Genomic DNA, 72,089 nt, shown 5'->3' with positions numbered 1-72,089 from the left:
TTTTTTTTTTTTTTTACTTAAGTTCTTTTCGGATGATTAAAATTGAGAACTGATATTAAATTCGTAATCACCGACCCAAAAAACATATAATTTGACCACTTTTGATGTCTTTTACACAAAAATCCAGAAAAATGTTTTAGCTTCGATGCAAAGCGAGAAGGTAATGGTTTTCTCTGATGTGGGCTTTTTTTTTCGCTGTATACACTGTAACTTTTTTAATACTAGACCAATTCCTTCGAATAGCAACTTTAAAAATCACAAATTTTGTCTAGTTTGTACTTTGGGGGGGTAAAAGTTGAAAAAGTTTAAGTCTTCACAGACGAAAGTTAAAAAAACAAAAAAAAAACCGTACGAGTTTTTAAGTTAGAATTTTACTGGCTATAGTATCGAGAAAAAGAGTCGGATCGAGTTGAAATGTTTAAGAAATATTTACTTGGTATGCTCGCGCACGTCAGTTTTGTCAAATTCAAAATATATCCATTTCCCGCCCCCCTAGGGGGGGTACAAGTTTTTTTGTTTTTCGGGGTTTTTAGCCGTAATTTTAAAACTTTTGGGTTGAAAATTTGCCAGTAGTTGGAACTCATATGTTTCCATAACATATTAAGCGGGTGAAAAATTCGGCACTACTGTTTTTTTTTAATTGCCGGAAAACCGTGTTTTCGCACATTGCGTATATTTTAAAAAAAACAACTAAAATATTTAAAAAAAATTGATCAAATCATTAAAACAATTTTATTTATATCTATGCAGATTGATACTATTAGGTTTTGTGCTCAAGTACCACTTTTGACTTGAAGTTTACACAAATTCAACTTTTTTTTTTTTTTTACTTAAGTTCTTTCCGGATGATTAAAATTGAGAACTGATATTAAATTCGTAATCACCGACCCAAAAAACATATAATTTGACCACTTTTGATGTCTTTTACACAAAAATCCAGAAAAATGTTTTAGCTTCGATGCAAAGCGAGAAGGTAATGGTTTTCTCTGATGTGGGCTTTTTTTTTCGCTGTATACACTGTAACTTTTTTAATACTAGACCAGTTCCTTCGAGTAGCAACTCTATAAATCACAAATTTTGTCTAGTTTGTACTTTAGGGGGGTAAAAGTTGAAAAAGTTTAAGTCTTCACAGACGAAAGTTAAAAAAACAAAAAAAAAACCGTACGAGTTTTTAAGTTAGAATTTTACTGGCTATAGTATCGAGAAAAAGAGTCGGATCGAGTTGAAATGTTTAAGAAATATTTACTTGGTATGCTCGCGCACGTCAGTTTTGTCAAATTCAAAATATATCCATTTCCCGCCCCCCTAGGGGGGGTACAAGTTTTTTTGTTTTTCGGGGTTTTTAGCCGTAATTTTAAAACTTTTGGGTTGAAAATTTGCCAGTAGTTGGAACTCATATGTTTCCATAACATATTAAGCGGGTGAAAAATTCGGCACTACTGTTTTTTTTGAATTGCCGGAAAACCGTGTTTTCGCACATTGCGTATATTTAAAAAAAAACAACTAAAATATTTAAAAAAAATTGATCAAATCATTAAAACAATTTTATTTATATCTATGCAGATTGATACTATTAGGTTTTGTGCTCAAGTACCACTTTTGACTTGAAGTTTACACAAATTCAACTTTTTTTTTTTTTTACTTAAGTTCTTTTCGGATGATTAAATTTGAGAACTGATATTAAATTCGTAATCACCGACCCAAAAAACATATAATTTGACCACTTTTGATGTCTTTTACACAAAAATCCAGAAAAATGTTTTAGCTTCGATGCAAAGCGAGAAGGTAATGGTTTTCTCTGATGTGGGCTTTTTTTTTCGCTGTATACACTGTAACTTTTTTAATACTAGACCAATTCCTTCGAATAGCAACTTTAAAAATCACAAATTTTGTCTAGTTTGTACTTTGGGGGGGTAAAAGTTGAAAAAGTTTAAGTCTTCACAGACGAAAGTTAAAAAAACAAAAAAAAAACCGTACGAGTTTTTAAGTTAGAATTTTACTGGCTATAGTATCGAGAAAAAGAGTCGGATCGAGTTGAAATGTTTAAGAAATATTTACTTGGTATGCTCGCGCACGTCAGTTTTGTCAAATTCAAAATATATCCATTTCCCGCCCCCCTAGGGGGGGTACAAGTTTTTTTGTTTTTCGGGGTTTTTAGCCGTAATTTTAAAACTTTTGGGTTGAAAATTTGCCAGTAGTTGGAACTCATATGTTTCCATAACATATTAAGCGGGTGAAAAATTCGGCACTACTGTTTTTTTTTAATTGCCGGAAAACCGTGTTTTCGCACATTGCGTATATTTTAAAAAAAACAACTAAAATATTTAAAAAAAATTGATCAAATCATTAAAACAATTTTATTTATATCTATGCAGATTGATACTATTAGGTTTTGTGCTCAAGTACCACTTTTGACTTGAAGTTTACACAAATTCAACTTTTTTTTTTTTTTTACTTAAGTTCTTTTCGGATGATTAAAATTGAGAACTGATATTAAATTCGTAATCACCGACCCAAAAAACATATAATTTGACCACTTTTGATGTCTTTTACACAAAAATCCAGAAAAATGTTTTAGCTTCGATGCAAAGCGAGAAGGTAATGGTTTTCTCTGATGTGGGCTTTTTTTTTCGCTGTATACACTGTAACTTTTTTAATACTAGACCAATTCCTTCGAATAGCAACTTTAAAAATCACAAATTTTGTCTAGTTTGTACTTTGGGGGGGTAAAAGTTGAAAAAGTTTAAGTCTTCACAGACGAAAGTTAAAAAAACAAAAAAAAAACCGTACGAGTTTTTAAGTTAGAATTTTACTGGCTATAGTATCGAGAAAAAGAGTCGGATCGAGTTGAAATGTTTAAGAAATATTTACTTGGTATGCTCGCGCACGTCAGTTTTGTCAAATTCAAAATATATCCATTTCCCGCCCCCCTAGGGGGGGTACAAGTTTTTTTGTTTTTCGGGGTTTTTAGCCGTAATTTTAAAACTTTTGGGTTGAAAATTTGCCAGTAGTTGGAACTCATATGTTTCCATAACATATTAAGCGGGTGAAAAATTCGGCACTACTGTTTTTTTTTAATTGCCGGAAAACCGTGTTTTCGCACATTGCGTATATTTAAAAAAAAACAACTAAAATATTTAAAAAAAATTGATCAAATCATTAAAACAATTTTATTTATATCTATGCAGATTGATACTATTAGGTTTTGTGCTCAAGTACCACTTTTGACTTGAAGTTTACACAAATTCAACTTTTTTTTTTTTTTTACTTAAGTTCTTTCCGGATGATTAAAATTGAGAACTGATATTAAATTCGTAATCACCGACCCAAAAAACATATAATTTGACCACTTTTGATGTCTTTTACACAAAAATCCAGAAAAATGTTTTAGCTTCGATGCAAAGCGAGAAGGTAATGGTTTTCTCTGATGTGGGCTTTTTTTTTCGCTGTATACACTGTAACTTTTTTAATACTAGACCAATTCCTTCGAATAGCAACTTTAAAAATCACAAATTTTGTCTAGTTTGTACTTTGGGGGGGTAAAAGTTGAAAAAGTTTAAGTCTTCACAGACGAAAGTTAAAAAAACAAAAAAAAAACCGTACGAGTTTTTAAGTTAGAATTTTACTGGCTATAGTATCGAGAAAAAGAGTCGGATCGAGTTGAAATGTTTAAGAAATATTTACTTGGTATGCTCGCGCACGTCAGTTTTGTCAAATTCAAAATATATCCATTTCCCGCCCCCCTAGGGGGGGTACAAGTTTTTTTGTTTTTCGGGGTTTTTAGCCGTAATTTTAAAACTTTTGGGTTGAAAATTTGCCAGTAGTTGGAACTCATATGTTTCCATAACATATTAAGCGGGTGAAAAATTCGGCACTACTGTTTTTTTTGAATTGCCGGAAAACCGTGTTTTCGCACATTGCGTATATTTAAAAAAAAACAACTAAAATATTTAAAAAAAATTGATCAAATCATTAAAACAATTTTATTTATATCTATGCAGATTGATACTATTAGGTTTTGTGCTCAAGTACCACTTTTGACTTGAAGTTTACACAAATTCAACTTTTTTTTTTTTTTTACTTAAGTTCTTTTCGGATGATTAAATTTGAGAACTGATATTAAATTCGTAATCACCGACCCAAAAAACATATAATTTGACCACTTTTGATGTCTTTTACACAAAAATCCAGAAAAATGTTTTAGCTTCGATGCAAAGCGAGAAGGTAATGGTTTTCTCTGATGTGGGCTTTTTTTTTCGCTGTATACACTGTAACTTTTTTAATACTAGACCAATTCCTTCGAATAGCAACTTTAAAAATCACAAATTTTGTCTAGTTTGTACTTTGGGGGGGTAAAAGTTGAAAAAGTTTAAGTCTTCACAGACGAAAGTTAAAAAAACAAAAAAAAAACCGTACGAGTTTTTAAGTTAGAATTTTACTGGCTATAGTATCGAGAAAAAGAGTCGGATCGAGTTGAAATGTTTAAGAAATATTTACTTGGTATGCTCGCGCACGTCAGTTTTGTCAAATTCAAAATATATCCATTTCCCGCCCCCCTAGGGGGGGTACAAGTTTTTTTGTTTTTCGGGGTTTTTAGCCGTAATTTTAAAACTTTTGGGTTGAAAATTTGCCAGTAGTTGGAACTCATATGTTTCCATAACATATTAAGCGGGTGAAAAATTCGGCACTACTGTTTTTTTTTAATTGCCGGAAAACCGTGTTTTCGCACATTGCGTATATTTTAAAAAAAACAACTAAAATATTTAAAAAAAATTGATCAAATCATTAAAACAATTTTATTTATATCTATGCAGATTGATACTATTAGGTTTTGTGCTCAAGTACCACTTTTGACTTGAAGTTTACACAAATTCTACTTTTTTTTTTTTTTTTACTTAAGTTCTTTTCGGATGATTAAAATTGAGAACTGATATTAAATTCGTAATCACCGACCCAAAAAACATATAATTTGACCACTTTTGATGTCTTTTACACAAAAATCCAGAAAAATGTTTTAGCTTCGATGCAAAGCGAGAAGGTAATGGTTTTCTCTGATGTGGGCTTTTTTTTTCGCTGTATACACTGTAACTTTTTTAATACTAGACCAATTCCTTCGAATAGCAACTTTAAAAATCACAAATTTTGTCTAGTTTGTACTTTGGGGGGGTAAAAGTTGAAAAAGTTTAAGTCTTCACAGACGAAAGTTAAAAAAACAAAAAAAAAACCGTACGAGTTTTTAAGTTAGAATTTTACTGGCTATAGTATCGAGAAAAAGAGTCGGATCGAGTTGAAATGTTTAAGAAATATTTACTTGGTATGCTCGCGCACGTCAGTTTTGTCAAATTCAAAATATATCCATTTCCCGCCCCCCTAGGGGGGGTACAAGTTTTTTTGTTTTTCGGGGTTTTTAGCCGTAATTTTAAAACTTTTGGGTTGAAAATTTGCCAGTAGTTGGAACTCATATGTTTCCATAACATATTAAGCGGGTGAAAAATTCGGCACTACTGTTTTTTTTTAATTGCCGGAAAACCGTGTTTTCGCACATTGCGTATATTTTAAAAAAAACAACTAAAATATTTAAAAAAAATTGATCAAATCATTAAAACAATTTTATTTATATCTATGCAGATTGATACTATTAGGTTTTGTGCTCAAGTACCACTTTTGACTTGAAGTTTACACAAATTCAACTTTTTTTTTTTTTTTTACTTAAGTTCTTTTCGGATGATTAAAATTGAGAACTGATATTAAATTCGTAATCACCGACCCAAAAAACATATAATTTGACCACTTTTGATGTCTTTTACACAAAAATCCAGAAAAATGTTTTAGCTTCGATGCAAAGCGAGAAGGTAATGGTTTTCTCTGATGTGGGCTTTTTTTTTCGCTGTATACACTGTAACTTTTTTAATACTAGACCAATTCCTTCGAATAGCAACTTTAAAAATCACAAATTTTGTCTAGTTTGTACTTTGGGGGGGTAAAAGTTGAAAAAGTTTAAGTCTTCACAGACGAAAGTTAAAAAAACAAAAAAAAAAACCGTACGAGTTTTTAAGTTAGAATTTTACTGGCTATAGTATCGAGAAAAAGAGTCGGATCGAGTTGAAATGTTTAAGAAATATTTACTTGGTATGCTCGCGCACGTCAGTTTTGTCAAATTCAAAATATATCCATTTCCCGCCCCCCTAGGGGGGGTACAAGTTTTTTTGTTTTTCGGGGTTTTTAGCCGTAATTTTAAAACTTTTGGGTTGAAAATTTGCCAGTAGTTGGAACTCATATGTTTCCATAACATATTAAGCGGGTGAAAAATTCGGCACTACTGTTTTTTTTGAATTGCCGGAAAACCGTGTTTTCGCACATTGCGTATATTTAAAAAAAAACAACTAAAATATTTAAAAAAAATTGATCAAATCATTAAAACAATTTTATTTATATCTATGCAGATTGATACTATTAGGTTTTGTGCTCAAGTACCACTTTTGACTTGAAGTTTACACAAATTCAACTTTTTTTTTTTTTTTACTTAAGTTCTTTTCGGATGATTAAATTTGAGAACTGATATTAAATTCGTAATCACCGACCCAAAAAACATATAATTTGACCACTTTTGATGTCTTTTACACAAAAATCCAGAAAAATGTTTTAGCTTCGATGCAAAGCGAGAAGGTAATGGTTTTCTCTGATGTGGGCTTTTTTTTTCGCTGTATACACTGTAACTTTTTTAATACTAGACCAATTCCTTCGAATAGCAACTTTAAAAATCACAAATTTTGTCTAGTTTGTACTTTGGGGGGGTAAAAGTTGAAAAAGTTTAAGTCTTCACAGACGAAAGTTAAAAAAACAAAAAAAAAACCGTACGAGTTTTTAAGTTAGAATTTTACTGGCTATAGTATCGAGAAAAAGAGTCGGATCGAGTTGAAATGTTTAAGAAATATTTACTTGGTATGCTCGCGCACGTCAGTTTTGTCAAATTCAAAATATATCCATTTCCCGCCCCCCTAGGGGGGGTACAAGTTTTTTTGTTTTTCGGGGTTTTTAGCCGTAATTTTAAAACTTTTGGGTTGAAAATTTGCCAGTAGTTGGAACTCATATGTTTCCATAACATATTAAGCGGGTGAAAAATTCGGCACTACTGTTTTTTTTTAATTGCCGGAAAACCGTGTTTTCGCACATTGCGTATATTTTAAAAAAAACAACTAAAATATTTAAAAAAAATTGATCAAATCATTAAAACAATTTTATTTATATCTATGCAGATTGATACTATTAGGTTTTGTGCTCAAGTACCACTTTTGACTTGAAGTTTACACAAATTCAACTTTTTTTTTTTTTTTTACTTAAGTTCTTTTCGGATGATTAAAATTGAGAACTGATATTAAATTCGTAATCACCGACCCAAAAAACATATAATTTGACCACTTTTGATGTCTTTTACACAAAAATCCAGAAAAATGTTTTAGCTTCGATGCAAAGCGAGAAGGTAATGGTTTTCTCTGATGTGGGCTTTTTTTTTCGCTGTATACACTGTAACTTTTTTAATACTAGACCAATTCCTTCGAATAGCAACTTTAAAAATCACAAATTTTGTCTAGTTTGTACTTTGGGGGGGTAAAAGTTGAAAAAGTTTAAGTCTTCACAGACGAAAGTTAAAAAAACAAAAAAAAAACCGTACGAGTTTTTAAGTTAGAATTTTACTGGCTATAGTATCGAGAAAAAGAGTCGGATCGAGTTGAAATGTTTAAGAAATATTTACTTGGTATGCTCGCGCACGTCAGTTTTGTCAAATTCAAAATATATCCATTTCCCGCCCCCCTAGGGGGGGTACAAGTTTTTTTGTTTTTCGGGGTTTTTAGCCGTAATTTTAAAACTTTTGGGTTGAAAATTTGCCAGTAGTTGGAACTCATATGTTTCCATAACATATTAAGCGGGTGAAAAATTCGGCACTACTGTTTTTTTTGAATTGCCGGAAAACCGTGTTTTCGCACATTGCGTATATTTAAAAAAAAACAACTAAAATATTTAAAAAAAATTGATCAAATCATTAAAACAATTTTATTTATATCTATGCAGATTGATACTATTAGGTTTTGTGCTCAAGTACCACTTTTGACTTGAAGTTTACACAAATTCAACTTTTTTTTTTTTTTTTACTTAAGTTCTTTTCGGATGATTAAAATTGAGAACTGATATTAAATTCGTAATCACCGACCCAAAAAACATATAATTTGACCACTTTTGATGTCTTTTACACAAAAATCCAGAAAAATGTTTTAGCTTCGATGCAAAGCGAGAAGGTAATGGTTTTCTCTGATGTGGGCTTTTTTTTTCGCTGTATACACTGTAACTTTTTTAATACTAGACCAATTCCTTCGAATAGCAACTTTAAAAATCACAAATTTTGTCTAGTTTGTACTTTGGGGGGGTAAAAGTTGAAAAAGTTTAAGTCTTCACAGACGAAAGTTAAAAAAACAAAAAAAAAACCGTACGAGTTTTTAAGTTAGAATTTTACTGGCTATAGTATCGAGAAAAAGAGTCGGATCGAGTTGAAATGTTTAAGAAATATTTACTTGGTATGCTCGCGCACGTCAGTTTTGTCAAATTCAAAATATATCCATTTCCCGCCCCCCTAGGGGGGGTACAAGTTTTTTTGTTTTTCGGGGTTTTTAGCCGTAATTTTAAAACTTTTGGGTTGAAAATTTGCCAGTAGTTGGAACTCATATGTTTCCATAACATATTAAGCGGGTGAAAAATTCGGCACTACTGTTTTTTTTTAATTGCCGGAAAACCGTGTTTTCGCACATTGCGTATATTTAAAAAAAAACAACTAAAATATTTAAAAAAAATTGATCAAATCATTAAAACAATTTTATTTATATCTATGCAGATTGATACTATTAGGTTTTGTGCTCAAGTACCACTTTTGACTTGAAGTTTACACAAATTCAACTTTTTTTTTTTTTTTACTTAAGTTCTTTTCGGATGATTAAAATTGAGAACTGATATTAAATTCGTAATCACCGACCCAAAAAACATATAATTTGACCACTTTTGATGTCTTTTACACAAAAATCCAGAAAAATGTTTTAGCTTCGATGCAAAGCGAGAAGGTAATGGTTTTCTCTGATGTGGGCTTTTTTTTTCGCTGTATACACTGTAACTTTTTTAATACTAGACCAATTCCTTCGAATAGCAACTTTAAAAATCACAAATTTTGTCTAGTTTGTACTTTGGGGGGGTAAAAGTTGAAAAAGTTTAAGTCTTCACAGACGAAAGTTAAAAAAACAAAAAAAAAACCGTACGAGTTTTTAAGTTAGAATTTTACTGGCTATAGTATCGAGAAAAAGAGTCGGATCGAGTTGAAATGTTTAAGAAATATTTACTTGGTATGCTCGCGCACGTCAGTTTTGTCAAATTCAAAATATATCCATTTCCCGCCCCCCTAGGGGGGGTACAAGTTTTTTTGTTTTTCGGGGTTTTTAGCCGTAATTTTAAAACTTTTGGGTTGAAAATTTGCCAGTAGTTGGAACTCATATGTTTCCATAACATATTAAGCGGGTGAAAAATTCGGCACTACTGTTTTTTTTTAATTGCCGGAAAACCGTGTTTTCGCACATTGCGTATATTTAAAAAAAAACAACTAAAATATTTAAAAAAAATTGATCAAATCATTAAAACAATTTTATTTATATCTATGCAGATTGATACTATTAGGTTTTGTGCTCAAGTACCACTTTTGACTTGAAGTTTACACAAATTCAACTTTTTTTTTTTTTTTTACTTAAGTTCTTTTCGGATGATTAAAATTGAGAACTGATATTAAATTCGTAATCACCGACCCAAAAAACATATAATTTGACCACTTTTGATGTCTTTTACACAAAAATCCAGAAAAATGTTTTAGCTTCGATGCAAAGCGAGAAGGTAATGGTTTTCTCTGATGTGGGCTTTTTTTTTCGCTGTATACACTGTAACTTTTTTAATACTAGACCAATTCCTTCGAATAGCAACTCTATAAATCACAAATTTTGTCTAGTTTGTACTTTGGGGGGGTAAAAGTTGAAAAAGTTTAAGTCTTCACAGACGAAAGTTAAAAAAACAAAAAAAAAACCGTACGAGTTTTTAAGTTAGAATTTTACTGGCTATAGTATCGAGAAAAAGAGTCGGATCGAGTTGAAATGTTTAAGAAATATTTACTTGGTATGCCCGCGCACGTCAGTTTTGTCAAATTCAAAATATATCCATTTCCCGCCCCCCTAGGGGGGGTACAAGTTTTTTTGTTTTTCGGGGTTTTTAGCCGTAATTTTAAAACTTTTGGGTTGAAAATTTGCCAGTAGTTGGAACTCATATGTTTCCATAACATATTAAGCGGGTGAAAAATTCGGCACTACTGTTTTTTTTGAATTGCCGGAAAACCGTGTTTTCGCACATTGCGTATATTTAAAAAAAAACAACTAAAATATTTAAAAAAAATTGATCAAATCATTAAAACAATTTTATTTATATCTATGCAGATTGATACTATTAGGTTTTGTGCTCAAGTACCACTTTTGACTTGAAGTTTACACAAATTCAACTTTTTTTTTTTTTTTACTTAAGTTCTTTTCGGATGATTAAAATTGAGAACTGATATTAAATTCGTAATCACCGACCCAAAAAACATATAATTTGACCACTTTTGATGTCTTTTACACAAAAATCCAGAAAAATGTTTTAGCTTCGATGCAAAGCGAGAAGGTAATGGTTTTCTCTGATGTGGGCTTTTTTTTTCGCTGTATACACTGTAACTTTTTTAATACTAGACCAATTCCTTCGAATAGCAACTTTAAAAATCACAAATTTTGTCTAGTTTGTACTTTGGGGGGGTAAAAGTTGAAAAAGTTTAAGTCTTCACAGACGAAAGTTAAAAAAACAAAAAAAAAACCGTACGAGTTTTTAAGTTAGAATTTTACTGGCTATAGTATCGAGAAAAAGAGTCGGATCGAGTTGAAATGTTTAAGAAATATTTACTTGGTATGCCCGCGCACGTCAGTTTTGTCAAATTCAAAATATATCCATTTCCCGCCCCCCTAGGGGGGGTACAAGTTTTTTTGTTTTTCGGGGTTTTTAGCCGTAATTTTAAAACTTTTGGGTTGAAAATTTGCCAGTAGTTGGAACTCATATGTTTCCATAACATATTAAGCGGGTGAAAAATTCGGCACTACTGTTTTTTTTGAATTGCCGGAAAACCGTGTTTTCGCACATTGCGTATATTTAAAAAAAAACACCTAAAATATTTAAAAAAAATTGATCAAATCATTAAAACAATTTTATTTATATCTATGCAGATTGATACTATTAGGTTTTGTGCTCAAGTACCACTTTTGACTTGAAGTTTACACAAATTCAACTTTTTTTTTTTTTTTTACTTAAGTTCTTTTCGGATGATTAAAATTGAGAACTGATATTAAATTCGTAATCACCGACCCAAAAAACATATAATTTGACCACTTTTGATGTCTTTTACACAAAAATCCAGAAAAATGTTTTAGCTTCGATGCAAAGCGAGAAGGTATTGGTTTTACTCTGATGTGGGCTTTTTTTTTCGCTGTATACACTGTAACTTTTTTAATACTAGACCAATTCCTTCGAATAGCAACTTTAAAAATCACAAATTTTGTCTAGTTTGTACTTTGGGGGGGTAAAAGTTGAAAAAGTTTAAGTCTTCACAGACGAAAGTTAAAAAAACAAAAAAAAAACCGTTCGAGTTTTTAAGTTAGAATTTTACTGGCTATAGTATCGAGAAAAAGAGTCGGATCGAGTTGAAATGTTTAAGAAATATTTACTTGGTATGCCCGCGCACGTCAGTTTTGTCAAATTCAAAATATATCCATTTCCCGCCCCCCTAGGGGGGGTACAAGTTTTTTTGTTTTTCGGGGTTTTTAGCCGTAATTTTAAAACTTTTGGGTTGAAAATTTGCCAGTAGTTGGAACTCATATGTTTCCATAACATATTAAGCGGGTGAAAAATTCGGCACTACTGTTTTTTTTGAATTGCCGGAAAACCGTGTTTTCGCACATTGCGTATATTTAAAAAAAACAACTAAAATATTTAAAAAAAATTGATCAAATCATTAAAACAATTTTATTTATATCTATGCAGATTGATACTATTAGGTTTTGTGCTCAAGTACCACTTTTGACTTGAAGTTTACACAAATTCAACTTTTTTTTTTTTTTTTACTTAAGTTCTTTTCGGATGATTAAAATTGAGAACTGATATTAAATTCGTAATCACCGACCCAAAAAACATATAATTTGACCACTTTTGATGTCTTTTACACAAAAATCCAGAAAAATGTTTTAGCTTCGATGCAAAGCGAGAAGGTAATGGTTTTCTCTGATGTGGGCTTTTTTTTTCGCTGTATACACTGTAACTTTTTTAATACTAGACCAATTCCTTCGAATAGCAACTCTATAAATCACAAATTTTGTCTAGTTTGTACTTTGGGGGGGTAAAAGTTGAAAAAGTTTAAGTCTTCACAGACGAAAGTTAAAAAAACAAAAAAAAAACCGTACGAGTTTTTAAGTTAGAATTTTACTGGCTATAGTATCGAGAAAAAGAGTCGGATCGAGTTGAAATGTTTAAGAAATATTTACTTGGTATGCCCGCGCACGTCAGTTTTGTCAAATTCAAAATATATCCATTTCCCGCCCCCTAGGGGGGGTACAAGTTTTTTTGTTTTTCGGGGTTTTTAGCCGTAATTTTAAAACTTTTGGGTTGAAAATTTGCCAGTAGTTGGAACTCATATGTTTCCATAACATATTAAGCGGGTGAAAAATTCGGCAATACTGTTTTTTTTTAATTGCCGGAAAACCGTGTTTTCGCACATTGCGTATATTTAAAAAAAAACACCTAAAATATTTAAAAAAAATTGATCAAATCATTAAAACAATTTTATTTATATCTATGCAGATTGATACTATTAGGTTTTGTGCTCAAGTACCACTTTTGACTTGAAGTTTACACAAATTCAACTTTTTTTTTTTTTTTACTTAAGTTCTTTTCGGATGATTAAAATTGAGAACTGATATTAAATTCGTAATCACCGACCCAAAAAACATATAATTTGACCACTTTTGATGTCTTTTACACAAAAATCCAGAAAAATGTTTTAGCTTCGATGCAAAGCGAGAAGGTAATGGTTTTCTCTGATGTGGGCTTTTTTTTTCGCTGTATACACTGTAACTTTTTTAATACTAGACCAATTCCTTCGAATAGCAACTTTAAAAATCACAAATTTTGTCTAGTTTGTACTTTGGGGGGGGTAAAAGTTGAAAAAGTTTAAGTCTTCACAGACGAAAGTTAAAAAAACAAAAAAAAAACCGTACGAGTTTTTAAGTTAGAATTTTACTGGCTATAGTATCGAGAAAAAGAGTCGGATCGAGTTGAAATGTTTAAGAAATATTTACTTGGTATGCCCGCGCACGTCAGTTTTGTCAAATTCAAAATATATCCATTTCCCGCCCCCCTAGGGGGGGTACAAGTTTTTTTGTTTTTCGGGGTTTTTAGCCGTAATTTTAAAACTTTTGGGTTGAAAATTTGCCAGTAGTTGGAACTCATATGTTTCCATAACATATTAAGCGGGTGAAAAATTCGGCAATACTGTTTTTTTTGAATTGCCGGAAAACCGTGTTTTCGCACATTGCGTATATTTAAAAAAAAACACCTAAAATATTTAAAAAAAATTGATCAAATCATTAAAACAATTTTATTTATATCTATGCAGATTGATACTATTAGGTTTTGTGCTCAAGTACCACTTTTGACTTGAAGTTTACACAAATTCAACTTTTTTTTTTTTTTTACTTAAGTTCTTTTCGGATGATTAAAATTGAGAACTGATATTAAATTCGTAATCACCGACCCAAAAAACATATAATTTGACCACTTTTGATGTCTTTTACACAAAAATCCAGAAAAATGTTTTAGCTTCGATGCAAAGCGAGAAGGTATTGGTTTTACTCTGATGTGGGCTTTTTTTTTCGCTGTATACACTGTAACTTTTTTAATACTAGACCAATTCCTTCGAATAGCAACTTTAAAAATCACAAATTTTGTCTAGTTTGTACTTTGGGGGGGTAAAAGTTGAAAAAGTTTAAGTCTTCACAGACGAAAGTTAAAAAAACAAAAAAAAAACCGTACGAGTTTTTAAGTTAGAATTTTACTGGCTATAGTATCGAGAAAAAGAGTCGGATCGAGTTGAAATGTTTAAGAAATATTTACTTGGTATGCCCGCGCACGTCAGTTTTGTCAAATTCAAAATATATCCATTTCCCGCCCCCCTAGGGGGGGTACAAGTTTTTTTGTTTTTCGGGGTTTTTAGCCGTAATTTTAAAACTTTTGGGTTGAAAATTTGCCAGTAGTTGGAACTCATATGTTTCCATAACATATTAAGCGGGTGAAAAATTCGGCACTACTGTTTTTTTTGAATTGCCGGAAAACCGTGTTTTCGCACATTGCGTATATTTAAAAAAAAACACCTAAAATATTTAAAAAAAATTGATCAAATCATTAAAACAATTTTATTTATATCTATGCAGATTGATACTATTAGGTTTTGTGCTCAAGTACCACTTTTGACTTGAAGTTTACACAAATTCAACTTTTTTTTTTTTTTTTACTTAAGTTCTTTTCGGATGATTAAAATTGAGAACTGATATTAAATTCGTAATCACCGACCCAAAAAACATATAATTTGACCACTTTTGATGTCTTTTACACAAAAATCCAGAAAAATGTTTTAGCTTCGATGCAAAGCGAGAAGGTAATGGTTTTACTCTGATGTGGGCTTTTTTTTTCGCTGTATACACTGTAACTTTTTTAATACTAGACCAATTCCTTCGAATAGCAACTTTAAAAATCACAAATTTTGTCTAGTTTGTACTTTGGGGGGGGTAAAAGTTGAAAAAGTTTAAGTCTTCACAGACGAAAGTTAAAAAAACAAAAAAAAAACCGTACGAGTTTTTAAGTTAGAATTTTACTGGCTATAGTATCGAGAAAAAGAGTCGGATCGAGTTGAAATGTTTAAGAAATATTTACTTGGTATGCCCGCGCACGTCAGTTTTGTCAAATTCAAAATATATCCATTTCCCGCCCCCCTAGGGGGGGTACAAGTTTTTTTGTTTTTCGGGGTTTTTAGCCGTAATTTTAAAACTTTTGGGTTGAAAATTTGCCAGTAGTTGGAACTCATATGTTTCCATAACATATTAAGCGGGTGAAAAATTCGGCAATACTGTTTTTTTTGAATTGCCGGAAAACCGTGTTTTCGCACATTGCGTATATTTAAAAAAAAACACCTAAAATATTTAAAAAAAATTGATCAAATCATTAAAACAATTTTATTTATATCTATGCAGATTGATACTATTAGGTTTTGTGCTCAAGTACCACTTTTGACTTGAAGTTTACACAAATTCAACTTTTTTTTTTTTTTTTACTTAAGTTCTTTTCGGATGATTAAAATTGAGAACTGATATTAAATTCGTAATCACCGACCCAAAAAACATATAATTTGACCACTTTTGATGTCTTTTACACAAAAATCCAGAAAAATGTTTTAGCTTCGATGCAAAGCGAGAAGGTAATGGTTTTCTCTGATGTGGGCTTTTTTTTTCGCTGTATACACTGTAACTTTTTTAATACTAGACCAATTCCTTCGAATAGCAACTTTAAAAATCACAAATTTTGTCTAGTTTGTACTTTGGGGGGGGTAAAAGTTGAAAAAGTTTAAGTCTTCACAGACGAAAGTTAAAAAAACAAAAAAAAAACCGTTCGAGTTTTTAAGTTAGAATTTTACTGGCTATAGTATCGAGAAAAAGAGTCGGATCGAGTTGAAATGTTTAAGAAATATTTACTTGGTATGCCCGCGCACGTCAGTTTTGTCAAATTCAAAATATATCCATTTCCCGCCCCCCTAGGGGGGGTACAAGTTTTTTTGTTTTTCGGGGTTTTTAGCCGTAATTTTAAAACTTTTGGGTTGAAAATTTGCCAGTAGTTGGAACTCATATGTTTCCATAACATATTAAGCGGGTGAAAAATTCGGCAATACTGTTTTTTTTGAATTGCCGGAAAACCGTGTTTTCGCACATTGCGTATATTTAAAAAAAAACACCTAAAATATTTAAAAAAAATTGATCAAATCATTAAAACAATTTTATTTATATCTATGCAGATTGATACTATTAGGTTTTGTGCTCAAGTACCACTTTTGACTTGAAGTTTACACAAATTCAACTTTTTTTTTTTTTTTTACTTAAGTTCTTTTCGGATGATTAAAATTGAGAACTGATATTAAATTCGTAATCACCGACCCAAAAAACATATAATTTGACCACTTTTGATGTCTTTTACACAAAAATCCAGAAAAATGTTTTAGCTTCGATGCAAAGCGAGAAGGTAATGGTTTTCTCTGATGTGGGCTTTTTTTTTTCGCTGTATACACTGTAACTTTTTTAATACTAGACCAATTCCTTCGAATAGCAACTTTAAAAATCACAAATTTTGTCTAGTTTGTACTTTGGGGGGGTAAAAGTTGAAAAAGTTTAAGTCTTCACAGACGAAAGTTAAAAAAACAAAAAAAAAACCGTACGAGTTTTTAAGTTAGAATTTTACTGGCTATAGTATCGAGAAAAAGAGTCGGATCGAGTTGAAATGTTTAAGAAATATTTACTTGGTATGCCCGCGCACGTCAGTTTTGTCAAATTCAAAATATATCCATTTCCCGCCCCCCTAGGGGGGGTACAAGTTTTTTTGTTTTTCGGGGTTTTTAGCCGTAATTTTAAAACTTTTGGGTTGAAAATTTGCCAGTAGTTGGAACTCATATGTTTCCATAACATATTAAGCGGGTGAAAAATTCGGCAATACTGTTTTTTTTGAATTGCCGGAAAACCGTGTTTTCGCACATTGCGTATATTTAAAAAAAAACACCTAAAATATTTAAAAAAAATTGATCAAATCATTAAAACAATTTTATTTATATCTATGCAGATTGATACTATTAGGTTTTGTGCTCAAGTACCACTTTTGACTTGAAGTTTACACAAATTCAACTTTTTTTTTTTTTTTTACTTAAGTTCTTTTCGGATGATTAAAATTGAGAACTGATATTAAATTCGTAATCACCGACCCAAAAAACATATAATTTGACCACTTTTGATGTCTTTTACACAAAAATCCAGAAAAATGTTTTAGCTTCGATGCAAAGCGAGAAGGTATTGGTTTTACTCTGATGTGGGCTTTTTTTTTCGCTGTATACACTGTAACTTTTTTAATACTAGACCAATTCCTTCGAATAGCAACTTTAAAAATCACAAATTTTGTCTAGTTTGTACTTTGGGGGGGGGTAAAAGTTGAAAAAGTTTAAGTCTTCACAGACGAAAGTTAAAAAAACAAAAAAAAAAACCGTTCGAGTTTTTAAGTTAGAATTTTACTGGCTATAGTATCGAGAAAAAGAGTCGGATCGAGTTGAAATGTTTAAGAAATATTTACTTGGTATGCCCGCGCACGTCAGTTTTGTCAAATTCAAAATATATCCATTTCCCGCCCCCCTAGGGGGGGTACAAGTTTTTTTGTTTTTCGGGGTTTTTAGCCGTAATTTTAAAACTTTTGGGTTGAAAATTTGCCAGTAGTTGGAACTCATATGTTTCCATAACATATTAAGCGGGTGAAAAATTCGGCAATACTGTTTTTTTTGAATTGCCGGAAAACCGTGTTTTCGCACATTGCGTATATTTAAAAAAAAACACCTAAAATATTTAAAAAAAATTGATCAAATCATTAAAACAATTTTATTTATATCTATGCAGATTGATACTATTAGGTTTTGTGCTCAAGTACCACTTTTGACTTGAAGTTTACACAAATTCAACTTTTTTTTTTTTTTTTACTTAAGTTCTTTTCGGATGATTAAAATTGAGAACTGATATTAAATTCGTAATCACCGACCCAAAAAACATATAATTTGACCACTTTTGATGTCTTTTACACAAAAATCCAGAAAAATGTTTTAGCTTCGATGCAAAGCGAGAAGGTATTGGTTTTACTCTGATGTGGGCTTTTTTTTTCGCTGTATACACTGTAACTTTTTTAATACTAGACCAATTCCTTCGAATAGCAACTTTAAAAATCACAAATTTTGTCTAGTTTGTACTTTGGGGGGGGTAAAAGTTGAAAAAGTTTAAGTCTTCACAGACGAAAGTTAAAAAAACAAAAAAAAAACCGTTCGAGTTTTTAAGTTAGAATTTTACTGGCTATAGTATCGAGAAAAAGAGTCGGATCGAGTTGAAATGTTTAAGAAATATTTACTTGGTATGCCCGCGCACGTCAGTTTTGTCAAATTCAAAATATATCCATTTCCCGCCCCCCTAGGGGGGGTACAAGTTTTTTTGTTTTTCGGGGTTTTTAGCCGTAATTTTAAAACTTTTGGGTTGAAAATTTGCCAGTAGTTGGAACTCATATGTTTCCATAACATATTAAGCGGGTGAAAAATTCGGCAATACTGTTTTTTTTGAATTGCCGGAAAACCGTGTTTTCGCACATTGCGTATATTTAAAAAAAAACACCTAAAATATTTAAAAAAAATTGATCAAATCATTAAAACAATTTTATTTATATCTATGCAGATTGATACTATTAGGTTTTGTGCTCAAGTACCACTTTTGACTTGAAGTTTACACAAATTCAACTTTTTTTTTTTTTTTACTTAAGTTCTTTTCGGATGATTAAAATTGAGAACTGATATTAAATTCGTAATCACCGACCCAAAAAACATATAATTTGACCACTTTTGATGTCTTTTACACAAAAATCCAGAAAAATGTTTTAGCTTCGATGCAAAGCGAGAAGGTAATGGTTTTCTCTGATGTGGGCTTTTTTTTTCGCTGTATACACTGTAACTTTTTTAATACTAGACCAATTCCTTCGAATAGCAACTCTAAAAATCACAAATTTTGTCTAGTTTGTACTTTGGGGGGGTAAAAGTTGAAAAAGTTTAAGTCTTCACAGACGAAAGTTAAAAAAACAAAAAAAAAAACCGTTCGAGTTTTTAAGTTAGAATTTTACTGGCTATAGTATCGAGAAAAAGAGTCGGATCGAGTTGAAATGTTTAAGAAATATTTACTTGGTATGCCCGCGCACGTCAGTTTTGTCAAATTCAAAATATATCCATTTCCCGCCCCCCTAGGGGGGGTACAAGTTTTTTTGTTTTTCGGGGTTTTTAGCCGTAATTTTAAAACTTTTGGGTTGAAAATTTGCCAGTAGTTGGAACTCATATGTTTCCATAACATATTAAGCGGGTGAAAAATTCGGCAATACTGTTTTTTTTGAATTGCCGGAAAACCGTGTTTTCGCACATTGCGTATATTTAAAAAAAAACACCTAAAATATTTAAAAAAAATTGATCAAATCATTAAAACAATTTTATTTATATCTATGCAGATTGATACTATTAGGTTTTGTGCTCAAGTACCACTTTTGACTTGAAGTTTACACAAATTCAACTTTTTTTTTTTTTTTACTTAAGTTCTTTTCGGATGATTAAAATTGAGAACTGATATTAAATTCGTAATCACCGACCCAAAAAACATATAATTTGACCACTTTTGATGTCTTTTACACAAAAATCCAGAAAAATGTTTTAGCTTCGATGCAAAGCGAGAAGGTATTGGTTTTACTCTGATGTGGGCTTTTTTTTTCGCTGTATACACTGTAACTTTTTTAATACTAGACCAATTCCTTCGAATAGCAACTTTAAAAATCACAAATTTTGTCTAGTTTGTACTTTGGGGGGGGTAAAAGTTGAAAAAGTTTAAGTCTTCACAGACGAAAGTAAAAAAACAAAAAAAAAACCGTTCGAGTTTTTAAGTTAGAATTTTACTGGCTATAGTATCGAGAAAAAGAGTCGGATCGAGTTGAAATGTTAAAGAAATATTTACTTGGTATGCCCGCGCACGTCAGTTTTGTCAAATTCAAAATATATCCATTTCCCGCCCCCCTAGGGGGGGTACAAGTTTTTTTGTTTTTCGGGGTTTTTAGCCGTAATTTTAAAACTTTTGGGTTGAAAATTTGCCAGTAGTTGGAACTCATATGTTTCCATAACATATTAAGCGGGTGAAAAATTCGGCAATACTGTTTTTTTTGAATTGCCGGAAAACCGTGTTTTCGCACATTGCGTATATTTAAAAAAAAACACCTAAAATATTTAAAAAAAATTGATCAAATCATTAAAACAATTTTATTTATATCTATGCAGATTGATACTATTAGGTTTTGTGCTCAAGTACCACTTTTGACTTGAAGTTTACACAAATTCAACTTTTTTTTTTTTTTTTACTTAAGTTCTTTTCGGATGATTAAAATTGAGAACTGATATTAAATTCGTAATCACCGACCCAAAAAACATATAATTTGACCACTTTTGATGTCTTTTACACAAAAATCCAGAAAAATGTTTTAGCTTCGATGCAAAGCGAGAAGGTATTGGTTTTACTCTGATGTGGGCTTTTTTTTTCGCTGTATACACTGTAACTTTTTTAATACTAGACCAATTCCTTCGAATAGCAACTTTAAAAATCACAAATTTTGTCTAGTTTGTACTTTGGGGGGGTAAAAGTTGAAAAAGTTTAAGTCTTCACAGACGAAAGTTAAAAAAACAAAAAAAAAAACCGTTCGAGTTTTTAAGTTAGAATTTTACTGGCTATAGTATCGAGAAAAAGAGTCGGATCGAATTGAAATGTTAAAGAAATATTTACTTGGTATGCCCGCGCACGTCAGTTTTGTCAAATTCAAAATATATCCATTTCCCGCCCCCCTAGGGGGGGTACAAGTTTTTTTGTTTTTCGGGGTTTTTAGCCGTAATTTTAAAACTTTTGGGTTGAAAATTTGCCAGTAGTTGGAACTCATATGTTTCCATAACATATTAAGCGGGTGAAAAATTCGGCAATACTGTTTTTTTTGAATTGCCGGAAAACCGTGTTTTCGCACATTGCGTATATTTAAAAAAAAACACCTAAAATATTTAAAAAAAATTGATCAAATCATTAAAACAATTTTATTTATATCTATGCAGATTGATACTATTAGGTTTTGTGCTCAAGTACCACTTTTGACTTGAAGTTTACACAAATTCAACTTTTTTTTTTTTTTTTACTTAAGTTCTTTTCGGATGATTAAAATTGAGAACTGGTATTAAATTCGTAATCACCGACCCAAAAAACATATAATTTGACCACTTTTGATGTCTTTTACACAAAAATCCAGAAAAATGTTTTAGCTTCGATGCAAAGCGAGAAGGTATTGGTTTTACTCTGATGTGGGCTTTTTTTTTTGCTGTATACACTGTAACTTTTTTAATACTAGACCAATTCCTTCGAATAGCAACTTTAAAAATCACAAATTTTGTCTAGTTTGTACTTTGGGGGGGTAAAAGTTGAAAAAGTTTAAGTCTTCACAGACGAAAGTTAAAAAAACAAAAAAAAAAACCGTTCGAGTTTTTAAGTTAGAATTTTACTGGCTATAGTATCGAGAAAAAGAGTCGGATCGAATTGAAATGTTAAAGAAATATTTACTTGGTATGCCTGCGCACGTCAGTTTTGTCAAATTCAAAATATATCCATTTCCCGCCCCCCTAGGGGGGGTACAATTTTTTTTGTTTTTCGGGGTTTTTAGCCGTAATTTTAAGACTTTTGGGTTGAAAATTTGCCAGTAGTTGGAACTCATATGTTTCCATAACATATTAGGCGGGTGAAAAATTCGGCACTACTGTTTTTTTTGAATTGCCGGAAAACCGTGTTTTCGCACATTGCGTATATTTTAACAAAAACACCTAAAATATTTAAAAAAAATTGATCAAATCATTAAAACAATTTTATTTATATCTATGCAGTTTGATACTATTAGGTTTTGTGCTCAAGTACCACTTTTGACTTGAAGTTTACACAAATTCAACTTTTTTTTTTTTTTTTACTTTAGTTCTTCCCGGATGATTAAAATTGAGAACTGATATTATATTCGTAATCACCGACCCAAAAAACATATAATTTGACCACTTTTGATGTCTTTTACACAAAAATCCAGAAAAATGTTTTAGCTTCGATGCAAAGCGAGAAGGTAATGGTTTTCTCTGATGTGGGCTTTTTTTTTCGCTGTATACACTGTAACTTTTTTAATACTAGACCAATTCCTTCGAATAGCAACTCTATAAATCACAAATTTTGTCTAGTTTGTACTTTGGGGGGGTAAAAGTTGAAAAAGGTTAAGTCTTCACAGACGAAAGAAAAAAAACAAAAAAAAAAACCGTACGAGTTTTTAAGTTAGAATTTTACTGGCTATAGTATCGAGAAGAAGAGTCGGATCGAGTTGAAATGTTTAAGAAATATTTACTTTGTATGCCCGCGCACGTCAGTTTTGTCAAATTTAAAATATATCCATTTTCCGCCCCCCTAGGGGGGGTACAAGTTTTTTTGTTTTTCGGGGTTTTTAGCCGTAATTTTAAAACTTTTGGGTTGAAAATTTGCCAGTAGTTGGAACTCATATGTTTCCATAACATATTAAGCGGGTGAAAAATTCGGCACTACTGTTTTTTTTGAAATGCCGGAAAACCGTGTTTTCGCACATTGCGTATATTTTAACAAAAACACCTAAAATATTTAAAAAAAATTGATCAAATCATTAAAACAATTTTATTTATATCTATGCAGATTGATACTATTAGGTTTTGTGCTCAAGTACCACTTTTGACTTGAAGTTTACACAAATTCAACTTTTTTTTTTTTTTTACTTTAGTTCTTCCCGGATGATTAAAATTGAGAACTGATATTATATTCGTAATCACCGACCCAAAAAACATATAATTTGACCACTTTTGATGTCTTTTACACAAAAATCCAGAAAAATGTTTTAGCTTCGATGCAAAGCGAGAAGGTAATGGTTTTCTCTGATGTGGGCTTTTTTTTTCGCTGTATACACTGTAACTTTTTTAATACTAGACCAATTCCTTCGAATAGCAACTCTATAAATCACAAATTTTGTCTAGTTTGTACTTTGGGGGGGTAAAAGTTGAAAAAGGTTAAGTCTTCACAGACGAAAGAAAAAAAACAAAAAAAAAAACCGTACGAGTTTTTAAGTTAGAATTTTACTGGCTATAGTATCGAGAAGAAGAGTCGGATCGAGTTGAAATGTTTAAGAAATATTTACTTTGTATGCCCGCGCACGTCAGTTTTGTCAAATTTAAAATATATCCATTTCCCGCCCCCCTAGGGGGGGTACAAGTTTTTTTGTTTTTCGGGGTTTTTAGCCGTAATTTTAAAACTTTTGGGTTGAAAATTTGCCAGTAGTTGGAACTCATATGTTTCCATAACATATTAAGCGGGTGAAAAATTCGGCACTACTGTTTTTTTTGAAATGCCGGAAAACCGTGTTTTCGCACATTGCGTATATTTTAACAAAAACACCTAAAATATTTAAAAAAAATTGATCAAATCATTAAAACAATTTTATTTATATCTATGCAGATTGATACTATTAGGTTTTGTGCTCAAGTACCACTTTTGACTTGAAGTTTACACAAATTCAACTTTTTTTTTTTTGTTTACTTAAGTTCTTCCCGGATGATTAAAATTGAGAACTGATATTATATTCGTAATCACCGACCCAAACAACATATAATTTGACCACTTTTGATGTCTTTTACACAAAAATCCAGAAAAATGTTTTAGCTTCGATGCAAAGCGAGAAGGTAATGGTTTTCTCTGATGTGGGCTTTTTTTTTCGCTGTATACACTGTAACTTTTTTAATACTAGACCAGTTCCTTCGAGTAGCAACTCTATAAATCACAAATTTTGTCTAGTTTGTACTTTAGGGGGGTAAAAGTTGAAAAAGTTTAAGTCTTCACAGACGAAAGTTGAAAAAACAAAAAAAAAAACCGTACGAGTTTTTAAGTTAGAACTTTTACTGGCTATAGTATCGAGAAAAAGAGTCGGATCGAGATGAAATGTATAAGAAATATTTATTTGGTATGCCCGCGCACGTCTGTTTTGTCAAATTCAAAATATATCCATTTCCTGCCCCCCTAGGGGGGGTACAAGTTTTTTTGTTTTTCGGGGTTTTTAGCCGTAATTTTAAAACTTTTGGGTTGAAAATTTGCCAGTAGTTGGAACTCATATGTTTCCATAACATATTAAGCGGGTGAAAAATTCGGCACTATTGTTTTTTTTGAATTGCCGGAAAACCGTGTTTTCGCACATTGCGTATATTTAAAAAAAAACACCTAAAATATTTAAAAAAAATTGATCAAATCATTAAAACAATTTTATTTATATCTATGCATATTGATACTTTTAGGTTTTGTGCTTAAGTACCACTTTTGACTTGAAGTTTACACAAATTCAACTTTTTTTTTTTTTTTACTTAAGTTCTTTCCGGATGATTAAAATTGAGAACTGATATTAAATTCGTAATCACCGACCCAAAAAACATAATTTGACCACTTTTGATGTCTTTTACACAAAAATCCAGAAAAATGTTTTAGCTTCGATGCAAAGCGAGAAGGTATTGGTTTTACTCTGATGTGGGCTTTTTTTTTCGCTGTATACACTGTAACATTTTTAATACTAGACCAATTCCTTCGAATAGCAACTCTATAAATCACAAATTTTGTCTAGTTTGTACTTTGGGGGGGTAAAAGTTGAAAAAGTTTAAGTCTTCATAGACGAAAGTTGAAAAAAAACAAAAAAAAACCGTTTTTTTTAAACTAAAAACCCAGTGTACCAGATGTGAGAAACTAAATCGTGTGACTGATTATAGTAGACACTCGATTTTTTGGGAAAAAAACCTGTCCGTGTACTTGTTAAGACACTTAATGATTCTGATACGACAAAACCACTGTCGTTATCTCGTTATTTTATAGCCTGCGTTATATAACCTTACCGAAGTGTAACTATGAGTGTATAATGTCCAACTACCTGCAAATAATGAAGAGGACTGTTGTTTTTTGGATTCAGATTAAGTGTTGGTTTTTATGCAGTATACCGCCTCAAAATGTTTTTTTTATTACACGATTTTTTTAAAGGAAAACTAATGTTTTGTATATTGTTATACTGTTATTCATTTAAAGAGATTCACGCTCGATTGTTTAAATTGTCTAATATTAGATAATCTGCTTCGTGCTAATTTTAATTTTTTAGTTTATCAACTTGTAGCTCTAATTTTGTATAAAATATTTCATTATTTTATTACAATGTACAGATTAAGATAAATTTTAATAATAATTAAGTCATAAATGATAATACTTTATTTTATGACTAGATCAAATCTCGTGAACATTTAACATCATGATACTGCTCCTATGCTATTATTAAAAAAACACAATTTTTAAAATCTCCATAAAAGGTTATTGTTAAATAACAGGCAACAGCCGACTGCTAGTGGCTATACACGTTAGTAATATTTAACTAATAAGTAATATATGTAGGTAAAATTTATTGTTTTCTCCATCACAGTACCAGTATACGATTTATTTTAATTTAAATGTAAGAAAATCGATTTTTCTTTAGAAAATAACAAGAAATTAATATACAGGATGAGGCAGTATTATGAGGCGATTTTCTAATGTATTTAAATGGTAAAACCCGTTTCACTAACCCACCCTTTACATTTTAAGGATCTATGAAAAGGTTTTTTTAGTTGCATTTTATTTTGTACATTGTTAATCTAGTAAAATAGAAGTATAATATAGCTTTGAAATAATATAATCTGTGAAGTATAAATAGTTTGTGTGATATTGCTATAATGGAAGTATATAATACATAAATATTAATTTTATTGAGAATAAGCGATTATAATTTAAACTATGGAGTACAAACGATTGAAACATGAATCGTCGACCATTCCAACAAAATATAACAAGACATTGTATTTGTGTTATTTGGTCCACTAAGTTTTTGCAAAAAAAAAAAAAACCAGTACAGTGGGGTCGGTGCATAGTGGGGACGGCGCATAGTTGGGTCGGGGCATAGTGGTGACGGGGAGGTCACAGGTTTACAGGAATTTTTAAATCTGAAAGTGATAAAATCACTTTCGAAAAAACGCTTCGATGCAAATCGGTAGTTAGTATTTTCAAGCCAGTACAGTCCAAACCAAGCACAGTATAAACCAGCAAAGTTAGAAAGTTTTAAATGAAGGTTCTGTATTTACAAATGGGCATCAAAGCGTTTATTTGAAAGCGATTTTATTCAATTTTATCACTTTTATTTATAATAATTCTTGTAGACCTGTGACCTCTCCGTTTCCTCATTGCTTTGATTACATTATGCCAATACTTTACTGTACTAGTCCTCTCGGATAAAATCACTTTCAAATTAACGCTTTGATGCTCATTTGTAAATACAGAACCTTCATTTAAAACTTTCTAACTTTGCTGGTTTATACTGTGCTTGGTTTGGACTGTACTGGCTTGAAAATACTAACTACCGATTTGCATCGAAGCGTTTTTTCGAAAGTGATTTTATCACTTTCAGATTTAAAAATTCCTGTAAACCTGTGACCTCCCCGTCACCACTATGCACCGACCCCACTGTACTGGTTTTTTTTTTATGGGATGTTACTGGAATAACCAAAAAGGAAAATTCCTACGTTCATTAATTACCAATTAACATTTTTCATTTAATTCTCGTTCAAGTCCAACTTAAGGGTCAACTTATGCCAATAGGCATCCATATATTCTTGGTGCCTAATACCCAGTTTGGATTTCGTGCCAGTCACTCTACAATTCACCAAATCCATAGATTGACAGATACGATTGCTTCAGCATTTTAAAACAAGCAATATTGTACTGGCTTATTTCGTAATGTCGCACAAGCGTTTGATATATTTGGCCCAGTGGTCTACTTTACAAACTGAAATAATATTTCCAGTCCCTATATGTATCCCTTAAAATAAAACTATACTTTCAAGACAGAAAATTTATAGTCAGAAAAATGTCTGCTTATTCACCTTGCTTTTCTAACACGTTACTGGCTACTTTTGTTGACGATGCAGCTATATTTAATTGTTACAAAAATATAAGCGACGTGGCTCACTATTCACAACTACGATAAACATCTGTGAGACATGGTTTAGGAATCACAAAAAATCCAGTCACGTTACCTTTGCTCTCCGTCATGAAACATGTCCTGCTGCAATACTCAACAACATAAATATCACTACTCCAAATGAGACAAAATATCTTGGATTAATACCAGACAAACGTCTTACCTGGTGACCTCACATCAAAGAATAAATAAAAAAATAAAAAATTATTATATTGCATCTTTTCTGCCGGATTCTTAAATCCAAGCTGATACTCAAAACTAAATTACTTATACATAAGTCAATAATACGACCAATATGGGCTTATGGAATTCAAATATGGGAACCTGCTAAGCCTTCAACAATAAGACCAATACATGCGTTCCCAAATATATCACTACGATTGGTCACAAATGCCCCAAGGGGTACCAAACGTTACTGGAATAGAGACCTACTAACATAAAATAAAAAACTCAATAACATAACCACACTTTACATATAGAGTTGTTACCAATGGATGGTTTCTCTTTCAAGGCATTCAAGCTTTGTAATAAAACTTAGAAAAAAAACTTACTGTACATATTTTTGTATAGCTTGTTTTTTTTTGTAAAATGAAAAAAAGAATTTTTTGGTGTCTGCTAAAGTTGTTTAAATGATATTGTATTGTTAACAAGTTTGTAATTATAAATTAATACAATTTTTCAACTACTACATACTTTCATGCCATTTTAAAGAAATTCGTTTTTCAAAGTGCTTATAATTTCTGAATTCTTTTTTTTTACTAACACCATGAAAATGTATAAAGCTTAATCTGTGTAATGAGTTACATTACATTATATTTATGGTTTTTTCCCTTTAGATCGAAGTCTTTCACAATAAAAACTTACGGGGACGGTAGTTTGTTCTGAAAGAGATACGAGAGTACTTATTTATTAGCGTATAATTAGCTATTGCTCATTTTCACACCGTAAGTGAAACTGTATTAAATGGTGGTTCAATATTATAAAATAATAATAATGTCAATTGTCACTTTTATTCTATTAAAACCATTTGCTACTCTTACAGAAATAAAATAATTATTTAATGAACAAAAATCTAAATATTCATTTTACTTCGAATGTTAACACAAAAAAATTTAATGACTGCTATAGCATGCTATTGATACAGTGAATGCATTATTTAACAATCAGTTCTGTTTTCGGTTTATTCGATTTTAACCATAATGGGATTTGTAATTTTCTACTTTTGACCAACTAAAGTACCAACCACATACGTTTTAAAAATTATAGATATATTAATCGAGTAGGTTAGTTTACGGGGAAAAAATTATTGTGACTTTAGACTAGAAAAAATCTTGACAAAACCACTACGGTAAATTTACGAACAGTCGGTATAATTTGGCAAAAAATGTCATAAACAATATTATTACAAATCAATAACTCAGTACATAATAAACAATACATAGACTCAAATTATTCTTGTATTCAATGGTCAAAATATATTATTGTATTCAATAAAATAACTATATTACACTCGGTTTATATTTATTTAAATTATAATTTTATAATTGTGAATGTTGTTATTATATTTAACATTTTCCTGATTGTCATTAGTCTAAACATTCGGACTTCTTACTGTAAACATTAGCTATAAACATTAAACTAATCGCAAACTGACCCTTCATTAAGTGTAAACGAAAGCCCCAATTCCGGAAACACTTTATCTATGAATAATTCGATTTTTTCATCGAGTTGCTGTTCAATACCTGTTTGCGATTTTTCAGCATAATCTGTGTGATTTTCTACTGATATGGGCTTCATCTGATCGAATATTATGTTTAGTTCTTTTTTCATTTTTGACAAAATATCGATGAAAGTATTCATTTGTATAAGTAACTGTTCCTCATTGTACCTTCCCTCACTTCTATTATACAATTTTTCGCCATCGAAATTTGTTATTTCAATAAAACTCTTGAACAAGATTAGGATTTTCGAAATATACAAATTTGTGTTCAGAGGAGATGTCATTTGAAAAAATATATTAGCGGCTTTCATGTACCGTATAACTGGATCGCTCTTTTTGACTGATATCACAAAGGATTCAATAAAGACATATTTTTCATTAGGTTTCATTGTCGAATGATAGAGTTCTGATAAAGACGTGTAGTATAAATATAAGTCTCTTAATGTTTTAACAAAGTAAGCGCTCATCAGGTCGTAGAGGAGACAAATTTTACCGTCAATATTTTGCTCGTTGACTTCAATGGCGATCAGACTTTGAAGACCGTATTTCTTTTATTCACAACAACCATCAAGTCTCCCAAATAAAGTGACCAGTTAAGGAGAGAATTTAGTATCCCCTTTGATAGCGTAATTTGTGTTTGAGGGTCGGGTATTTTATTTAAAACGGTCGTTTGTGACTCCTTTATGTAAATGAAACCCATGAGAAAGTAATCCATTTCTATGAACTCTTTTATTGCATTATTAATCAAAGGGTATAATATGATCATTTTTTCGACTTCGCTGATCTCCTTGTAATATATTTCCTTAAGTTTTACGTCGACCGTGTTCCAACCTAAGGTTGAATCGCCAAATTTTTCTTTTAAAAGCGCCGCTGGACGACAGAAGGTTTTGAAAAATTTGATAGCGTTATTTTCTAGTTTTCCTAATTCTATTAAAATATGTCTTAATTTGTCATTAATATATGGATCAACGTTAGTTCCGTCATTAGGTAATCTGATACGTTCGTGCAAGTTAATAAAGTGATCCAGGATATCGAAAAAGGCGGTTTTTAACTCGGTTGGCGTATTTAAGAAACTGAAAAACGAAAGCGCACCTTTCATGCGCGACACAAAGGTTTCCGGGTTTAATAGATGCACAAACTTATCCAGACATTCCCGATGAACGAAAGCGGTCATAAACGTGCATGTTGTGCCAAGTCTGTATAAATATGTTTGATATATTAGAAAATCAATAGTGCACTGGCAACTCAGGAAAATTTGGGCACGTCGAATTTTATAACGTAAGTTTCTGGATGTTATCAAGAGTCCTCCTTGGTCATTTTTCTTAATCACTTCGTGTATGCTTAATAGATTACCTCTATTTGATTCAACGATTTCCAGCGGCGCCAAACCAAGCCATCCCGGATAACTCAGAAGTTCAGAAATCTCTTCTATGGGGTTTGCCGCAATCGAATCAGATACCATACTGCTGCATAGTACAAGAAACATCAAACCGCTTAAAAAACGTTTTGTTAACATTTTTATTTTTTGAAAAATTTAAATCACGTGTAACTACGAACTTTGAACGAATTACTGAGAACTGAACAATCCGGATAGTTAACTAGGTATGAAAAATTATTGTACGTGTTAGACTAGTTTTAAAACCTTTACGCATATTATCGCGAATGTGTATAATGAATATATTTTGTGCACAACAACAGTTAAGGTAAACACAAACGGTATGTTTGAGTTTTATTTCGACTACCACTCCAACTCCTCATCCCCACCTATGACCACCACCACCGACCGTATCAGATTGTCGTGCCGTGCTGCTTCAACAACTGCCTCTGTACCGATTGTTTTTATTTTCAACGCACCGTTTTTTTTTTTTTTTTGCGGCATCGTTTGTTTTTGGATTTTATCGAACAATTATTTTTCCTGTGACTCCACTCTACTGAGTACCACCTTTTAATTCAATTTCACTTCTTATTCTTGGAACTCCTCTCCTAACGGAGGTTTGAAATCATCATATTAATCTGGATTTTCTATTGGGCTGCTTTGAGTTTTTGGTTGTTGTTGTAATCAAACCATTGCCTCAGATTTTGCATTTATTTTTTACTAGGAATAATTAATAATGTGGTGGGTCTTCCGTCTCTTTTCACATCGGAATGATGCAACCATACCGTTGTACTCAGCTCTGCTTGGATTTCTTCAAGACTAAGCCGTTCCAATGTCATTCATTTTCCGCCTTAGCTCGATACTAATGTAGCTGCTACCCTGCGTCAGGTTACTTTTGTCACCTCTCCGTGATCCTATTCTTGCCCGAGATTCTTTCCACTGATCTCAGAAATTACACAGATTTTACAGTTTCCTCAAATTGTACAAAAAGAATTGAATTACCTTTCATCTTAACCAAATAAACAATCAAAGACTTTTTTATGATTGTTCATGAGCGTCTTTAAAAATGGAACACAATATTGCTGTTCCGTTTCTGTGTAAACCATATCAATACTATCTACGGTAACCACATAATGTCTAATTGAACTTGTATTAGGCACTTGATGTGTTTTATACCCACTTTAGTGATTTAAAAGAGTTTACACGGCAAATTATCTGAGTTTGTAACTCCATGAATACTTTTTCTGTTTTATTATGAACTGGCATAGAATTTTTGGGTTGTTTTTACTGTTGATAATATTGTTTCTTTAATTATACCGACTGATTGTATTATTGACACATAAAAACATAATATAATATTAGAATAACATTTAATAATAATTGAACATAATGACATTCTTTTACCATTTAAATTCAACAGTTATTTCAGTCTATTCAGGTTTTAGTATCGATGCGATAGTTGAGAAGGTATTGGTTTTGTCATGGTGTGTTTGCTTTACTTTGGTGGATCAAAAGTAGTAAAAGATAATTTCTTCTCGTTGCACTGAATAGGTTAGGTACAATTTTACGGCATTCCGATCATCCAATCATATCAATACAAAGTGGTTCTTAATTGACAGAAATTGTTGTAATGCTATAGCAGTTATGCCCACCAAAGTTTATATTAAGTCAGTCTTACTAGAGTTTTGTACCCTCATATTAACCATAGTTTTAGTTGGACCAACTTTGTATTTTTGCAAGAGTTACCTATTGTTTTACTTAAATTTATAGCCATGACAAGGTACAAATTGTGCCCAATATATATTGTTATTTGAACGGGTTTCTTTATAAGAAACTTATTCATCAATAATTTTTTGATTTAAACCTCTGTATAATAATATTTTTAACATTTGGACTTGTTTGGTACTAACAATATTAGGAATATTTGGAATATTGGACAATTATATTTTATAACGCTAACCAAAATTGTTTTATTGCTTGCGAAGTATATATTCGGCGCTAGTGTTTTTTTGTGCACATGAACGTTCTGTTGTTTTTACAAATAACATTGCCTTTTGCGTCATACTTTAATAAAACTGTATCAATATATTATAAATTAAATTTTTTAAATAACGTATATTATATCCTATTATATTTTGTTCTATACATAATGTTATCCAAGTTAATTAATTAAAAATGTTTTTAAAAAGAAAATTAAAAATAGAAAATATTTAAATAAAAAAAGATTCTTATCTTATTGAATTATTTGTTTAGGTTCAACATAAAGTATATAACATATATTTTTGCTATCGATTTGTAGACCACGTTCCTACACAGAAAAATATACATAGTTGGGAAGACTTAAACTGTGGAAAAAAATTAAGGACATGATAAATATCTAATTGGAAGAACTAAATAAATAATTGGCCCAACAAAATGTTTACAAAAACAAATGTTTATTAAGTTATTTCAATTACAAATTTATTGTGCCACTAAACCCTATAATTAATAATCTTTTAGTCCGACCAACTTTGTATTTTTGCAAGAGTTACCTACTGTTTTACTTAAATTTATGGCGATGATATGTAACAAATTGTGCCCAATATAATTTCTTATTTAAACGGGTTTTTTTTATAAGAAACTTATTCATCATAAATATCTGATTTAAAACTCTCTATAATAATATATCTAACATTTTGACTTATTTGGTACTAATAATGTTAGAAATATTTGGAATATTGGACAATAATTTTATACAACGCTAACCAAAATTGTTTTTATGCTCGCGAAATATTTATTCGGCGCTATTGTTTTTTTAACGTTCTGTTTCTATAAAGTTTAAATAACATTTGTCAAATAATATATATTATATCCATTTAAATTTTTATCGACACACAATAGTTACCAAATTAAATAATTGAAAATGACTTTAAAAGAGAAAACTAAAAATTAAATATATTAAAACTTTTCACTTTCGAATAAACGCTTCGATGAAAAACAGTAGTTAGTATTTGCAAGCCAGTACAGTCCTAACCAAGCACAGTGTAAACCAGCAAAGTAAGAAAATATTAAACTGAGGTGTTGTGTATACAAATAAGCATCAAAGCGTTTTTTTTAAAGTGATTTTATCCGAGAGGACTTGTACAGTAGAGTATATGCATAATAGAATGAATGCATAGAGGCGATGCAAGAATTGTTATAAATTAAAGTGAATAAAATCACTAGGGTCACGATCAATTTTATAGTTGGAAGATCTAAATAAATAATTGGGCCAACTAAATGTTTACAGGAACACTTTTGTATAAAGTTATTTCAACTACAAATTTACTGTAACCGTAATCTCTATAATAGCCAAGCTTTTAGTTGGACTAAGTATTTATTAAGCCAGTCCAACTAGAAATGTTTTGTACCTTAAATTAACCATAGTCTTAGTTTGACCAACTTTGTATTTTTGCAAGAGTTGCCTACTGTTTTACTTAAATTTATAGAGATTATAAGGTACATATTGTGCCCAACATATTTTGTTATTTGAACGGGTCTTTATAAGAAACTTATTTATCAATAAATTTCTGATATAAATCTCTGTATATTAATATATCTAACATTTTGACTTATTTGGTACTAATGGTATTAGGAATATTTGGAATATTGGACAATTGTTTTATACAACACTAATGGAAATCGTTGTTTTGCTAGCGAAATATTTCATCCGGGTATAGTGTTTTTTTAAAACATGAACGTTCTATTATTTTACATATAGCATTGCCTCTTGCGTCATAGTTTAATAAAACTGTATCAATATAGTATAAATTACATTTTTAAAATAATGTATATTATATCCCAGTGTATTTTGTTCTACACATCCAAATTAATTAATTGTAAATGTTTTTAAAAAGAACGGTCCTACTTTTACTATGGTTTAATATAGGGACATGACAAATACCTAATTGGGGGAACTGAATAAATAATTGACCAACTAAATGTTTACAGGTCCAAATTTTTATTTAGTTATTTCGTTTACAAATTTTGTTTGACTTCTAGTCCCTATAATAGCCAAAATTTTAGTTGGACCCTGTTTTTATTAAGCCAGTCTAACTAGAAATGTTTTGTACCCTTCTATTTACCATAGTTTTAGTTGGACCAACTTTGTTTTTTTAAAAAAATTACTAGTTTACTTATTTTTATAGCGATCACACGGTAAATCTTGTGCCCAATATATTTTGTTATTTGAACCGCTTTTTATAAGAAACTTATTCATCAATAATTTTCTGATTTAATGCGCTGTATAATAATATAAATAACATTTTGACTCTTTTGGTACTAATAATATTAGGAATATTTGGAAAATTGGACAATTATTTTTTACAACGCTAACCAAAATTGTTGTTATGATTGCGAAATATTTATTCGGCGCTACCTAGTGTTTTTATGTACACATGAACGTTATGTTTTCTTACAAATAACTTTGCCTTTTGCGTCATACTTTAATAAAACTGTATCAATATAGTATAAATAACATTTTTTAAATAGTTTATATTATATCCCTTTATATTTATTTTTTCACATAATGTGTTCCAAATTAATTAATTGCAAATGTTAAAAAAAAAAGAAAGTAACAATTGAAATTAGTTGAAATAAAAAAGTTTCTTATCCTTATTGAATTATTTGTTTAGGTTCAACATATTATAGTATACATCGTATACTTTTAATATTGAATTATAGACCACGTTCCTATACAGAAAAATATATTTAGATGGGCAGACTTAAACTGTGGAATTAAAAAGGGACATGACAAATACCTAATTGGGGGAACTGAATAAATAATTGGCCAACTAAATGTTTACAGGAACAAATTTTTATTTAGTTATTTCGTTTACAAATTTTGTTTTACTTCTATTCTCTATAATAGCCAAACTTTTAAATGGACCCAGTTTTTATTAGGCCAGTCCAACTAAAAATGTTTTGTACCCTTATATTAACCATAATTTTAGTTCGACCAACATTGTATTTTTGGAAGAGTTACTAATTTACTTATTTTTATAGTGATCACACGGTAAATCTTGTGCCCAATATATTAATTTGTGAGACTTATATTTTGTTAAGGTTCGAATTCTTAGCTGATCCCCAGGTTTGAACTCCATATGTCCATAGCGCGGCTTAAGTAAGAGTTTATAAATGGTTAGTTTTGTGTGAAGGGGCAACTTCGATTAAGAATGAAGAAATCTTCTCAGAATGTTAAGACGTGAGGGCAGATTTCTCGTTTGAGAATGAATGTAAAATGGCAGGATTTAGTTTCATTAATTTTGATTTTGCAATCATTGTACCAGGTTTGAAGACTATTGAGGTGTGATTGCAAGTAATGAGAAGCAATTTTGGGGTCATATGAACAGAAAGTATTGCTTTATCGTCGTCAAATTCTGCTACAGTTGTGTTTAGATAGGTAGGTTGATCATATGTAAATATGTTGAAGAGAAGAAGAGCAGAAATAGCACCTTGAGGTACCCCTGCTTTTATTTTAGATATGGTTGAAAGAGTTGTGCGGTAACGTACTGTAAATTATCGTTCATCAAGGTAAGATTGAAAGAATAAGTAGTAGTATGGAGGTAGAATTTGTTTTAGTTTAAAAAGAAGACCATCATGCCATACTCGGTCGAATGTTTGCGCAACGTCCAAAAAAAACAGCAGTGCAGTATTGTTTATTTTCAAGTGATGAGGCGACTATATCTGTTAAACGATTTATTTGTTGGATTGTAGAATGTCTGTTGCGAAAACCAAACTGCGTGTTTGGAATAATGTTTGTCTTAGCTATGATCGGTTTAATTCTTTTTAGGCGTAGTTTTTCAAATACTTTAGAAAAGAAAGGTAGAAGACTGATAGGTGTATAGGTCTAAAGAGGGGTGCTCCGGTGGTTTACCAGTTTTGAGTACAACTATTATTACAGAGAGCTTCCACTGCAGCGGAAAGTATGAGAGGCGAAGTATGGAATTAAATATATATGTGAGAAGAATAAGTGTTTTTTTGGGGAGATGCTTAGCGACCTCGTATGTGATCAAGTCGAAACCAGGAGATTTTTTAGTGGGAAATGTAGATATGCAATGTTTAACTTCGGCTGGAGAAAAGGATTTTAGAGGTAGTGTCAATTGGAGTGGGGATAATAAGAAGTTTTGTATTTTATTAAGAAGTTCAGTATTGTTTGCAGTTTCGTGGGGCTTAAAAACATTTGTTAAGTGTTTTTGGAAAAGTTCTACTTTTTCCTAATCATTTGCGGCCCATGAACCATCTTCATTTCTAAGTGGAAGGAATGTAGGTTTGTCTTTTACGGCTTGTTTGGTGGCTTTCCATAGAGATCCGTCATGCGCGGAAAGGGAAGCTAAATAGTTTGAGTAAGACTGGCTTCTGAAGTTTGCCAGTAATCTTTTAAGGTGTGCAGTTAGGGTGTTCAGTCGTCTTTTATCAGAAGGGTAATGAATAGACTGCCATAGATTTCTAGCCCATCTTTTTTCAGTTATTAGTGTTCTAATATGGACTGGGAGATTTAGAGAAAATGGTGGTTGGTTTTGGTTGGGTAATGAAGAAGCCCTGGCAGCAGACTGTATTGTTTTTGTTAAATTTGTAACTGCATCATCTATGTTTTCGGGAGTTTTTAGTTTTATGCTTAGTTTAGTGGTATTAGTTAAGACGTCCTGAAACTTTCCCCAGTTAGTTGTTCTGTTTGCTAGAGTGGGAGTCGTGGAGCGAGTAGGAGGTGTAGAGTTTAGGGTTAAAAGAACAGAAGAGTGATCTGAACATAAGTCATTACAATTTTCAATATGATGAAATAGATTGTTTGGACTTTTTGTAACGAAGATATCAAGGATGTCTGGACGTTTATTTGGGGAGGTGGGCTAGTAGGTCGGATCGGAGGAAGCAAATGTTTTGTACCACGGGGGTTGCTTGTTCTGCAGCCCCAATTAGTATGTTTTACATTTATGTCGCCTCCTACTATACATTTGTTACCAAGAGAGTTAAAATATTGTTTGAATTGGTCGGTTGTTATTTTATGTTTAGGTGGACAGTAAGTAGCTGCTATTGTTATTGGGGTATGATTTAAAGTTATGTTTATTGCACAGGATTGTAAGTAAACTTTGCTGTAACTGGGTAGGGAGTAAAATTTTAAATGTGAGTGGACGAGGATTGCGGAACCTGCACGTGCAGTGTTGTCGGGGTGTTGGGATGTAATAAGGTGATAACCGGGGATATTTAACTTTGTTCTGGAGGTTAAGTGGGACTCAGATATAAGAGCTATATCAACTCTTTTTTCGTGCAGTACCGCGGTTAGTTCATTTGTGTGATTCAGGATTCCGTTAGGATTCCAGAGGAGGATTACAATGGAGTTTAATGTTAAAGTATTATTTGGCATTATTGTTTTTACGCGCTAGTGGCAGGTTGCCATCAACGGATTAGGGTGTTTGGCCTTATGTCGTATACATGGGACACACGTATAAATAAAATGTCTTACCGCATCGCGACCGGAAAGTATCCAAAACTTACGTCGCATCATTGATAAAACTAATTTTGGACCGGCATGTAAATATCTCTGATGGAAGTCTGGCGATTGTAGAGAGTACCTTGCGTTTTGTGAAAGGACGATCAGATTTAATATTAGTATGATAGGCAAACATATCCGAAGTAGGGTCCCAATGCATACCTAACACTTTTACGGCCGAATCATTTTTTGGGTCTAAAAACAACAGCGTTGAGTGATCAGCACAGTCTACTTTTCGAAGTGCTTGAGGCGAATTACTCGTCCACTTTCTGAGAGAGCAGCCACACGTCTTTAAAAGTCCTATCAAGTCGCTTTGAATTATTAACAATTCCTCAACGGTGTCAGCGCCGGCTACAATATCGTCGACGTAAGTGGATTTGGTCAATATACCCTTTGCACCAGGAAAATCGGACCCATTTTGAGCATCCAACTCGTTTAAGCATTTAATGGCGAGGTATGGAGCGGACGTAACTCCGTACGTAACTGTACACAGCTCATATTCGACAATCTCGGACTCAACTGAGTCCCGCCATAAAATATACTGATACCGGCGGTCTGAGTCACGCACTAGTACCTGGCGATACATTTTTGTGATATCGGCAGTCAACATATAGCGCTTAAGCCTACACTTTTGGAGAATGTCAAAAATATCGTTTTGGAGTTTAGGACCCGCTAATAATACGTCGTTCAGTGAAAACCCGGTTGATGTGGCGGCACTCGCATCAAACACCACACGTAATTTATCAATATTTTTTCCATCGCGTTTCACTACGGCGTGATGCAGTATGTAATAATAACCAGACTGAGTAGCCAGTCTCATATGACCAAGGGCGGCGTACTCGGCCATAAAAGCACGATATTCGGCGTACAACGCAGGGTCTTTAATCAAACGCATTTCTAAATTATAAAATCGTTTTAGAGCTACCGCGCGTGAATTGCCGAGGCCATGATACGGCGGCACTGTATCAAATGGCTGGTTGACACTATTGGGAAGACAAACGGAATCGCGAAATGGAAGTGCTACACAAAACCGACCATCATTTGCTCGCGTAGTTGTTTTTGAAAACCACTCTTCACATCGTTGTTCTTCCGTTATCGACTCAATTGGTGTTGCGGCTTACTCTATAGCCCAAAAGGAGCGCATAAGGTCATCTAATTTTACTGATGCCACTGATAAGGAATGAACAAGTGAGGTACTTTGTTCTTGCAATGAACCGCATACTATCCAGCCAAAATGTGTGTTTATCGCGGACGGCAAACCGTTGTGGCGTATGATGCCGCCACGAGGCCGCATTACGTGTGGGAATAAGTCACCGCCTATTTACATGTCTATCGGCGCGGGTGTATCGAATGCGGGATCAGCTAACAATAGATGTTTATAGCACTCGCGGACGGCGGACGGCAACGGTGATGTAGGCATGGTCGTTGTTATTTGCTGTAGTATTATGACATCGTTGCAACAAAAGGACGGTTCCAATTGTTGTCGCGGTAGAAGATAACAACTCGTTTCTCCATTTACTTCAGTGACAGGGGTTTTTCCAAGGCCCCTAATACTACGTAAGCATTTGCGTCTGGTGAGACCAAGCCGAGATGCACAACGAGTGGTTATTGCCGACACCTGCGAGCCACTATCTAACAAAATACGAATTGCCTGATAATTACCCCGACTATCACGTGCACGAATAACTGCGGTACCTAATACGACGGTATGATTTGCTTGCGATAAATCACAAAATTCTTGAACTTGATGTTCTGAGGTATTTGGAGTTTCAGTACATGACGGGTTGGAATGAAGTAGAGTATGATGGCGTTTTTGACATTTTGAGCATGATAATTTAGATTTGCAATCAGCGGCGCGATGCATACTACTCAAACACGAAAAACGGAGACTTTCTTTGACAGCGACCTCGCGTCGTTTTTCTATTGCGTATGATCGAAAAACACTACACCGATATACCGGATGGGAGTCTGAGTAAAATGGGCATTTTTTAAAGTCTTTCGGTGATCCGGTGGTCCCGGTTAATACAGCTCTCGGTGGAGTATATGTTTTGTTAGAATTATTTTTATTAACGCGTTCTTTTTTATCGCAATTGTAGCCCTTAATGTTTTCTAAGATACGACAGCGCTGGCTAACAAAGGTAATCAAATCGTCTATGTTTGGGATAGTAGACTGCGTCACCGTGGCTTCGAATAAACGGCGTGTTTCTGGGTCTAATACTTTAGCGGCCATATAAAATAATAAGAAACCCGATAAATCCTCCACATCGAGATTTTTTATGGCTGTTACATTATCATTAAACACTTCAATAAAACCATTCAATGCGGATAATGACTCTGTAGCAATAGGTTTGAACGAAAATATTCTATCTAAATGTACCGATGCTAAGAGCCGTTGATTTTCATAACGCGTTATGAGAGCGCCCCACGCGTCGTCATAATTGGCGGCAGAGAGTGGGAAGGACTTTATTGTGTATAACGCTGGACCCGATAAACATGATAATAATAGATGAAATCTGTCGATTTTATTAACATTTCTTGCGGAAACAAAAGACTCAAACCTTTCATAGAATGATCGCCATTTTCCAGGACTACCATCAAATTTAGGCAAATCAAAATTCGGTAAATATGTACTGTACTGCGTTATAGGTGTCGATATGATACTCGCGAAAGTGACTGGCATTAAAACTGAATTGATTTTAAAAATAAGCGTCTCAAATAATAAATAACGAGTACCGAATAATTTTGTCATGAATAATCAAATAAAAGATAATTTTTGACTTTGTTACTTAATTCCTCCGTCGACCAAAATGTATTTTACTCATGAGAGTTTTATCTAAATGTTATTAAAACAGCAACATGAACTTCTGAACACTTAAAACTGTGCATTTAAACTTTAAATTTGTTTTCTTGTTTTAGGGTATCTCCAAAAAATTACAAGAAGTCGCAACGATCAGCGTGGTGCAGCATCTTTTAAAGTTGAAAAAAGAGGGCAAAGTTTTAGAAATTGACGATCACTGGAAAATCAATAAAAAATCAAATTTGTGATACACTTAATTTTTAAAAATTTTTTTTTTAATAACACAATATTGTTTTGTCGTTACCGCAAATCGTTGCAAACAAAGTGGTATAATGTTGGAAGCTATAAACATTGTTCAACATTTTTATAAGTGGTTTGGGTTGAATTTATTGTTATTTTGTTGTACTCTGGATGTAGTTCATTATATTGTTGTTGATATATTTATACACATATACATTTTAATATTTATAAATAACTAATATAATATCATACCATATTGTTACACAAAAGACTTGAACGTATGATGTGCATAGTTTTTTTGCCGAATTAAGATTTAATAAAAAAAAAATCAGTCTACACTTAATTACAAAGGAAATCACTTGCACCAAAATAAGACAATAAGACATTGTTTATACAGAACAAATTTGTAATTTTACTCAGTTTTTTGTATTACAGATTTCCACTGTTTGAATTATATTAAAAACAAGTATTGATAGATTGATGATATTTTACTTTTGGTATACTGTATATTTAGAGTGAATTACAGCCGTTTCATTAGTTTGGTAATTAAAAAAAGAATAGTAATATCTATAGCAAGGAAGACATCACCGGAGCTCACATTAGTATTAATCTAACCAGAATAGAAAGAGTTCAGCAATACCACTATCTTGGCACCGTCATTAACGAAATAAAATGACGCATTGGTAAAGCCAGAAGTGTATTTATTAATGTCATAGACTGAGAAAATTACCAATATTGAGGTATTGCGTAGAAAGGGAAAGGAAAAAGAATTAGTTACAACAGTTAAATGCATAAAACTCCAGTACTTAGGACATATTATGCGGAACAAGTGCAGATATGACCTTCTCCAACGTATCCTACAACGAAAAATAGATAGCAAAAGAAGTCCTGGAAGAAGAACATCGTGGCTAGCCAACCTCAGAACATGGTTTGACAAAAGTTTTGTAGAATTGTTCCGGAGTTCCACTAGCAAAACTAGTATATCAATAATGATCGCCAACATCCGAAACGGATCGGCACATTAAGAAGAAGAAGAATAGGATTTAAATTAAAAAGAGATAAAAGATAAGAGATTAGAGATTATAGATAAGAGATATGTTATTGGGATGGGGATTGGCTTGAGGTCGACATTTTCATGTGAGATATATATATATATATATATATATATATAATGATATATAAGACATATCACTTGGAATGTAACTATGGTAACCACGGTACTCGAGCGAATGGTAGGTGATGACAGACGAATAATACACTAATCAGCGATTAGACAACATTTATTTTACAACGTTATTTACAGAAGTAATAGATAATAACGGTCGGTGGGCACTGAAGTACAAGATGTACTTGCGCGTCTCTAGGCGATTGATGTGGCGTGAAAACACAGCGTCAATGCAGGTCGAATTGCGCGAAGTGGAATCAGCGAGATCATTGTTGAGTTATAGTACGAGATCGGTACTCATAAAATTTGTAAAATTGTTTACTTATAATAATTAGTAATACAAAATAATTTATTATTATTTAAAAAATTCATTTATTTTTGTAAATTATTATGGATACGAGTATGGACTGTGCATGCGGCAGAACAAATAGATGTAAAAATAGAAATTACAAATTAGTAATTATGTAATTTTTATTGTTTAAGACGTCATTTTTCATAAAACCTGTCACTTGTTCGGTTTCACTAGACTCCCTGCCATCCCGACTATACCCATCCCTCCACTAACATTGGTATGGTTTTGCATTTATATAAAAAAAAATACGCAGTTTGAAAAGGTTAAGTTTATTGTAATGTAGAGCACAGGCTTTTTTTACAAATATATTTTTTGTATAACAATCTATGATGCATAAATTTTAAAATATGTAAAAAGATGTATCGACCATTTTTTTTATGTGTAATAAAAACTTTGTCTATATTTTCAAAGAAAATTTAGTTTTATCCTTTTATTAAATAATCATTTTTTCCTAATATCCATTACGTACTAGACATTCCTAAATGCTTAATTAACTATAATCCTACCCCCTCCCTTAACCTAACCCCTCAACGTTGGTGTTTTTTAAGGTTTATTTAAAAATATACGCAACTTGATAACTGACTGAGTAGACTAGCTTTGCAATTATAATTGTTTGGATAACAAACTGACTCATAAAAAAAAAGAAATAATATTTACAACAACGACTACAATTAAATATTAACGGATAACAAAATTAAATTGTAAATAAATAATTATAATTGGAATTGTGTTTATTTTTTTTTTTTAATTTCTTAATAGGAATCTTGAAAAATGTTTATAATATAATAAGCAACACCTAGTTTACATTGTGAATAGCATTCAAAATTTAAGTACTAGGTACACAAAAAAAACAAAACAAAGAAAAATGCCTTCCTTTTTTTTGGTTTTTTCGTGAGAGCTTTTTTGCTGTTCCAAGCTGTTAATAACGTTGGAAACACAAACATACATGTAGTTATAAATTAAAAAAAAGTCGAAAGATTTCATAAGCAATAATAACATATAGTATATATCATATATTTTTACTATTGATTTGTATACCACGTTCCTACACAGAAAAATATACATAGTGTGGCAGACAAAACTAATTCGAATATTTTTAAAAAAAACTTATTGAGAATACTAACATTCATTTCAAAAATATGTAAACTTTTTGGGTGTTTTTCTTGATTGTAAAAGGGATTTAGTGATGTTTTTCAAATTTTTGCCCACTTATGTACATTTTAGGTTAGATTTCTGAAAAAGAGTTGATACACGTATCAAAGCTCTGTACAATAATATATATTTAACATTTTAAATTATTTGGTACTAATAATATTAGGAATATTTGGAATATTGGACAATTATTTTTAACAACGCTAACCAAAATTGTTTTTTTGCTAGCGAAATATTTCATCCGGCTATAATAAATGAATAAAACTGTATCAATATAGTGTAAATTACATTTTTTAAATAATTTGTATTATATCCCTTTATATCTATTTCTACACATAATGTTATCTAAATTAATTAATTGTAAATGTTTTTAAAAACAACGGCCTTACTATGGTTTAATTTAGGGACACGATAAATTTCTTGTTAGAAAAACTAAATAATGGTTTGGTCCAACTAATTATTACAGGAACAAATTTTTAATTAGTTATTTCGTTTACGAATTTTGTTTTACCCATTATCCCTATAATAGGCAAACTTTAGTTGGACCCAGTTTTTATTAAGCCAGTCCAACTAGAAATGTTTTGTACCCTTCTATTAACCATAGTTTTAGTTGGACCAACTTTGTATTTTTGAAAGAGTTACTAGTTTATTTATTTTTATAGCGATCACACGGTAAACCTTGTGCCCATTATATTTTGTTATTTGAACCTCTGTATCAAAATTGTTTTTTTGCTTGCAAAATATTTATTCTACGCTAGTGTTTTTTAGACACATGGTTATTCTGTTTTTTTACAAATAACATTGCCTTTTGCGCCATACTTTAATAAAATTGGTTCAATATAATATAAATTACATTTTTTTTATAATGTATATTATATCCCTTTATATTTTATTCTACACATAATGTTATCCAAAATTAATTAATTGTAAATTAAAAAAAAAAAAAATGAACGATTGAAATTTTTTAAATAAAAATAGTTTCTTATCCTTATTGAATTATTTGTGTAGGTTCAATATGAAGTATACATTATATATTATTACTATTGAATTGTAGACCAGGTCCCTACACAGAAAAATGTACATAGTGTGGCATAATTAAACCGTGGAAAAAAAAGGAACATGATAAATATCTTTTTGGAGGAACTGAATAAATAATTGGGCCAAATAAATGTTTATAAAAATTACAAATTTGTAATTAATTATTTCAACTACAAATTTACTGTACCCTTAATCCATATAGGTAATAACCATAATTTAGTTGGATCAAGTTTTTATTAAATCAGTCCCACTAGAAGTGTTTTGTTCATTACTTGTTTAAACCATAATATTGAACATAATTTTGTAAATAATGTAAAGGCCCCTGTCGGTAAAACCCAAGCAATAGACCCTATTGTACATAATCCCAACATGCATTAATCATACGCCAAAATAACTCAACAATCTTACTATAGTAACAATACTCAAACCCAAAATACAACTAATGCTGACAAAGATTTTACTAAAAATTTTTTTTCATTTCTAACTGATCTCAAATAATTAATCAACCCCATAATATACTTGTTAATAACAGTAATAATTAAAATTGTTTACAAAAAATGTCTAATGATTCTAATCTTAATAAAACTTCTCCCAAAGTACTTCTTTAGAATGCTAATGGACTTCAATAGCATAAAAATGAGTTACAAACTATATCAAACGACAATATTATTGACGTAGCTCTAGTTAGTGAAACACACTTTACTGAAAAATCACACTTTTACTTATACAACTATACCGCATACAAAATTAATCATCCTGGCGGCTCAGCTCACGCTGGTACTACTATTTTAATATCAAATACCATACAACATAACAAAATCAGACCGTACCAAAAACAACACATTCAAGCGTCAAGCGTGTCAATAAATATTAATAATGTTCCAATTACTATTTCGGCAGTCTACTGTCCTCCTCGTTATAATATACGTCAAGTTGATTTTCAAAAATGTTTCGACACTTACGGGTTTGTATATGAATATGCCCAACTAAATATTTACAGGAACAAATTTTTAATTATTTATTTCGTTTACAAATTTTGTTTTACCCCTAATCCCTATAATATCCAAACTTTTAGTTGGACCCAGTTTTTATTGAGTCGGTCCAACTAGAAATGTTTTGTACCCTGTAAGTTTATTTGGACCAAATTTTTATTTTTGGAAGAGTTACCGATTTACTTAAATTTATAGCGACCACACTGTAAATCTTGTGCCCAATATATTTTGTTTTTTGAAGGGGTTTCTTTATAAGAAAATTATTTATCAATACATTTTCGATTTAATGCTCTGTATAATAATATAATTATCATGTTGACTTATTTGGTACTAATAATATTAGAAATATTTGGAATTTATTGAAATTTTTTATAAAAAAAATTTCAATTAATTTCTGATTTAATGCTGTATAATAATAAAATTAACATTTTGACTTATTTGATACTAATAATATTTGGAATATTGGACAATAATTTTATACAACACTAACCAATATCGTTTTTTTGTTTGAAAAATATTTATTCGGCGCTAGTGTTTTTTAGAAACATGAAAGTTCTGTTATTTTACAAATAACATTGCCTTTGCGTCATATTTTAATAAAACTGTTCAAATATAGTATAAATTACATTTGTAAATAATGTATATTATATCCCTGTATATTTTATTCTACACATAATGTTATCCAAATTAATTAATTGTAAAAGTTTTTATAAACAACGGTCTTACTTTTTTATGGTTTAATATAGGGACACTATAAACTTCTAGTTGGAAGAACTAAATAATGATTTGGCCCAATAAATATTTACAGGAACAATTTTTTATTGACATATATCTAAAATTTTGACTTATTTGGTACTCATTTGGTGATAATATTATATTAGGGATATTTGGAATATTGGACAATTATTGCAAAAATTTATTTTATACAACGCTAACCAAAATTGTTTTTTTGACTGCGAAATATTTTTTCGGCGCTACTTAGTGTTTTTTTATGTACATGAACGTTCTGTTTTCTTACAAATAACATTGCCATTTGCGTCATACTTAAATAAAACTGTATAAATATAGTATAAATTACATTTGTTAAATAATGTATATTATATCCCTTTATATTTTATTTTACACATAATGTAATCCAAATTAATTAATTGCAAATATTAAAAAAAAAAAATTAACAATTGAAATTATTTAAATAAATTTCCAATTACTATTTCGGCAGTCTATTGTCCTCCTCGTTATAATATACGTCAAGCTGATTTTTAAAAATTATTCGACCCATTAAGTCATTTATATGTAGCTGGTGGAGACTTGAACTCAAAACATTTTTTATGGGATGTAACTGGAATAACCAAAAAGGATAATTCCTACGTTCATTAATTACCAATAAACATTTTTCATTTAATTCTCGTTCAAGTCCAACTTAAGGGTCAACTCATGCCAATAGGCATCCCGATATTTTTGGTGTCTAATACCCAGTTTGGATTTCGTGCCAGTCACTCTACAATTCACCAAATCCATAGATTGACAGATACGATCGCTTCAGCATTTTAAAACAAGCAATATTTTACTGGCTTATTTCGTAATGTCGCACAAGCGTTTGATAGATTTGGCCCAGAGTAGTATGTTTTGGCCGTATGTAGCCCTGTTATCAGGCTCCTGTTATCACTATCAGGCTCCTGTTATCAGGATCGTGATAACAGGAGCCTGATAACAGGATTGTGATAACAGGGCGTTATAGCAAGGCGTGATAACAGGGCGTTATAACAGGGTCATGATAACAGGGTGTGATAGCAAGGCGTGATAACAGGGCGTTATAACAGGGTCGTGATAACAGGGTGTGATAGCAAGGCGTGATAGCAGGGCGTGATAGCAGGGCGTGATAGCAAGGCGTGATAACAGGGCGTCATAACAGGGTTGTGATAGCAGGGCGTGATAGCAGGGCGTGATAGCAAGGCGTGATAGCAGGGCGTGATAGCAGGGCGTGATAGCAGGGCGTGATAACAGGGCGTGATAACAGGGTCGTGATAACAGGGCGTGATAGCAGGGCGTGATAACAGAGTCGTGATAACAGGATTCGATACGGCCATATCACGATTCTGTTATCACAATCCGGTTTTCACTACTGGTATCACAATCCTGTTATCACTACTGGTATCACACACACACACACACACACACACGCACATGGTGGGGACGGGCGAACATCAGCATATAAGGAAGGGTGCACCACCCAACATTTAACAGTTACCAGTTATCACTGCAAGACAGTCGGTGAACAATCATTTGTGCACATACACACACGTACGGTCAAGGTAAGTCCGAGCCAGAGCTTAGATGTATTAAGTCAAACAATATTGTCATTTACAGATGAGTCAAATCACCAAAGATTTCCTAAACGACCGCAGCGAGTTCGTGTTGGAATCGAGGAGACGTCACATTACGGAGATTCAACCCTTCGTCCCATACAGAGTGATACGGTTCGAAACGGTCGTTACAAAGCACGATGCGCGTACGCCCGCCGTAGAATTACGCTTGGGCGATAATCCACAACCCATACGCGTATACTTGCCAACCAGATTCAGAATGACCGACGAAGAACTACAGAAGCCGATAGATTCTAATCTAACAATGATCTACAAGGGAAAGAAGAACGGGTCCAACGTCCACGATGTCGTATTTTTATAATATTATGGGTAAGTGCAATAGTCAGTTAGCAGAAAAAAAAATTAAATAACTAATTGCTGGTGTCTGTTGTACTCTACAGATAATGACGGACCGTTCGACGACTGACCTGCAGTACAACACACGCGCAAATATATAAGTAGCAGTAGGAGTAAATGTGATTAATGTCAATAAAAAAAAAAAAAAATGTATGTTTAGCTAAATAAATATATATATATCAAGTAAACGAAATATGATCTTATTATTATTATTATTACGATTTGAATGATATTGTACTAATAAAATAAATATTATTAACGAACACACACACACACACATCAAGTAATTTATATCATAATAGTATTATTATTATATTTAATTTTATTGGAATAAATAATATATACAAATAATATATATATATATATATATGCGCTTGCGCGTACATGTTGCAGAAATGGATAACGTGTCTTCGACGCCACGGGGCCATTAAAAGAACTCCAGTCGAAGTCTCGTTATCCATTTCTGCAACATGTACGCGCAAGCGCATATATATATAACACATCATGTAATTTATGAATTCACGCCGTTGGCAATTCGTGCCACGTCCACGTGGAATGGAGGCTCACAGGCGTGTCTGAAATTTGTGCGTCAAGGTCGACGGCCGCATGGTCAGTGCACAAAGTAAAAAAAAAAAAAATATTATCATTATTAGTTTATCTAACATACGTCCACGATACCGTAGTTATATAATATTATGGGTAAGTGCAAAAAAAAATATTATCATTATTAGTTTATCTAACATACGTCCACGATACCGTAGTTATATAATATTATGGGTAAGTGCAATAGTCAGTTAGCAGAAAAAAAAATTAAATAACTAATTGCCGTTGACTATTGTACTCTACAGATAATGACGGACCGGTCGACGACACGCACACACACACACACACACACACACACACACACACATCATGTAATTTATATCATATTAGGATTATTATATAAATAATAGTATTATTATTATATTTAATTTTATTGGAATATATATATATGCGCTTGCGCGTACATGTTGCAGAAGTGGATAACGAGTCTTCGACGCCACGGGGGCCATTAAAAGAACTCCAGTCGAAGTCTCGTTATCCATTTCTGCAACATGTACGCGCAAGCGCATATATATAACACATCATGTAATTTATGAATTCACGCCGTTGGCAATTCGTGCCACGTCCACGTGGAATGGAGGCTCACAGGCGTGTCTGAAATTTGTGCGTCAAGGTCGACGTGCGGCAACCACAGTATTTTTTTTCTCGGTTTACTCGTGGAGGAGCCGGCCGGTACCTGACCGCGGTTGCCGCCGCCGCCGCCGTCGCACCGAAAAATAATATATACAAATAATATATATATATATATATATGCGCTTGCGCGTACATGTTGCAGAAATGGATAACGAGTCTTCGACTGGATTTATTTTAATGGCCCCGTGGCGTCGAAGACTCGTTATCCATTTCTGCAACATGTACGCGCAAGCGCATATATATATATATATATATATATGCGCTTAGATGTACGTTGTGAACCAGGTGACGACGGTGGCGGCGGCGGCGGAGGCGGTGGTGTCTCGGGTGATGGGGACACCGTCCACGGCGTAGTTGGTGGCGGTGTGCAATTGCTGCAATACCTGTCCGGCGAATGCGCTATAAATACCGGCGCTATATATATTGTCTTTCAATAACCGGAAAGTTCATCTTAATACGCACGTTTTCAAACCTAACACACACACACACACACACACACACACACACACAGTGAAAATGAATCAGTCTTGTGTTGTATGTAAGTACACGTTTGCTAACCGAAAGAATATGCTACGACATCAAAGACAGTTCAACCATTACTTAGGTATAAATGAATATGGAAATATGATTAAATAGATTAATATCACCCTGACACGTTATTTACAGTTGGACCGGATCAACCCGGATCAACTCAGCAATCCCCCAACGAAGGTAAGGAAAAAAAAAATAGATCAGTATTAATTTTAGATATATGATAGAACAATAATAATAAGAAAAGTGAAATATCATTACAGCGACCGCGCCTCAACACACTGATCATCGTCAAGTCCATGTTGATGATGAAGGTAATTAAAAAAGAAATATAATAGTATAGGATGATTCTATTTGTTGTTATTTAATTACAGTATGGATAGACTTGACTACAGAAGAAGAAAATAGGGAAGCAGACAATTTTAGTAACATCGGGGAAACAGGTAAACAAAAAAAAATAATGATTTAAGGTAACTAATATACATTCATTCAACTCGGCTAACACGGTCACAATATATATGTATCAGAAAGAGTACCGGCTGCAATGAATTCGGTCAACTACAGCAGTGTCTGCGACGACCACAATTACAGCAGTGTCTGCGTCGATCAAAATATCGGTAAAAAGAATATTAATAATAATAATATACAAAACAATAACAGGGTTGATCAATTTAGAATATATCGACGTCTGGCCTCCGTCTCCGACACACCACACAGGAACCGTCGCCGACACATCGATAAGAACTGGTGGTGCCATGACAATGACCGGTATAATCAATTACACTAATTAAAATAACGCGTGCGGATAAGTACTAATAAATGGAAACATATAGGTCAAATGGACGCTACCGATGTGCCGAGTAGAATCACAACAACGGCTGCTACAGACGGCCGCAATACCGATAATATGCAAATACAAAGTCCGAACCGTAAGAATACAACCAATACAATTAATAATATGATTATACGTAAATGATAAATTAATTTAAAATAAGTAGTAAAATGATAATTTAGTTATGAATTAATTTAAAATAAATTTTTTTACATGGTATTTATGTTAATGTTGGAATTTAAAATAAATTAACAAACCGTGATATACACACACACACACACGCACACACACACACACACACACACACACACACACACACACACACACACACACACACACACACACACACACACACATAGTTTTCATAACGCATGTTTCGGAACGCGTTACATTTTTTTTCTCGACTGTATTCATGTGGGCAGTATTTTTGATTTTTTTTTTTGATTTGCTGTGTGTGTGTGTGTGTGTGTGTGACAATATATATATTTATAAGGAAATAACAGTGTACTGTAATTTAATATTCATAGCGCTCGACAACGACGATGACGGCGTCGGCGATGACGGCGTTAGCGAGGGTGATGACACGATGACCACGGGTCGGACAAGTATGATAAAGAACCGAATGGGAAAAGAGAATAATAATAATAATAATAATAATATTAATAACGGTGTGTATTTGCTTTACGAACAGCTCGATTCGGCGATGCTTTCGACGGCCGAATTTCAAATTTCAAAATCGATTGTCGAAATACGACCGCCGACATTAATGAGTTCTTGGTCCGATCGGAAGCTAAGGTGTTGAAGGTGTGGGATAAACAGCTCGTTCGGTACGTAGCGCTGAAAGTGAGTCTGGGTTTGTACGCGGTGTACGAAAAACAGAAGCAGCCGGCTGCTGGCGGCGCCGACGTGTATGACACATGTGTGCACGATCACGCGGCCGGTCCGGTCATACTGACACAGGGACAGGATCAGCACACAGTGTATACACAGCTTGCTGATATTATTCGTACGAGCGCCGACGAATTTGAACGTGGCGATTCGGGGTGGGCGTTTCGCGAGAACGTATACCTCGAAACGTCTACGTACAAGTATAATCCGCTCAGGGCATCGTGCACAATTACTCTGCCTACCTCGCTGTTGCGGAAGAGCGCCGTCCTGAACATCGCGAACACCGATGATGCATGTTTTTTTTGGGCGATCGTGGCGCACATCCACCCTGCACCGGCAGGTGTTGATCCCACGCGTACTACGAGCTATCCCCCCTACAACCGTATACTCCAAACCCGCGGGATCTCGATGCCGGTGGCGTTAAAGTCCATCCTAAAATTCGAAACCGACAACGAGATCAGCGTTAACGTGTACGCTTGGGAGGATAACAAGATCGTAGGGCCACTTTACTATACGACCGAAAAGCGAGTGCGCCACGTGAACCTGATGTACGTCACATCGGTTAACCGCACCGACGGCCATTATGTGTTGATAACCGACTTGGCGCGCGCCGTGGGGAAACAATTGTCTAGGCGCGGGCACAGAGCGTTTCTGTGTGACGGTTGTCTCCTCACGTTTAGGAACCAAGCGGCGATGGATCAACACGAATGCCGGCGGTGTCGCGTTGTTCTCCCATCGGACGATAAAAATATCGTCGAGTTCATCAATTGGAAAAACATCGTTCCCGTTCCATTCTGTATTTACGCAGACACCGAAGCTATCCTCAAACCGATCGCTCCGCCCCCGAATGCCGGTGGGACCTACGACATCGCGGAGCACGTAGCGTGTAGTTTCGCTTACTTTGTCAAGTGCGATTTCGATTCGTCACTTGACAAGTTTGAACTCTACCGGGGCGCGGATTGCATGTCGGTGTTTGTGGAACGGTTGGAACGGGACGTGAAGGCCATAGCTCGACGGTATTTTTCCCCGGTGGATATGACCCCCCTTACCCCCGCGCAGCAGGCAGTGCACGATGCGGCGACCGTGTGCTACGTCTGCCGCGAACCGTTGACACCGGTCGACAAGGTGCGGGACCATTGTCACCTGAGCGGACGATACAGAGGCCCGGCTCACAGCGCGTGTAACTTAAAACTGCGAGTACCGAACTACGTACCGATCGTGCTCCACAATTTTTCGGGTTACGATAGTCATTTTCTCACCACCGCCCTCGCCGACGACACCAATCAAATCCAAGTCATCGCCAAGACCAAAGAAAAGTACATTTCGTTGTCTAAGTTTCTGCGGTTGGACGACGAAACCGGCGGGAGTCACACAATCGTCATGCGGTTCATCGATTCATACCGGTAAGACTGATAAAAACAAAGCAGTAATTTTGGTCTACAATAACGGTATTTCTGGACAGGTTTCTGCCCTCGTCGCTGGACGAAGCCGCGCGGTCGCTGACCGACGTCCAGCTGGTGAACACCAAAACCCGGTTTCCGGACGATGGTCAGTTCCGGTTAATGAAAACGAAGGGGTATTTCCCGTACGAATACGTAACGAGCGCAGAGGTGCTTGAGGAAACGTCGTTACCTCCACTCGACGCTTTCCGGAGTCAGTTGACGTTGTCCACCATCACGGACGAACAATACCGCCACGCGCAGACCGTGTGGTCAACGTTTAACTGTCAAACACTAGGCCAGTATAGTGACGTATACATGTGCGGCGACGTGTACTTACTGGCCGACGTGTTTGAAACGTTCCGGAAGTTTATCCTCGAGCACTACAGACTCGATCCAGCTGCGTATCTGACGACCCCTTCGTTAGCCTGGGATGCGATGAAGCTAATGACAGGGGTCAAAATAGAGCTCATGACGGAGCACGATCAGGTGCAATACGTCATGAAAAACATCCGTGGGGGGTTGGTCCAATGCAATCAACATTATACAAAGGCCAACAATAAGTATATGGAGGACTTTGACCCGACGGAAGAGCCATCGTACATCATGCAGTTAGACGAAAATAACCTTTACGGATGTGCGATGAGCCTCCCCCTTCCGATTGGTGAGTTCCATTTCTTAACCCCCGCGGAGCTCACCACTTTTGACCCCCTCACCGTTTCGGACGATGCGGAATTCGGCTATTTTGTGGAGGTAGACCTCGAATATCCGCACGCCGTCCACGACCGCCTAGCAGATTTACCGTTCTTTCCGGAGAACATGGTTCCACCCGGAGGCAAACAGCCAAAGCTCATAGCTAACCTGATCAATAAAGAGAAGTAAGAACAACGGGGAAAATGTGTGTGTGTGTGTGTGTGTGTGTGTGTGTGTGTGTGGGCAACGGGAATATTTATCGATTTTTTTTTTTGTTTCAGATACGTCACTCATTACAGGTGCTTACAGCAAGGCGTTGCCAACGGGGTGGTTCTCCGGAGAATCCATAGCGCACTTCGGTTTCGGCAGCGTGCTTGGATCCGTCCGTTCATCGAAACGAACACGAGATTGCGCGCTGCGACCAGGACGAAGTTCGAGGGCAACTTGCCAAAACTGATGTCGAATTCGGTTTACGGCAAGGCGCTCGAGAACCCTGAAAAACGAACCAAAGTGCACATTGTCACGCGCTGGAGAAACGTCAAGCAGAGACTAGGAGCCGGTGTTTTGATAGCTAAACCCACGTTCGACAGCGTGGCGATCTTTACCCCGTCCATGGCGGCCGTGCAGATGACCAAATCGGTTATCAAGTACGACCGGCCGTCATACGCGGGTTTCGCCGTGCTGGAGCTGTCAAAATACATTCTGTACGACTTCCATTACGGGTACATGGTACCCAAATATGGCTCTAAAGCGCGTGTCATTTATGGAGACACGGACAGTCTGTTTTATTGGGTTGAAACCGACGATTTTTATGCTGACATGAAGGCTGATATCGACAAGTATGCACGGACCGCTTTGCCGGTCGTTCACACAAACTAATGGGTTTATTTTTTTTATCCAGGTACGATACCAGCAACTTCAGTCCGGACAACCCATACGGAATGCCTTTGGTCAACAAAATGCTTTTATGGAAGATGAAGGACGATGCTGGTGGTAACATCGTCCTATTATTCATCGGCCTTCGGAGCAAGTCGTACTGCTCCGATTCGGTCGAACCGTCGATGAATAAAAAAAAGCTGAAAGGCATTCAACGCGCGGTCGTGGAAAAGACGATCACCCCCCAGGACTACTACGACTGTCTCGTTATCCCGAACCACAAGGTAATGAGACAGACGTGTACGTTTCGGTCGAAACGTCATAGGCTGACCACCGAAATGTGCACGAAACTAGCGATGGTGTACAAAGACGACAAACGGTACCAAATACCCAATTCGTTTTTGACACTCCCCTGGGGTCATTATCGCATCCCAGACGATGAACCGGACAGTGACTAACCGGTAGCGGTGACGATGGATTTGACAGTGTAAAATAACCCAAGACTGACTCTTTTTGTATTTTATTTTTTATTTTTTTATTTTGTAAATAATGTATAGTAATAATACAAATTAAACCAAGACTTCTTTTTTTTTTTTTAAATAATTTCCCTTTAGCGATAATAATATCAGGTAATACTATTTGCTAGTACAAAATATACATTGTTAAGTGTGTGTGTGTGTGCGTGTGTGTGTGTGTGTGTGTGTGTGTGTGTGTGTGTGTGTGTGTGTGTGTGTGTGTGTGTTTGTGTGTGGACAGGAAAACATCAGGTTTGGACATGCGTGCACAGTGCCGCGGAATAAATTACAAACCGATGAAAGTATGAGTTATTTATTCAACATATAGCCAGATGAATACAAATTTACATATTCGTATAACAAATATATATATATATATATATATATAATTATTGCATAAAACATAATAGAATAATAATAATAATAATAATAATAAGTTTGGTACAATATTTGCCGTTACCGTCCAATGTTTTCATCCATCCAAACGCGGAGGGCTAAACATTGCGCCTTCGCACAGGTTTTGTTTTGAGCGCGGTCCGAGTGAAATGGACATACGTGTTGTTGTTGTTGGAGCATCCGGCACTTGGGACAGCCGTAAGCTTCCAGGTCGATGACCGTGCACTTCGGTAGATAGCGTTGTAGGAGGTTCCGCTTTTGAATGCCTTTGACGTACACAGCAGTGTAGCGGCTGTTAACGGCGCCTAGGACGCGCGCCAGCTCCGAATACGGTATGTGACCGTCTGTATAGCGGATACCGTGAAAGTGTGTTTGCAACCAAACGTTTACTTTCGTGCTTTGCGGTGACAGCCGAAAGGTAGGCGGATGTTGAACCAACCAATGCATCACGTGTGTAGCTCTTTGCGCGTCAGCTATGCATATTTCTTTGATGACCATGTGAAGGTCCGAGTCGACCACGCACTGAACGTCAATAACCGCTGAAAGCATATTGTCAAACTGAGCTATCGGTTCGTTTGATCCAAGCATTATACTTGACGGGTAACCCGACGTATTTCACGAACTGCTTGTCCCCCTTCCTCCGGACAATTTTTTCTATTAAATACGTGTTGGGATAACGCGTCCGGTTCATCTCTTGCGCGTAGAACGTTCCGTTAACCGGCGCGCCGCTCTTATCGCGCACTGTATAAACTGTAGGCGCTGTCCGTCGTACCCCGGACACGGTGAAAATTTCGTTTGATCAACTTTGCGCATAACCCTTATCAAATACCGTTTTATGTTTGCTCAGGCGTACGGCATCGCCCACGGCGAATTTAGGTTTGCCGCCTGCCGCCGCCGCCGGTTTCGGCAACCGGTAGAAAACAACACTCCCGGGCTCGCGGGACGCGTCGTTCGGCGTCATTCAGATGGACGTGTGCACGGTTGTGTTGTAAGCGGCGACTAGATCATTAACGAGCGGCACCCATTCGTGGTTGCCGTGCGCTGTAAACGCTTTCCACATCTTTTCTTTAAGCGTTCTGTTCCAGCGTTCACAAACGCTCGCCTTCAGCGGCGTGTACGTTTGATAATGGTGTATATTATACTGCTCGTACACGCGTCGTGCGTCTTTATTGATAAATTCCAGACCACGATCCGTGTGCAGGTGACGACATCGTCTGTCGCTGGACTTGATTATGTGTTCGAGGGCAGCGGCCACGGTCGGACCAGATTTATTTTTCAACGGTACGGCCCAGCCGTACTTGGTGTACACGTCTATAACTGTCAGGAGGAACGTGTGATTTTTATTTTTTTTTACTTTGGAAAACTTTTTCATGTCTACGAGGTCGGCTTGCCATAAATCGTCTTTGCCGTCGGTGCGCACGACCCGTCTGGCAAACCGCCGGATAGCCGGTCTGTGTAGTTCGGTTGCGATGTGCTCGCGAACGGTCATCATCGTCAGCGGATCACACCTATTTCCCTGAGTTCCTCCTCGCACGCGATAATTTCGTTGTGCACGGCGGTATTGCCCGCGGCTTGCGCGGCTCTGAGCAAAGCGAGGCGGTCGACTATTTCGTTGGCGTCGTCCCAGTAAACATATTCTTTGTCCTTCCCCGTAACCGTCAACCGCGTAATCCCGTCACCTGTCTTGGCCGCGGCGCGAACTGCGGTCAGGTCGCGTCCGTTCTCGTTGAACAACTGTTTGATAATGTACTTATACTTGTATCCGCGGTTCGTTTTCGGTCTACCGGACGATAGCAAATGACATCCTGTGTGAATGAGAAAATTGCGATACGTGGTCAGATCGTTTTCGGTGATGAATTGCATGCGGGGTACCGAGCTGCACACCAATTCTTGGAGTCCTTTCGTGAAGGGTATTTCGGTTAACGTGCCCACTTTTATACGGTTCTTGTTGAACTGTACTGCTTTATCACCCATCACCCATGTTCCGTCTGGTTGTAGATGAATGCCGTACGACGGATTGGTTTCGGTAATACGGAATTCTTCTGCTTTTTCTTTTTCTTCTTCTTCTTCAGACTCATCTTTCCGGGCGCCTCGCGCTTGCGTCCGCTGCGCCGACAACTCGGCTGTTAATTTTGTCAACGGTTCAACGATCGGCGCCGCGTGGGTTCGCACGTATTCGGTCGTCACGGCCAATCCGTGCCGCAGCTCGTCTAGTTTGCGTTTTATGCTTTTCTTAGCACGTATAATTGCTTCCGTCGTAGCCGGCGATTCCATGGTTACATTTTACTGAACGGGCGCGATGCCGTCGCGCCTTTTTATATACACGTCGAAACCCATTCGATAACGTCCGTCGTTTAGATCGAAGTCCTTGACAATTGTTAAAAACGAGTACCGGTCGGTGTTCCAACACTGCGAGCACATGGATTTAAAGTCAGCGAACGTCATATCGGATTGACAGTGTTCCTGGTAAACGTGCCGAACGTTAGTCTCGTCCTGTTTGTACAAAACTATCATCGACGCGTTATCCCGGATCCCGTGCTTCGGCGCTTTGACATACGTTTGCGTCAGGTAAAAGCTATCGATCCCGTTGTGCCGTCCGCGGCAAAAGTATTCGGCGATGTTTCTTTGTTTTTCAAATGCGACATCGTCAAAAACAAACACCGAATTAGTCTGTACTTGTTCGGGTGGAGGCACATGATCCCCGTCGGTGTACACGTGCATTTGCGCGCCGTCAACGCCCTCCATCACCTTCTTTAACATTATATATTTTGGCTGATCAGGTGTCTTCGTGTACAGGTATATGTGTTCGAAGCGCAGCCCGTTTTCGTCTGTCAAAAGGTTTACCATCGCCGTCGTCTTGCCGACGTTACTGGGCCCCGCGATAATACATCTGATTGAGGAGGGTAGGAGGGGACCGTGACGGCTGTGGTGGTCGTCAGCAGCGGCTGGGTCGTCGTCGTCGAGCCGCAGAACGGTTAATTTGTGTTCTTGCGGTTCGAAAAACATTATAAAGGTGGTGTCGCAGACCAATGCCGTGTCCAAACGTAAACGGTGCGTCGTCGTCGAAGGTTCTCAGCGAACAAGATCGGTCGGGTTATCGTCACTGCGGTTATAAGCTCACTACTGTAATGCCCCGTGTCAACCGACGTAAACGGAAGGGACGGCGGTCTGCACCGAAAACCGGAGGCGGGCTGCGCTTCGGCAGTCTCGTAGCTGCCGCTCGTGCTGCGATGCGCAAAGCGAAACCGCTAACCGTCGCTGCGGCAGCGCGGAAGGCGTTATCCGCCGTCAACCAGGTCCGTCGGAAAGCCAGGGGAAAACCGGTTCTCCGACCGCGCACGTTGGCCGTGCCGAAAATCGGCGCGTGCGTCCGGAATCGTGCGTGCGGTTAACGACATCCGCAATAACAAAAACGCGAAAGCCCCGGTAAAAATCGGAAGTGGCTATTTGTTGCACCGCAAGCGAAACGGATCCGGATTCTACCTCAAACCGTACCAGCCAAAAAACTGATAACCACGCTGCCCAGATCGCGGGCGCTGAGCGACGTGGATATTATAAATTACGCGACAAAGTTGGGCATATCTCATTTCCGCGGTGTGTTTATGCGCGACACGTTACCGGCTGCGCCCTTGCGGTTTGAGTGCGGCGTCGTTAATCTTGACGTCTCTACCGGAAGTGGTACACACTGGTGCTGTTACCACAAGCGCAACGATACCGTCTTGTTTTTCGATCCGTTCGGTAACCTCCCGCCGCCGCTAGAACTTCAGCGTTATTTCAGCGGTTGTCTCGTCCAATATACCTACGACCGTGTGCAACGATTCGCAACATCCGTTTGCGGTCAGCTATGTCTCAAGTTTCTGTACGCTCAATGTCGTCCGCGCACCGCTCGTTCACGTTAACCTTTCAAGGTACCGCGAGCGAGCTGGTCAGCACGTTTTTCCCCCCTATCCCGTTGCGGACCGGCGTGGAGATCGCGTTGCTCGACGTCATAGTGTGCAATTCCCGTCCCAACGTCGACGCGTCTAACAACACTTTGCGCGTGCGACGGTTGCCAGGTGTTCAAAAACGCGGTGCCAACATCGATATGTACGATGACACTGTCGCCACCGGTACCGGTTCAGTGCAGATCAAATCGGACGCGCCGTCGCCGTTACCAGACGATGCCTATGACGACGTCGTGATACCCGTCGGGTCGTACGAGGTGTCCGCTTTGGCTCGCGTGCTCAAGTCACTAGTCGAAAACCTAAATCCCGATTACCGGTTCGCGCTTCATCCCAACGTCAACACGTTTGAATCGGAACTCCTGTGTAATCGCGACATCAGCTTCGCGGCCCCCAACAGCGTCGGCCCTCTATTGGGGTTTGAGCGGGTCGAGCTGCCGGCGAACACTTTGCACCGATCCGGTCGTCTGATCACCATCGATCCGCTTACGTGTATAAGAATCACATGCAACGTCGCGGCAGGTGCATTCGTCAACGGCGTTCGTAGTCGCGCGATCTATGACTTTTTCCCATCCGTCCCGCCCGGGTTTCAGATCGCAGAATCACCGCGTAATTTGATTTATTATCCAATAGCGACGGATCGTCTCGACCGCGTGCGGGTCACGATTACCGATCAGAACTCGAAGCTGGTCGACTTCCGCGGTGAACCAATCACAGTACGTTTACACGTGCGCGATGGGGTTGGTGTTTAAAAGCGTCCGCACGCGTCCGGTTCGGTACATTCAGCCGTCGACACGTTCCCGGTTAACACGGCAGAGCTTGCAAACGTTATCGGCGCTCGGCTACAAACTCGCCGCGAATCAAACCACCGTCAATGGACGTCGACGTTTTGGACATCACTCGGCGAGTCGAATTCGACGATCGCATCACTAAATACGAGTTTCACACTTATCAACCGTTCTCCAGCAACAGTCTAACGAACAACGATGAGAATTTTTGAATATAACGCTTTGACTAGCGAAGTGCACAAAATTTTGTAATACCAATTGATATAACAATACCTGTTTTTTTTTTGTATATATATTTTTTTAAATTTAATATTCCTTTATGATTGTAAATATTTTTAAAAAATAAATAATCATTGCGTTAAAAATTTTTTTTTTTTTCCCTTTCCTTTCCTTTCTTCGCTCTCAGTTATCAATCTTTTTCTTTTAACCATTGATTGGACGGGTAACATACAAAATGAATACACAGTTTTTTTTTTTTTTTTAGGTACATTACACATATTTATTTATTTCTATCGTTCGTCAAGATGTTATATATATATAGTATAACAAACACACATAATATTAATCATATAAAAACAGAATTCGTTGTTACATTTTTTTTTTTTTTATTTATGTGCCCGCGAAGCACAGGTCCGTCCGCCCGCCGTTTAATGATGCTGCTGCTGCTGCTGCTGCTAGCGTCGTCATTTTCTTCTTCTTCTTCTTCTCCCTCATAATCGTCATCGTCGTCGTCGTAGTCAGTGTTGTCGTCGTCATCGGCACTACTACTACTATTACTACTTTCAGTCTCTTCGACTGTGCTCTCCGCGTCGCTGTCGGGTAGTTCCATCACACTTGACGTGGACGACGATCTGCTCTCCTCCTCCTCCGAAGACATCGTTAGATCTGGTGATAATGTAATTGGTCAATTTAGTTTTATACACTCACACACACACACACACACACACACACACACACACACACACCAAGGTCGATGTACTTACCCACTACGTCGGTTAACGAGAACACCCTTTCTATTCGCAGCTGTATTCGCCTCACAGCTTCCGCTGCTGCCGCGTCTACCACCTGTTTCACATTTTTTTTTTTTTTTTTTACTTTACGCTCCTTATATATATATATATATATAATTATTCCCTTAATATAAAATCGACTTACGCTCATCGGTAGTAACTCTGGCAACCCGTTGTCATCATCATCGTCGTCGACGTTATGCACCCAATTGGTACTAAACGGTGGCGGCGAATTTGGCGGCGATGGTGGTGAATATCTGTAGTGCATTTTGATTTGGTTGTATGTGTGAATGTGATTAAATGGTTTAGCGTGTTCGTTTATATATGGTGTGTGTGGTTATTTCGTCCCTTCATTTTCTTTGTGTTATCATTGTACGCGGTCTAACGGGAAATAACCTTATCAGGTTTCGACCGTCATGTCATCCACACTATCGCACGGCGGTGGTGGTGGTGGTGGTGGTGAAGCAATGCTCCCACCGTCTGACTTGGTTACTGGTGTAGTACTCGTCTTCTCCTCCTCCTCCTCCACCACGTCGTTCCTGTTATAATTACTATGTACTAAAATATAATCAATAGGTTTTTTTTTATTTTACTTACTTATCTGTGTAACCGTCAAGTAACTCTGCTAAATTCCATTGTGAGTTAGGCATCATCATCATCGTATTAACATTTTCTCCCCATATTTCGTCGCACAGCCGTTTGTATTCTATGACCGCGATTTCTTTGTAATAACTTGGTTCTCGCGGTGGTAATCCGTGTACAGGATGATTCATCATTGCGGTGTACACCTCATCGACCGACATTGTTGCGTATCGATTTATCACCTCCACCGTCATCGCATTCTTCATCGTGCCGTATTGCTCCGTCAGGGCTGTACATATTTTCGCGTTATCATCAAGTGCCCGTACGATTGCTTCGCGATTCCACTCCAACGTTAACAAATTTTCTTCGGTCAGCGTAAGGCGGGTGTGCGCGTCGTTGATGATCAGGTATGACTTTGAAAAACATCTGGTTTTTTTAATGATAATACCGTCCGGCGGTTGTACGTGGAACGCCGCGCGTTGATTGCTGCCCACGAACCGCGTGAGATCATTAATACCCGTTACCAGTCCGACGATTTGATTTAAGCTCAAGTTCATAAATCCGTTGGAACACACAATCATCGCTGCCGGAGCATATCCCGTCTCCGTCCACGCGCATCCTATGTGTAAGAATTTTCTCTCCTTAAAACTTATCGTTATCACTTTGACCGCCAAGAGTTTCGTTTTCGGCTCTTCGCACGTCCGCTTACGTCTGCTGCTGCTGCTGCTCATGCGTATACCTTTCCGTCACCGCGTTCACCCGTCCCCACCATGGTGTGTGTGTGTGTGTGTGTGTGTGTGTGTGTGATACCAGTAGTGATAATAGGATTGTGATACCAGTAGTGAAAACAGGATTGTGATAACAGAATCGTGATATGGCCGTATCGAATCCTGTTATCACGACTCTGTTATCACGCCCTGTTATCACGACCCTGTTATCACGCCCTGTTATCACGCCCTGCTATCACGCCCTGCTATCACGCCTTGCTATCACGCCTTGCTATCACGCCTTGCTATCACGCCCTGCTATCACGACCCTGTTATGGCGCCCTGTTATCACGCCCTGTTATCACGCCTTGCTATCACGCCCTGCTATCACACCCTGCTATCACGCCTTGCTATCACACCCTGTTATCACGACCCTGTTATAACGCCCTGTTATCGCGCCTTGCTATCACACCCTGTTATCACGACCCTGTTATAACGCCCTGTTATCACGCCTTGCTATAACGCCCTGTTATCACAATCCTGTTATCACGCCCTGTTATCACAATCCTGTTATCAGGCTCCTGTTATCACGATCCTGATAACAGGAGCCTGATAGTGATAACAGGAGCCTGATAACAGGGCTACATACGGCCAAAACAAACTACTGCCCAGTGGTTTACTTTACAAACTGAAAAAATATTTCCAGTCCCTATATGTATCCCTTAAAATAAAACTATACTCTCAAGACAGAAAATGTATAGTCAAAAAAATTTGTGCTTATTCACCTTGCTTTTCTAACACGTTACTAGCTACTTTTGTTGACGATACAGCTATATTCATTTGTCACAAAAATAGAAGCGACGTGGCTCACTATTTACAATACGATAAACATCTGTGAGACATGGCTTAGGAATAAAAATAAATCTAGTCACGTTTCCTTTGCTCTCCGTCATGAAACATGTCCTGCTGCAATACTCAACAACACAGTTATCACTACTCCAAATGAGACAAAATATCTTGGTTTAATACCAGACAAACGTCTAACCTGGGGACCTCACATCAAAAAATAAATGAAAAAATCAAATATTATTATATTGCATCTTTTTTGCCGGATTCCTAAATCCAAGCTGCCACTAAAAACTAAATTACTTATACATCAACAGTAAGACCAATACATGCGTTCCCAAATATATCACTACGAACGGTCACAAATGCCCCAAGGGGTACCAAACGTTACTGGAATAGAGACCTACTAACATAAAATAAAAAACTGAATAACATTACCACACTTTACATATACAGTTGTTACCAATGGATGGCTTCCCTTTCAAGGCATTCAAGCTTTGTAATATAACTTAGAAAAAAAACTTACTGTACATATTTTTGTATAGCTTGTTTTTTTTTGTAAAATAAAAAAAAGAATTTTTTGGTGTCTGCTAAAGTTGTTTAAATGATATTGTATTGTTAACAAGTTTGTAATTATAAATTAATACAATTTTTCAACTACTACATACTTTCATGCCATTTTAAAGAAATTCGTTTTTCAAAGTGCTTATAATTTCTGAATTCTTTTTTTTTACTAACACCATAAAAATGTATAAAGCTTAATCTGTGTATTGAGTTACATTACATTATATTTATGGTTTTTTCCCTTTAGATCGAAGTCTTTGTAATTTTCTACTTTTGACCAACTAAAGTACCAACCACATACGTTTTAAAAATTATAGATATATTAATCGAGTAGGTTAGTTTACGGGGAAAAAATTATTGTGACTTTAGACTAGAAAAAATCTTGACAAAACCACTACGGTAAATTTACGAACAGTCGGTATAATTTGGCAAAAAATGTCATAAACAATATTATTACAAATCAATAACTCAGTACATAATAAACAATACATAGACTCAAATTATTCTTGTATTCAATGGTCAAAATATATTATTGTATTCAATAAAATAACTATATTACACTCGGTTTATATTTATTTAAATTATAATTTTATAATTGTGAATGTTGTTATTATATTTAACATTTTCCTGATTGTCATTAGTCTAAACATTCGGACTTCTTACTGTAAACATTAGCTATAAACATTAAACTAATCGCAAACTGACCCTTCATTAAGTGTAAACGAAAGCCCCAATTCCGGAAACACTTTATCTATGAATAATTCGATTTTTTCATCGAGTCGCTGTTCAATACCTGTTTGCGATTTTTCAGCATAATCTGTGTGATTTTCTACTGATATGGGCTTCATCTGATCGAATATTATGTTTAGTTCTTTTTTCATTTTTGACAAAATATCGATGAAAGTATTCATTTGTATAAGTAACTGTTCCTCATTGTACCTTCCCTCACTTCTATTATAAAATTTTTCGCCATCGAAATTTGTTATTTCAATAAAACTCTTGAACAAGATTAGGATTTTCGAAATATACAAATTTGTGTTCAGAGGAGATGTTATTTGAAAAAATATATTAGCGGCTTTCATGTACTGTATAACTGGATCGCTCTTTTTGACTGATATCACAAAGGATTCAATAAAGTCATATTTTTCATTAGGTTTCATTGTCGAATGATAGAGTTCTGATAAAGACGTGTAGTATAAATATAAGTCTCTTAATATTTTAACAAAGTAAGCGCTCATCAGGTCGTAGAGGAGACGAATTATACCGTTAATATTTTGCTCGTTGACTTCAGTGACGATCAGACTTTGAAGACCGTATTTTTTTTCATTCACAACAACCATCAAGTTTTCCAAATGAAGTGACCAGCCAGGGAGATATTTTAGTATCCCCTTTGTTAGCGTAATTTGTGTTTGAGGGTCGGGAATTTTATTTAAAACGGTCGTTTGTGACTCCTTTATGTAATTGAAACCCATGAGAAAGTAATCCATTTCTATGAACTCTTTTATTGCATTATTAATCAAAGGGTATAATATGCCCATTTTTTCGACTTCGCTGATCTCCTTGTTATATATTTCCTTAAGTTTTACGTCAACTGTGTTCCAACCTAAGGTTGAATTGCCAAATTTTTCTTGTAAAAGCTCCGCTGGACGACAGGAGGTTTTGAAAAAATTGATAGCGGTATTTTCTAGTTTTCCGAATTCTATTAAAATATTTTTTAATTTGTCATTAATATATGGATCAACGTTAGTTCCGTCATTAGGTAAGCTGATCAGTATTTGCAAGCTAATAAAGTGATCCAGGATATCGAAAAAGGCGGTTTTTAACTCGGTTTGCGTAGTTAAAAAACTGAAAAACGATAGCGCACTTTTCATGCGCGATACCAAGGTTTCCGGGTTTAATAGATGCACAAACTTATCCAGACATTCCCGATGAACGAAAGCGGTCATAAACGTGCATGTTGTGCCAAGTCTGTATAAATATGTTTGATATATTAGAAAATCAATAGTGCACTGGCAACTCAGGAAAATTTGGGCACGTCGAATTTTAGTAGGTAAGGTTATGGGTTTTATCAAGAGTTCTCCTTTGTTATTTTTCATAATCACTTCGTATATGCTTACTATGTTCCTTTTTTTGGTTCGACGATTTCCAGCGGCGGCAAACCAAGCCATCCTGGATAACTCAGAAGTTCAAAAATCTCTTCTATGGGGTCTACCGCAATCGAATCAGATACCATACTGCTGCATAGTACAAGAAACATCAAACCGCTTAAAAAACGTTTTGTTAACATTTTTATTTTTTGAAAAATTTAAATCACGTGTAATTACGAACTTTGAACGAATTACTGAGAACTGAATAATCCGGATAGTTGACTAGGTATGAAAAATTATTGTACGTGTTGGGCTAGTTTTAAACCTTTACGCATATTATCGCGAATGTGTATAATGAATATATTTTGTGCACAACAACAGTTAAAGTAAACACAAACGGTATGTTTAAGTTTTATTTCGACTGCCACTCCAACTCCTCACCCCCACCTATAACCACCACCACCGACCGTATCAGATTGCCGTGCCGTGCTGCTTCAACCACTGCCTCTGTACCGATTGTTTTTATTTTCAACGCACCGTTTGTTTTTTTTGTGCGGCATCGTTTGTCTTTGGATTTTATCGAACACTTATTTTTCCTCCGACTTCATTCTTATACTGAACGACGATTTCTAATATCCATTACGTACTAGACATTCTAAATGTCTAATGAACTATAAACCCACTTCCTCCCTTAACCTAACCCCTCAATGTTGGTGTTATTTTTAATGTTTATTTAAAAATATACGCATCTTGAACAATGACTGAATAGACTATCTTTGCAATTATAATTGTTTGGACAACAAACTGACTCATACAAAAAAAAAATTAACATTTACAACAACAACTACAATTAAATATTAACGGAAAACCACCTTTTAATTCAATTTCACATTCTTCTTCTTGAAATTCCTCTCCTAACGGAGGTTTGAATTCATCATATAATTCTGGATTTTCTATTGGGCTGCCTTGAATATTTGGTTGTTGTTGTAATCAAACCATTGCCTCAGATTTTGCATCCATGATGATTTTTACTAAGAATAATTAATAATGTGGTGGGTCTTCCGTCTCCTTCCACATCGCAGTGATGCAACCATACCGTTGTACTCAGCACTGCTTGCATTTCTTCAAAACTAAGCTGTTCCAATGTCATTCATTTTCCGCCTTAGCTCGATACTGATGTAGCTGCTACCCTGCGTCAGGTTACTTTTGTCGCCTCTTACGACAGGAGGAACGTTCCGTGATCCTATTCTTGCCCGAGATTCTTTCCACTGATTTCAGTAATTACACAGATTTTACAGTTTCCTCAAATTGTACAAAAAGAATTGTATTACCTTCGATCTTAACCAAATAAACCATCAAAGACTTTTTTATGATTGTTCATGAGCGTCTTTAAAAATTGAATACAATATTGCTGTTCCGTTTCTGTGTAAACTATATCAATACTATCTACGGTAACTACATAATGTCTAATTGAACTTGTATTAGGCACTTGTTGTGTTTCATACCCACTTTAGTGAGTTAACGGAGTTAACACGGCACATTATCTGAGTTTGTAAATCTATGAATACCTCTTCTGTTTTGTTATGCACTGTTATAGCATTTCTGGGTTGTGTATACTGTTAATAATTTTGTTCCTTAAATTATACCGACTGATTGTATTATTGACACATAAAAATAAAATATAATATTAGAATAACATTTAATAATAATTGAACATAATGACATTCTTTTACCATTTAATTTCAACAGTTATTTCAGTCTATTCAGGTTTTAGTATCGATGCGATAGTTGAGAAGGTATTGGTTTTGTCATGGTGTGTTTGTTTACTTTGGTGGATCAAAAGTAGTAAAAGAAAATTTCTTCTCGTTGTACTTAATAGGTTAGGTAAAATTTTACGGCATTCCGATCATCCAATCATATCAATACAAAGTGGTTCTCAATTGACAGAAATCGTCGTAATTCTATAGCAGTTATGCCCTTCAAAGTTTATATTAAGCCAGTCCTACTAGAGTTTTGTACCCTCATATTAACCATAGTTTTAGTTGAACCAACTTTGTATTTTTGCAAGAGTTACCTCATGTTTTACTTAAATTTATAGCGATGATAAGGTACAAATTGTGCCCAATATAATTTGTTATTTGAACGGGTTTGTTTAAAAAAACTTATTCATCAATATTTTTGTGATTTAATGATCTGTATAATAATATATCTAACATTTCGACTAATTTGGTATTAATTATATTAGGAGTATTTGTAATATTAGACAATTATTTTTTGCAACGCTAACCAAAATTGTTTTTATGCTCGCGAAATATTTATTCGGCGCTATTGTTTTTTTAACGTTCTGTTTTCTTACAAATAACATTTGTCAAATAATATAAATTATATCCATTTAAATTTTTATCGACACACAATAGTTACCAAATTAATTAATTGAAAATGACTTTAAAAGAGAAAACTAAAAATTAAATATATAAAAAGAAAAAAGATGTTTTTCCTTATTGAATTTTTTGTTTAGGTTCAACATAATAAAGTATACATCATATACTTTTACTATTGAATTATAGACCACGTTCCTATACAGAAAAATATACATAGTTGGGCAAACTTAAACTGTGGAAAAAAATTAAGGACATGATAAATATCTAATTGGAGGAACTGAATAAATAATTGTGCCAACTAAATGTTTATAAGAACAAATTTGTAATTATTTCAACTACAAATTTACTGTACCCCTAATCCATATATTAAACATATTTAAATGTGTTTTTTTATAAGTCAATTATACATCAATAATTTTCTGATTTGAAGTTCTGTATAATAATATATTTAACATTTTGACTTATTTGGAACTAATAATATTAGGAATATTGGACAATTATTTTATACAACGCTAATTAAATTGCAAATGTTAAAAAAAAAAAATTAACAATTGAAATTATTTAAATAAAAATAGTTTCTTATCGTTATTGAATTATTTGTTTAGGTTCAACATATTAAAGTATACATCGTATACTTTTACTATTGAATTATAGACCACGTTCCTATACAGAATAATATACATAAATGGACAGACTTAAACTGTGGAATTAAAAAGGGACATGATAAATATTTATTTGGGGGAACTGAATAGATAATTGGGCCAACAAAATGTTTACAGGAACAAATTTGTTTGAACATATTTGAACGTGGTTTTTAATAAGCCAATTATACATCAATAATTTTCTAATTTAAAGTTCTGTTTAATAATATATTTAACATTTTGACTTATTTGGCACTAATAATATTAGGAATTTTGGACAATTATTTTTTACAACGATAACCAAAATTGTTTTTTTGCTTGCGAAATATTCATTGGCGCTAGTGTTTTTAAGACACACGAACGTTGTGTTTTCTTACGAATAACTTTGCCTTCTGCGTCGTACTTGAATACAACTGTATCAATATTGTATAAATTAAATTTTTAAAATAATGAATATTATATCCCTGTATATTTATTGCTACACATAATGTTATCCAAATTAATTAATTGTAAATGTTTTTAAAAACAACGGTCCTATTTAAACTATGGGTTAATATAGGGACACGATTAATTTCTAGTTAGAAGAACTAAATAATAAATTGGCCCAACTGAATGTTTACAGGAACAAATTTTTATTTAGTTATTTCGCTTACAAATTTTGTTTTACCCCTAATCCCTATAATATCCAAACTTTTAGTTGACCCTTTTACTAACTAAAGTTTTAGTAGTACCTACTTTGTAATTTTGTAAGGTTTTATTATTTACTTAAATTTAATCTTTTGCCTAATAAATTTTGTTATTTGAACAGGTTTTTTCATAAGAAACTTAATCATGAATGATTTTCTAACTTCAGTCTCCGTATAATAATATATTTGACGTTTTGATTTATTTAGTTTGAAAAATATCAAAAATATTTGAAACATTTAATAATACAACGCTAACCAAAATCGTTTGTCTTGCTAGCGTAATATTTTTCCGGCTATAGGGTTTTGTAGAAAAGCTTCAAAGTGCTTATTTGATGGTTTTGACATTTTCATGTCTTAGCTCTGGCACATAACCGAAAAAAGCGTTCGTTACAAAAGCGTAACGAAAAAAGCATCACAAAAAAAGTGTTACGCTGTTATCTGATATGAGATATGAGATAGGGGTAGGGGATAGGGCTGAGTGATAGGGACGGGAGATAGTGGGTAGGGGATAGGGGTAAGATATAGAAGACAAGAGATAAGAGATATGTTGTACGTTCAACGTTCAAATAAGAACTAAATAATAAATTCAAAATAGTTTAATTCTCTATATTTTAAACTATGTTAAGTTACTTTTGGCCAGATAATAAACACTACAATTTGTTGTATATTGTTAAACTGTATATTGTTATATTGTTATATTTATAATATGGTTATTCAGATAACACTAATTAATGTGTACGCAGTGGGGACTGTTCACGGCGTACGCTAATATTGAAAATAATTACTTGTCATTGCTGTTATAGCGTTTCATAATAAACGTCTTTTATTAATCCTAAAGTTGAGTTGTATTTTTCCACAATTAAGTATACAACACAATTTTAGCCAGAAACATGATTGTACATAATTTTTTAATCTCCTTGGCTTATGCTGTAATTGGAAGCTCCATGTTATTATTTTTTTTTTCAATTATAATTCCACAACTAATCTATATTTATTCGGTACTTCAACGAGACATGATAGTGCTCTTTCGTGGTTGCAGACTCGGCTGAAAATTTTTTTAGAAAAGCATCAAATCGTTTATTTGAATGTAATTTGATCCGAGAGGACTAGTACAGAAGAGTATAGGCATAATGGAATCAAAGTATAGAGGGGACGGAGAGGTCACAGGTCTATAGAAATATATTATAAATGAAAGTGATACATCTGTATAAAATCACATTTAAATATACGCTTTGACGATTATATTGTGTAAATATAGCACCGTAATTTAATACTTTCTAACTTTGCTTGTTTACACTGTGCTTGGTGTCCTTACACTGTTGTGTCGGGCCAATGCATTGTGTCTTAAAGTATTGTCGTTATCAGAATTCATACCTAGGTTCAAGAAAATATTTCCCAAGCTAACTGATTAACTGTAGTGTGAATGCGTTAAAGCTTTCGTGGATTGAAATTCCATTTTGCTGATTTTCAGATATATCCACGTTAGTATTTTTAGGTCGACGTTTCGAACTCTGCAACGAGTTCGAAACGTCGACCTTAAAATACTAACGTGGATATATCCGAAAATCAGCAAAATGTAACTGTAGTGTGTCTAGCTATCCGTCAGATCAGAAACGATCTATGTACCTATACAAATTTGAGTAGCTGGTGCTACTTACACCATTAGTTTAATTAGATTAAAATAAATGTATAAAATTAGACGGTTAAAAATCAAGTTTCCGGTTTTGCTTACTTAACGTTTTAGTAAGCGATGGTTTAAAAGAGAACGTAATGTCTAGGGGTCGGTAGACTAAATTATCAAATGTCTGGTGTATTGTTGATACCTATTACAAAACTTTTTCAAACGTAGTATGTTATATGTCTTGATATTAGTTGAATTAAAATCCTTATTTGTTCAGAAATCACCGTCTATTCCATTGTCCGATAATGACGTACTGTACGTTTAGAATGCAACCATGAGCATATGCATTAAATATGTATATTAAAGGTCAGGTGGTTTAACAGAAGTTCAAAAGTGTTTAAGAACTCAAGAGTAAAAAACATGAATGAAATGTCTAGAGGTCAATCTGTATATAATAAAACTTAAAAGGGAAAGAAGTGAAGAGTGATAAAAACATAATTTGGATTTTTGATTGACTATTTGGCAGTGCTTATAAAAACGTCCAAAGAGAGGTTAAATAAAATGCCTCGATGCAAATCTTTTAAGTTTTTAGACCTGGACAGTTACATAATAATATTAATAATAATATTCAGTTGGGCTAACCAACAGTTC

At 34.7% G+C, this 72,089-nt stretch overlaps 3 protein-coding genes and 1 long non-coding RNA gene across 4 annotated transcripts; 2 read left to right on the top strand and 2 right to left on the bottom strand.

Moving 5' to 3' along the window:
- Nucleotides 1-47,647: 47,647 nt before the first annotated feature.
- On the top strand, nt 47,648-48,285 carry LOC126833107 (uncharacterized). The gene is made up of 3 exons (XR_007684862.1): nt 47,648-47,770; nt 47,826-48,151; nt 48,223-48,285. It is a non-coding gene; the product is annotated as an uncharacterized LOC126833107 (long non-coding RNA).
- A 2,498-nt stretch (nt 48,286-50,783) lies between these two features.
- On the top strand, nt 50,784-55,131 carry LOC126833111 (uncharacterized). Its single transcript, XM_050564256.1, has 6 exons — nt 50,784-50,874; nt 51,305-51,382; nt 51,469-53,068; nt 53,128-53,982; nt 54,079-54,636; nt 54,699-55,131. The coding sequence occupies exons 1-6, from the start codon at nt 50,784-50,786 to the stop codon at nt 55,129-55,131; spliced, it is 3,615 nt and encodes a 1,204-aa protein (XP_050420213.1).
- A 1,414-nt stretch (nt 55,132-56,545) lies between these two features.
- On the bottom strand, nt 56,546-57,073 carry LOC126833110 (uncharacterized). The gene has a single exon (XM_050564255.1). It carries the CDS (start codon nt 57,071-57,073, stop codon nt 56,546-56,548), a length of 528 nt encoding a protein of 175 aa, XP_050420212.1.
- A 3,323-nt stretch (nt 57,074-60,396) lies between these two features.
- On the bottom strand, nt 60,397-62,588 carry LOC126833108 (transcription termination factor 4, mitochondrial-like). Its single transcript, XM_050564254.1, has 5 exons — nt 61,921-62,588; nt 61,469-61,862; nt 61,297-61,378; nt 60,942-61,198; nt 60,397-60,498 (listed from the first exon to the last, which is right to left on the bottom strand). Exons 2-5 carry the CDS (start codon nt 61,589-61,591, stop codon nt 60,397-60,399), a joined length of 564 nt encoding a protein of 187 aa, XP_050420211.1. The 5' UTR covers nt 61,592-61,862; nt 61,921-62,588.
- Nucleotides 62,589-72,089: the final 9,501 nt, after the last annotated feature.

The sequence above is a fragment of the Adelges cooleyi genome, unplaced genomic scaffold (assembly GCF_023614345.1).
Source record: "Adelges cooleyi isolate 19-005CV unplaced genomic scaffold, UGA_ACOO_1.1 ACOO_flye_CR_arks_rails_tigmint_CR_PRNA_186, whole genome shotgun sequence".
Lineage (NCBI taxonomy): Eukaryota > Metazoa > Arthropoda > Insecta > Hemiptera > Adelgidae > Adelges > Adelges cooleyi.
Note: the sequence above shows the minus strand (reverse complement) of the source record. Positions and strands in the feature narration are given on the sequence as shown.

Excerpts from the sequence above, each read along its gene's own strand:
- LOC126833111 (XM_050564256.1), top strand. The coding sequence starts at position 50,784 with ATGGACGCTACCGATGTGCCGAGTAGAATCACAACAACGGCTGCTACA. Across the intron at positions 50,875-51,304 it reads GCAAATACAAAGTCCGAACC|CGCTCGACAACGACGATGAC; the intron begins GTAAGAATACAA and ends TAATATTCATAG. Across the intron at positions 51,383-51,468 it reads GATGACCACGGGTCGGACAA|CTCGATTCGGCGATGCTTTC; the intron begins GTATGATAAAGA and ends CTTTACGAACAG.
- LOC126833110 (XM_050564255.1), bottom strand. The coding sequence starts at position 57,073 with ATGACCGTTCGCGAGCACATCGCAACCGAACTACACAGACCGGCTATC.
- LOC126833108 (XM_050564254.1), bottom strand. The coding sequence starts at position 61,591 with ATGCACTACAGATATTCACCACCATCGCCGCCAAATTCGCCGCCACCG. Across the intron at positions 61,379-61,468 it reads CAGAGTTACTACCGATGAGC|GTGGTAGACGCGGCAGCAGC; the intron begins GTAAGTCGATTT and ends AATGTGAAACAG. Across the intron at positions 61,199-61,296 it reads CTCGTTAACCGACGTAGTGG|ATCTAACGATGTCTTCGGAG; the intron begins GTAAGTACATCG and ends CATTATCACCAG.